The following is a 72,089-nucleotide window of genomic DNA, read 5'->3' as shown; positions in this document are numbered from 1 at the left end:
GTGACTCCTGTATCTCTTTCACCATCTTTTGATCCTTTTTATATTTCAATACTTTGCCCATGAAATCCTTCAATAAAATAACCAGAGGCTTGGGGTTTCCCTTAGTTATTTCAGATTTAGATAAACTAAATGTGTTCTTTTTTGACTCTCTTACTTTAGGTGCGCATTTCATTATAAAACTTCACTATTTCTTCTTGAGCTGCCCTTTGACTTTTCTGTTCAGCTTTTCATCACTTAACCCTTTTGTTTTCACTCTTCTATGCTAAAGAGAAAGTGTCAGAGTCCCTTCTGACATTCACTTTGAACTTTTCTTCCTTGTGTTTTTTTTTTTTATGACTTTGTGCTTTCTTTGTGTATGACGCTCTGGAGGCCCCTCTGTACAGCGCATCAAATCCTCAGTGATAAGGATCCGAGTGAGTCAAGTCTATTCTCGAGGCCTTCTCAAATTTCAGGTGGGACCTACCGAAGACTGTACTTTGACTCTTGTGGAATTATTTTAAATTTCCTCCATTTAACGCTGTATTTAATCTGTGAATAAATGATGATCTCTTTCACACCCAGCTCTTGGCCTAACTTTGTCTGGTAATCTTGGGCTTCTCCGTTATCTCTTACAATTGATTTAAGCAATTTGATTCCTGTATCTTCCATGTGCATGTGGAGGACCCTGTTCACACTTGTCTATTTTGCTGCAAAGGCGGTCTTTTCCATAGAGAAATCCTTAAACGTCCATAATCTGATCATATCATCTCCAGCTTCGTTTCTACCACAAGTGCTGTATTTCCTCCTCCTCTTTGTTTCCAACTTTCAAAATCTCACAATCAATCATGATCAATGGATCTTGATTGCATGTTTGATAAATCTGAGACTGGTCGGTTGGGAGAACCCTTGAGTTTCCTTATCACTTGCTTTAGTGGATAGGAACCCTGGTGACAAAGTGTTTACACATCGGACTGCGGACCATGAGATCAGCCATTCACAAGCACCAGCCACTACCTGGGAGAAAGCCCGTGCGTGCTACTGCTGGAAAGAGTGATAGCAATCGTCTCAGCAACCTACAGGGGGCGATGCTATGCAACCTAATGGCAGTAATTTGGGTTGAGCTGAGCTTTAGTGGTTGGTGTTTCACTTTCAAGATAAATCTCGAAATGTTGTCTTTGATGATGAATGTGGCACAATTTCTCTTGAATCTGTCATTTTTAGCATAGTAAGCTGTACGATTTCCTGATTCAAAATGGCCAACGCCAGTCCAATGCCACTCACTAATGCCTAGGATACCAACCTTTATTTCTTTCATTTTATTTTTGATGACTTCCAAGAGTTATACTTTGTATGTTTAATATTCCCATAAAAGTAGGTTTTACAGATGTTTATTCTCATTTTGAATTATGCACATCAGCAAATCCCATCGTTATGGTGAATTCCAGTGTGAGTAAGCAGCTCTTGCTCAGTCACAGGTTGAGTGCTTTTGACCTGAGGAGCTCATCTCTGGCACTGTATCTGTCAGTAGGTGGTGCTATTCATCAAGTTTTCAGCGGCTAATTCCTCTTCCTTTGTCATGGTCGGCTCTGAGTTGAGAAGCTCCTCTGAAATCTGTTCACCCTGAGCACCCATTCTGGTTTCTGAAATACCAGTCGGCCCTCACACTCCCGCCACCACCGTGTTATGAGAAGCTGATAGTGGTTGTCAGAGGTTATCAGATAGGGAGAGCCACTGTGTAATTGAGGGAAGGAATAGAGATAAGCCAGGCAAATTTTAATCTTAATTACATTTCAGGAAAAGTGGAAAGAGGTCAAAATAAAGTGCTTTAGTTCCCCTTGCTAAGATCTTCTAAAGCTATCCTTTCAGAATAAGTGGTATTGGTAATTATACACCATCCATTTCTGGTCTCAGGGTTGTGGGAAAAAAGAAAGAACTATTTTTTAAATTAATATGGGTATTGAAGAAAGTATGATTTGCTTCATATGAAATATCATAGAGATATACTGACTTTCTTTTTCATGGTAACTACTGTATAAACTTTTTTAATAAGCTGAGCTTTTCAGCACATTTTTTATGCAGTTTTTATGGTAGAATCAGGTGCCTCAGCTGATATTCGGGTTGGCTAATACTCAAGTATATATGGCACCTTTTATTTTATTTTTTTTATATGGCACCTTTAAAAAATGTATATCACAATTCACTGCTGTGAGGGCAACTCTAACTGAAACAGAAATTAAATTTGCATTACAACATTTATACCTCTGGGGATTTCATGGGTACAATTATTAGAATTCAACTAAGCTCCACTTACCTCTATAAGGAACTGACTGACCCAAGTGATAATTTAGTGCTAAAGATCTATGGTCTGTTATAAAAAGTCTAAGTAAACAGATCCATGCATGTATTTATGATTACAAAAGCTCTATTATAAAATAAATTAATGCATCTGCTTTACGATATCTGTAATATGGTCTATAAATAGAGAAAAGAAACAAAAGTTAAGAAGTCTACTGCAGAAAGTAAGACCCGGCCAACCCAATGCCCACACAAAAGAGCACCTGCAGGCTCAGCTGCCCAGCAAGAAAGTCACTGGCCATCCTTACGAGCTGGCAAAGTATGTCCCTGTCACTCCTGTGGCCAGGCAATAAATCCCAGCCCTATCACTAGGCAAGGTAGAACTTAGACTTCCCAACATTGTCCACAAAGGCCTGGACATCCTTTGTCCCTCGGAAGAATGGCCTTGATTGTCCTTGTGACATGACAAGGAAGGCTATGTGCATCCCCACACCCAGGTAAGAGAGGCCCTGGCTTATCACAGCTCTGTCAAAGAAGCCCCCACTGTCCCCATGGCCTGCAAGACAAACCAAATACTCTAACACGACGCAGCGGCAACGCAAAATTACAGCTGCACCATGGTGCTGTCAAAATAGTATCAATCATGGGACACACACACACACACACACACACACACAAAACTGAACAATTAGAAGAAGAAGAAAAACAGGAAGAAACAAATGAAAAGCACACAGAGATAAAGGAATATTTGGAATAAAGAGCCCTGAAACTACAAGCAATAAAATTCTGAAGAATGATCAGGTACTTTCAAAGGATAGGAAAATGCTCAAGAGAACACTGCAATGAATAGCAGAACTAGAAATTCTACACCAGAGATAATTCCAGAAGATAAGTTATAAGATAACAGAATTAGACATAATTGCAAAAGGACAGAGAAATAGAATCAAATACATGGAAACCAAATTAGTATGTTTGCAGATATTCTCCCAAGTACAACTAACAGGAGAAACAATTAACAAAAAGAGCAGAGGACCTATAATTATAAGATAAGATGTCTCAGCAAAAACTATAGAGGCAAGAAGTCTATGGATTTACCACTAGAAAATCCTGAAAGGAGAAAACTGCCATGCAAGATTATTATATCGAGTAAAACTAACCCTCAAATATGAGGGAGAAATAAGGGTATTCTCAGACAAGAAAATATTTAAGGAATATGTTAAAATAAGACCAGCATTACAAAAAAAACATTAAAGGAAACATGATGGAGAGAGAATTAACGACATTCAATGAAACTGAGAGAATATAAAAATAAAACCTCAAGACCAACAAACTAAAATAATTTTTCAAAACACCATAAAAGTATAGGAAGAACAAAGAAATCAGTAAACTACACAGTCACACAATACCACTGAATGTCAATGGATTAAGTAGCAGTTGTTCCATCAATATGCTTCCTATAAGAAACATATCTTAGAAACAAAGATAAAATAGACTAGACAGTATAATGCAGAGAAAATTTTACCTGGTTATGGCAAAAGAATGAGTGGAAATATTAATTTTTGATAAAACAAATCTTCATGTTAAAAAAATAAAATTATTAAAGACAAAAAATGACATTTAGTAATTATAGGAACAGTAGAACAGGAAGACATAACTCTAATAAACATATTATGCACACAGGAAAAGACCCCTAAAATATATTAACCAAAATCTTTCAGAGTTAAAGAAAGTAATAGAAAATAAAACAATAATAATGGGAGATCTCAATGCAGCACAATCAAAGAGAGACAGACCATCAGTAAAGAAATGCAATAGAGAAATAAATAAAACAACTAACCAACTTGGCTTCCTAGACATATACAGTGCACTCCAACAAGGATTATCACAGTATCTATACATTCTTTTCAAGTGCACAAAGAACTTTCACTAGAAGAGACCATATGATAGGCCACAAATCAGGACTTAATACATTTAAAAATATTAAGATTATACATTCCATTTTCTCAGAACTCAACACTATAAAACTAGAAATCAACAATAGAAAGAACATGGGCAAAAAGTCAAATGCATGGAAATTTAACACAGTATTCAAAACAGCCTGTCACTGGTACAGTGATAAATACATAGACCAATGGAACAGAATATAAAACCCCGTAATATATTCACCCACCTACAAATAACCAATCTTTGACAAGATCCAAAGACCTTCAGAGGGGAAAGAGATCGTCTCTTTAACAACAGGTGCTGCCAAAATTGATCTATATTTGTAGAAGAATGAAAAAAGGATCTATATTGCTCCTCATGTACAAAATTGAATATAAGAGGGATGAAACACCCACATAAAATCCAATCATTATAAAAGTCATAGATGAAAATTTAAGCACAAATGTAAGGGCCCTCTTTCAGTGTACAGACTTACTATGAAATATAATAAAGGAAGCACATGGTAAAAACAAAATAAATGAGTGGGACCAACTAAAAGTAAGTTATGTGCATCAAAGGGGTTTATCAAAAGATTAAAAAGAGAAGCAATCAACAGGGATAAAAAGTTTTGGAAACAAGACAATAAACAAGGAACTAAACTCTAATATCTATAGAAAACTGCAGTACTTCAACAAGAAAAAAAATGATCCAATTAAAAGTGGCAAAATAATATGTTCCTAACTGGATACTTTGGAACTGTGTTTTATCTAGCCCCTGGTGACTCAGGCCACAGACAACTGTTCTACATAGAACTGTGCCTTCAGACTCGAGGAAAGAAGGAAGTGGGGGTTAATAAACCCAGGAAAAAGGGAACAACAAGTGATCTAAAATCGATGACAAGGAGGGTGTAGGATGCCTGTAGGGCTTGATCAAGGACAATGTGACTGAGGGGAATTACTGAAACCTGAATGAGGGCCGAACATGATAGTGGGACAAGAGGAAAGTAAAAGGATATAGATGAAAGAACTAGGAGGCAAAGGGCATTAATAGAGGTATAAATACAGGCGTGTACATATGTAAATATATTTATATATAACAATAGGGAAATAGATCTATGCACATATATTTATATGTTAAGTATCAAGGTAGCAGACAGACATTGGGTCTCTACTCAAGTACTCCCTCAACGCAAGAATGTTTTGTTCTAATAACCTGGCATTCCATGATGCTTACTTTCCCGACACAATCTCTGAAGACAAAATGGGTGCGTAGCAAATGAGGCAAAGCAAGCTGATGGTGCCCAGCTATCAAAAGATAAAACTCCTGGGGCCTTAAAAACTTGAAGACAAACAAGCAACCATCTAACTGAGAAGCAACAAAGTCCACAGAGAAGACGCACACCAGCCTGCAGCCTGTGTGATCATGAGGTGTTGATGGGATTATGTATTGGACATCAAAGACTCAGAACAAAAAATCTCATCAATGTGAATGAGGGAGAATGCAAAGTGGACACCCAAAACCCATCTGTAGACAATTGAACATCCCTTACAGAAGGATCACAGGAAGAGACGAGCCAGTCAGGGTGCAGTATAGCACTGCTGAACCATACAACTTTCCTCTAGTTCTTAAATGCTCCCTCCTCCCCCGACTATCATGATCCCAATTCTGCCTTACAAATGATTTTTAAAAAGGAAGAAAACATCAAAAAATAAGTAAATAAAGGTGCACAACATCCTTCATAAATCACTCTATAGAGTCTAGAAGGATCTGATTTAGAAAACACACTAAAGGAACTTGCTGTTACCTTGCACTCATCTGTAGCAGATTTAAGGAACTAAAACACTCCCGTGGACTTAGGCTGGAAAGGCTCAGCGTGAGAAAAAGCAGATGATTGCTACGTGTCCAGGTTTGGGATGTGACGGCCATTGGACTTCGGTTCAGATCTCTTACTTTAAGGGTGCCCGATGGATGATGGCTCAAGACTACATGTGTTTATAATGTTCATGCTCTCTTTGCTCTTTTACGGCATGTGTAAATCTAGCAGGCATGACTCTGCCTTTGTCAATCAGGGTTACAGTTTTCCATGATCTCCAATCCTCGCTGTTTGTGTAAACAATGTCCAGTCATTGACGTTTTTAATCTGTCCAGGGAATAACTCATGTATTTTGGTCTAAAAAGCTAACCTTCACATGCATAATTTCCTTTTTTCAATAGGGGTTTGAATGTTATCCCACTGGATAAATTAATGATAATATCAATAGATTGATCATATGTCTCATGGGGATGATTTATAATGCTCTCCAATAAAATGATACTGATGTTTCTAAAGTGAACCAGAGACATATATAAACCACAGATATATGAATGAGTTCTGAGTTTACACTTAATTATAGCCCTACCCTAAGAATAATTAATTCTTTAAAAATTATGTATTTATTTTTAAATTAAATTAATCATTTTATTGGGGGGCTCTTCCAAATCTTTAACAATCCATTATTCATTAATATTAAGTACACTTGTACATATATTTACATCAATATTTCCAAAACAATTTCTACTTGAGGCCTTGGTATCAGCTCTCTCCTCTCCCCACCCTCCCTCATGAGAACAATTCTTTCTTCTATCATGGTTCTACTTGATTATTGTCCTCAGGGAGAGTTCACTGAAAATATGGGGACAATCCATTACAAAGTTTGGTGAAGAATTCAGATAGTACACAGCTATCTAAAAGAACTGTTTCTGGGGTCTTTTAATCTTAAAATAAGCAGCCATCTGAGAGAGGCTTGTCAATAATCAAATCCAAATCCAGAGGTGGAACAGTATGAGAGCGTACACTTTGAGCATCTACATACTTTGCTGAGGTTACGGATGACAGTGAAAGCCTAAAATGCATTTGCATGTGGATTAAACCTCTGGAGAATCCTCTCTGACCACATACTAGGGAGAGAAATAGTCTTGCTCTTCAAGACAGAGTACATTGTAGCTTATGACGGATATGGCTACCATGTCATCTCTTTGTAGACCCATTTAAAGTTGTTCCAAATTTTAATATTTTCTAATTGAAGTTTTTCTCTGGTTTATTTTGTTGTTATTTTTGTTTACTTTTTTTTGTTGTTTTCTGTAAATTAAATCCAGGGTAAGCAAATCTATACAGACACAAACTGCCTCAGGAGTTTCGTAAGGACACGCTGGGAAACTTGGAGGGGAAACAAGGAGCTAACAACAATGAGCACAAGGAAGAAGGAAAGGTTTCAAAATGGACTGTGGCAATGATGTCACAGCTGTTTTTAATATGACTGAACTTTGAATTGAATAATATATAACTTACACATCAGTGAAACTGCTAACAGTAGGCTAAGGATATGAATAAACAGTTAACCAAAAATGATATCCAAATGGCTACAAAACATGAGACAAATGTTAACAATAATTACCCATCCAAGAGAAGCAAGTCAAAATAAAGATTGACAACACAGTGCAATTAAAAACGAAACAGAAAACAGCAAATGCTGCAGAAGGTGCAGTGAGACTGCAATCTCACACGCTGCCGGCCGGTCTATTCATAACCACCGTGGAAAGCAAACGGCACCACCTCAAAGAACTGGGAATATAAATTCCATCTAATACAGCAAAGTGTCTGCTGGGGAGATAAGAGCCATAATATAAACAAACATATGCACTTTCGTGGTTATCTCAATACTGTTCAAAATAACAAGAAGTTGGAAACTACTCAAATTCCCATGAGAGGAAACAGATAAAGAAACATTTGTGCAGTGGAATACTATTCATCACTAAAAACCATGATGAAAACATGAAACATAAGACAGATGGACCTGGAGAACATTACGCTGAGCAAAGTTCATCAATCAAATAAGGACAAATAACATAGCAGACCACTTCTATAAAGATAAAAGTCAAGGGCAAGATTTGTATATCAAAGGGATCAGACCTTGGAGGTTCCCTAGGGAGAGAGGGTGGGAAGAGAAAGCTTGGAATTTCAATAATGACCGGTAATGGATTCTGTGAAAGGGAGGATGGGCGTCCATAAGAAGGAAAGAGAAATTGGGGGGCTGTGCTAAGGAGTAGTTTGAACTGTTGAATGCAGTTGATGGTATGAATTATAATTCCCTGGTTGAAGGTATGAAATATAATTCCCTGACCTAATTCACAATTGAAAACATTTCACACACACACACATACACACACACATATCTATTAAAAGGTACAGATACAACTGCCAGTGTTTTAATCCTGAGTTCGGAAGTTGTTAATTTTGTTATGTTATTTAAATTATTGTCTTAGTTTTTCATCTATACAATGTGGATGGAAACCGTGTCTAAAGTATTTAGTTGTCATGAGTATTAAATAACTTAATGAATATAGGAAAATTACACAAAATCAACTGGCACACATTGTTTACAGGTTGTTATAATAATGACAAGCGTTGCCATTTCAGGCATCTGTGAACATGGTAACTTTCCCCCAGTCTTACATCCATGCTTTATTTCAAATTTGAAAAAAAATTTCTTGGACATTTTAATTAACACTGAAATTGTTTTAATTGTTTTAATTGCTTCAGGAAGAGCAGGAAGCAACTGAGTCATGAAGTTACTGATATGGCTGATATCTTTCAGGAAGGAAAATGGTGTGGCAACAAAAGGTTTCCACTTCATCAGGATGGAGCTGAAAATCAACTTGGGGACTATATGACAAAGCCCAAACATTCAACTGGAGGATCTTTTTTTTCACGCTAGCTTTAAGTGCTTACCAAGGGCATGTACACCAAAAATTCTCTACCATAAATTGGATCTTTTTATATTGCTAAATTAATTGCTTCTCATTAGAAAAGTATTACAATCAGGCTACTGAGATAAACCAGTCTATTGGTTTGGGGTCTGCTCTGCCCTTTAAGAAAGCCTAACCATGCCTGTAGCATCCTCTAGCCTACACTGTTCCATCTTCTCTCTTCCAGATAGCTATTCGGAGACTTCCAACTTCAAGACAGCCGTTGTCTGCATCCCTTAGACTCCTTGTCTAAACAAAAATGGGAGTACACACCAGGAAAAGTTAACTAGGGCAAATTATGTAAGAGTGGGAGAAAGAAAACCTCTGATCAAAAGCGATTTTAGAAGCCATATATATAGGAGAGCAATTCCCTTGGACAGGCAGGAAATTATACCTAAAGGCCTCTCCAAAACAGAGATCAAACAAATGCTCTGCTAAAAGGTCAATATATATGAGAAGGCAGAATTTGGAGTCAGGTAAACCAGGTTGAAATCTTTGCTCTGCTATTGATGGACAGTATGACCCCAGGCAGACAATGTACTAACCCATGGTTCAGCTCGTTGAAAGCTCAAATAAGTGACGTAAGTACTTACAAAACAGCAAGAAAGACCCTGGAGTAGATGGATTTCCATGGTGGCTTCAATGCTGAGCTCGCCATGACAGTGACTGCAAGTATAGCACAGGACCGAGCGGTGTTTCATTCTGTTGTTAGAACTGACTCAATGTACCAGCAACAATGTAAAAACATATGTAGTGTTTATTTTTTAAAACAAACACAGTACCTTTGTCTTGCTAAAGATGCCATTAAAGAGCAATAAAGATAATTATTTTAAGTGGTTCTCATGTGTAGAATTCATCACTGTAAGAAAAACATAGATTAAGCAAAGTTCTGTTTCTAAGAATGAGATCAGTCTTTAAGGCAAAAACTATAGGTCTTGATGTTAAAAAGCAATAATTCAAATAAAAAAACAAAGAGTAGAAACATAATGTAAATGAAACAAAGCTTTGGGTCAATGGAAGGTCCATACCTTAGACTTTCTCTTTATCCCCCATTGTCTCTCTTTGATATCTCTTCTCTCTTTCCCTTTATGTTTTACTCTGGATTTTCCATACTCCTGTGATTCAGTTCACAAGTCTCTCTTCAGTTTCCTCTAATCTACATTAAACTTATTTACTGTTTCAAAACATAATTCCATTTTCATTTCCCCCTCAGTTGTTCTCCAAAACTGCTTGCATTTTGGTCATATGTTCAAATATCTTATTTCCTCAATTTATTAATATAATATTTATACCTCATACTTGACATATTCATTATCTTAATTGTATACATGACTGTTTTTATGTCTACTTCCTCTATTAGCATATACCCACACATGGAACCATATTTCTTTGTGTAAATGGTGATTTTTTTACTATAAAGTACTCTTTATAATCTGTAGAAATAATTTGTAATGAAGTATACATTTGGGTTGATCTAGAATGTATTTTGTTTACATTAAGCCTGGAATCTTGGAGCATTTTGATTAGTGAACCAAGCATTTTAAAATAAAGACTTAAGGTTTGTAATGCAATTCCAAATTTTAGGGGAAAGGTTCTTTTCTTCTTCACTCACCACCTAGATTTAGAACAGAAAAATTCTTTGTAGTCCCTTTGCGCTAAAGGGGCACTTTTTCATTTTTCTTTCTGTAAACTATCTCATTAAATTTCTCACCATTGGCTTTGCTCCCTTTCTGTCACTACATGAAACCTTGAAAATATATGTGCAAATGCTCTTCGTTGGAAAAAATGTCCTCAAGACAAAAGCTCACTTCAGTATTTCTTTTAACCTCTCTCTCTCTCTTTTTTTAAAAGTTAAGATTATGCTGTATGAAACCAGGGCCAAGTGTTCTAATACTTATATAAAAAAAACTCACTAAAGAAACCAGAAAGACATTCTATTTTTAAGAAACAGAAAAAGCAGCAACTTGCTATCAGTGTTACCAGGCAATATGCAATAGAATGACTGATGAAGTGAAGAGGTAGTCTCCAGATAATGTTCTCAGTAGGTTATCAAATAGCCAACAGCCTTCCTAAAATAAATCCTGGCAAAACCTGTAAAACTGTGGCCATTTTTTTTTCATTATTTCAAAAGAAATAGTGTATTTGCTTTCAAAAATGTAACCTGAGCCAATAATGGCTGCTTGTTTGTTAGCTCGGAACAGAATTGTGTCTTTCTTGTGTGATACCTCAGTATTAGACCTAATTGAAGCAGAAATTCTGACTGAGATTTTAATTTGTTCAATTAACATAGGTGAACTGTTTGATACCTGATAAGTACTGCATAGCTTTGGATCTACATAAAAAGAGATAATTAAAGTGGGCCTGATGATGAAACTTTTGAATTCTATATGTATCTGGTAATCAGATATAGCTTTCAAAATTTTTATAGTATACATTGATATATCAGGCTGATTTTAAATGGACTAATGTTTATGATGACTAAAAAGCCTATAAGATGCTAAAACAACACATTATTATTCTACAGGATAATTTGATTAAGTTAAATGTCTCATATTTTCCACTACTATCAGATTATGTATATTGTGAATATACTTATTTAGCGTTTTCTCCCAAGACTAATTTTTATAAAAGATGTTATATCACTCTTCATTTGCTTTTTCTATACTTCTTGTTTGTAGAAATATGTCAACGTTTAATTCCAGTTGACTTGCTCGTTTGTCTTTTAAGCCTCAATTCATTTCTAACTTTGTTATTTGTCCTTTTTCTAAATATTATAGAATCTCTCCATTCTCGAAACACCCTTTACTAAGTATGTGCTGTGGGAATATGCATTGGTTTATTTCCACTTCTTTTCACTGTTTGTCTTCAATATCCATTTCTTCTCTGTATATCATTTATAAAACAATCTGAGATTCAGACAGATTCAGGATTGGATTGACCTTGAAGCTCCACTGGAAATGCAGTGAAGGTACCTCCTAGCCTAAGTGAATTAGAGTCCCATAGATGATAGTAAGTCCCATAGATAGCAGGATAGTAAGTTGTGGGAATAGCATAATCTTTGTACATCTCCATGTGTACTAATTTACAAGGCAAATTTTATTCTTAATTAAAGCTATTGAATACATAAATAAGTGCAAAAGTCATTAGAATTAGGCTTTTCATTACATATGCAAATACTAAGAATAACAAGAGTAGCCAAAGAAATAGTTGAGAACACTGCAAAGTAGAATTTTACTACAGTCAATTTATATAAGATAAAACTAGGATAGCGGTGTGTGCGTGTGTGTGTCATGTTATCACAATTCCAACTACCAGAAAGGATCATACGAAAGACTAGGTAAATAATTTCAAAACAAGTATTGCACTTATTTAAACATTTTAGTGAAATAAAAATGATTGAACATGATGCAACAAAGGAATTTTAAAATTAATATAGCTAAAACACTAGGTAACAACAAAATAATTTGACCCAAGAGGAGCAGAGAAAGCATTATAATCTCTGCCTGTATTAATCTAGTAATGAGATGAATACAAGTAAGGAGCCTTTTACCTATTTTCACTTAATAAAAGACAGTTTTATCAAATAAATGCTAAATAAGTCCAGAACATCTAGGTAGGAGAACTACAAGCTCAACCAAGTATAAAAAGAAGAAAAAAGAAGCTGTTCTTGGTATTAAATTTTGCCCAAGAAAATAGAAAAAAAAAGCATTCAAACAGTGATGAACTAAATATGGACAAGAGAAAACTTACTTCGTTCAGCAAAAAGCACAAATTAATAATTTACCAGTAAGTGGTAAAGGCATTTATCATAGAAATGCCAATAAAATCATGTCCTTTCACTATGTACATTTTCTTTACAAGAACAGAGAAGCTTTTCCTTTACACTATGTCTTAAAATCACCTCTGGCCTATTCTAACGGTCGTTCAAGGCCAAAAGCTAAGCCAAGACACTCAAGTAATAAAGAATAAGAGTCAAAAGTATATTTCATCTGGAAAATTCTTTTCAAGATTTTTTAGAGATACCAGCAGACAAGCCAGATAGACAGAAATTACTTCAATATTAATTTCTTTTACCTTAGAAGCAAGTAATTAGCTTCTCCTACCATTAAATGTAAATTTATAACCAAAGTAGAGAAGGGATGATGCAAGCAGAAATGTATTCAAGTAAAACTAATTTTAATAAATTAAAGGCTGTGCATTACATGTGTCAACTACCATGTACTATGAAACCAACATTGAGAAATATTTTTCCAATGGTATTCTAATCTATTTTGGTAATTTAATTTTCAAATACATTTAAAAATCAATTCTTATTATCTTTAGTATTTCACATGCAAATACTGAATTGCTTTTTATACCAAAAAGTTCTTTCTTACATCATCTGAAATTTGCTACTGGAATTTCGGGCCACTTATCTTATTCTGACCCTGATGTTGACAGAACTGTGGTGACTGGTTTTCCTATGGTGACCATTCATGCATTGGAGCCAATTACTAACTCTTAGAATTCTAGCCTGCAGAGGGAATATATGTAACTGCTCTCGCTTCCCCCCGCCACCTCGGATCCTCTTCCTGCCCCTCTCGTCTTCACCTAATTTTTTCAGTCTCTTAATATTATTCACATTTTTGAACTGAGATGATTGAAAATAAAAAAATCAAACCATTATCATTGAGTCAGTTCCAATGTACTCTCTGAATATTGATAGTGACCTCCCAGATCACATAACCTCCATTTCTTAAGCCTTCATTTAATGTAAACTATACATTAATACACTGTATTTACTTATTCATACAGAATATTAATAAAAAGCACATATGCTTTACTTACATCTATAGCAAAAGATTACATCTCAAATCATATTTCTATTTAAAGAATGATATACTAGAGAAGTAAAAGAATATATGGATAGATATCTCTGCTGCCTAGAAGCATGAGCACAGCTTTAAATCATTAATTATTTAAATCATTAAGTTATTTGCATCTCTCCTGATTGATAAATTGAATATAATAATATCTATTTTACAGGAGTGGTAAATTCTTTAAAACAAAAGGTGCTAACAAAAATTGCTACTATTATGTATATTAATATTAATACCTTCATAAATCTGACCAAAAGTCTGTTCTCCAACTTTGTTTCTGAGAGTGACCACAGAGACTATGTTAACCAACATCAGGGGCACTCCTCCGCCCAATAAAGGGAAAAAGCTCCTGAGGCAGAGCATTTGTAGTGTGCATTTTCCCCCTACAGAGAGCAACTTGCTGTAAATTAGTGCACCTCTGGTGTTACATAGGGCTCTGTCTGGCCACAGTGAATATCTTCATAAAGGCGGTTTTGCTTAAAGCTCATTTTTTTGTGATGGCCAATTTAAGAGAACAGTGTGAAGGTCAGAAATTTTGTTTCCTGCTTGGGAAAAACGCTGCAGAACCTGGCAGATGTTGAACACAGCTTAGGACAGTGGTATGGAAAAAACAGGTGCATGGGTGTGTTTCTCATTTCTGAAAAGGTACAATGTCAACTGATGACAACCCTTGTTATGGAAAGTCCATCAGCTTCCTGCACAGAAGAAAATGTTGACAAAATTCATGCACTTGTGCTTGAGGACCAGCAAGAGACCACGGATGAGATGGAGGACTAGCTGGATTATATTGCAACTCAGTTCAGTGAATTTTAACTGAAGATTTGGGAATGGGAAAGGTTGCTAGGAAATTGGTGCCTCGGGTAATCATTGGCCAGGAAAAGGAGCAGCCAGTAGAAGCATGTCATGGCTTTAAAAGAACAGGTAGGAAACGACCAGACTTTTCTTTTTTTCTAAGGTAATTACTAGTGAGGAGACATGGTGCGATTCTTAGGAGCCTGAAAGCAAACATCAATCAAGCCAATGAAGATGCCATCTTTAATTGTACCCCCAAAACAAACAAAAAAACACTTATCAAATGAAACTAAAAGATCAAGATGATGCTCATTTGTTTGTTTTTTAGGTGAGGGGCATAGTGCATTTGGAGTTTACCCACCAGGTCAATCAAGCTTTCTACTGAGAGGGTCTGACAAGATCATGTAACAGTGTATGACAAAGAAGACCTGATTTGTGGCAGACGAGGGACTGGGATTTCCACCACAACAACGCACCTGCTCAGGCAGCTATCTCAGTGCACCCGTTTTTGGCAAAAAACAGCATGCCTCTCTTGTCGCTCGCACCTTACTCACCTGACCTACCTCCATGTGACTTCTTTTTGTTTCTACGAATGAAGAAGGACATGAAAGGGCAGCAACTTCAAGGCACAGAAGAGGTGAAGAAAAACATGAGGGAGGTGCAGTCAGCCATCCAAACAGATGAGTTTGGAAAATGTTTCCAATAATGGAATCACAGATTTGACAAATGTATTAAGTTTAATGGAGAGTACTTTAAAGATCATAAGGTTGTTTTGTAACATAATAATAATTAATAAATACATAGCTTTGAAAAAATTCCACTTTGGGGGGCTACCCCCTCATATATACGCCATGTATGGGAACATGAAGAGAACAAAACAGTCATTAACTACATTTGATAGTATAAATGTAGTTGAGACTATGGATAGAGACAGCAAAGGCGAAGAAGGATTGTTTAGATGAGGTTTCAGAATAGCAACAATGAAACACAACTTTCCTCTACTTCCTAAATGCTCCCCTCCCCTCATCAAGATCCCAATTCCACCTTACAAATCTAGCTGAACCAGAGGATGTACACTTGTACAGATAGGAAATGGAAACACAGGGAATCCAGGAAGATGATCCCTTCAGGACCAGTGGTGTGAATGGCGATACTGGGAGGGTGAAGGGAAAGTGGGGTAGAAAGGGGGAACCAATTATAAGGATCTACATATAACTTCCTCTCTGGGGGGTGGACAACAGAAAAGTGGGTGAAGGGAGACATGTAAGATATGACAAAATTATAATAATTTATAAATTATCAGGGGTTCATGAGGGACAGAAAAGTGGTGGGGGGACGAGGGGAATGAGGAGCTGATATCAAGGGCTCAAGTGGAAAGCAAATTTTTGAGAATGATGATGGCAACACATGTGCAAATGTGCTTGACACAATGGATGGATGGATGGATTGTGATGAGTTGTATGAGCCCCCAATAAAGTGATTAAAAAAACAGAATAGGAAGAAGTTGCAGAACTCGGAAGTTGATTGTGCCCGAGGCGGAGAGTTCAAAGAACAGGAGGAGAGCTAAGTGAACGAAAAGAGGTCCCCAGGGGTCAAAGCTGAGGGGTCAGCTTAAATGTGACAGGACCCAGGAGACCCCATTAGAGAACAAAATACTTGGGCAAAACAATCTTCATTTCCCCTCCTGAATTGACATGACATTATGTCCTTAACGTCTTCATCCTAGTTCAAATACCAACTCATTTTTCTAATTCTTATAAAAAGATGCGATATTTCTCTCATAAATATCATGGCATTTTGCTTATATTGCTTTTTCTGATAGCCACTTTAATTAAAGTCAATCAGTATTTATTAAATATATACTGTATACCATTTAATGAATACTGGATACACATGAGTGAATAGTACGGGCTAATATCTCTCTAGAACATTTACAGTGGAGGTGTGGGATGTTAGTAAGCAGGGGTAGAGCAGTAGACATAGTAAATATAATATAGAATAAAAAATATATATGTTATAAAGTGACAAATGCTAAGGGACAAATTGATGTATGAATCAAAATAAGGGAAATGAAGAATGAACGTGTTCGCTGTCATTTTTTACATGGAAGTCGTCTTTGAAAAGGTGGCTTTTACACAGAAGATGCGGTACAGCTAACAGAATCAGGACAATGGTTTAAATAGAACTCTACGTAGAGAAGACAGCCCGTCACAAAGGCCTGACCCTGGGAGCGAACTGGATGTAGTCATCAGAAATCAGGGCGTGGTGAGAAAGGAGACCTGAGAAGGGAGTCATAAGAGGCAAAACCACAGAGGGAAGAGGGAAGTTAAGGTCACTGGCAAGTTGGGGAGATTTGGATGAGTGGAGATCAGAGGTTGGGTCTTATGAGTTCACTGTAAAGATTGGCTTTTATCCCCACTTTGGTAGGGAGTCATTGTAAAAGTTTTGACATTAGATAATGCCTTAACAGTTAAAGATGGCATCTGACTTAAGGGTAAAAAAATATATCAAGCTGACTGGTTAAAATTCAACTGTACAGGAGCAGGATTAGTTCCAGAAAGACTATTTGGGAAAATGCTGAAGAAAGAAAACAAAGACCACTGACATGCTGTCTGTCCTGACTCGCAGTGACTCTTTACAGGTTTCTGAGACTGAAAACCTCTGAGAGCAGGTAGCCTCGTCTTTTTCCCATGGAGCAAGCAATGGGCTCGAACTGCTGCTGACCTCGAGCCCCACCAGAGCTTCTTACGACTAAGGCAAGGGGTTGGTCATTCGAACAAGATAGCAATATTGTTGGTGAGGAAAAGGGTTCAAACTCTGGAATTATTTTGAGGGGAGAGCTGACAGAATGTCCTGGCAAACAGAATGAGAGAAAGGGGGGGCTGAAGAGTATTGTGAAGTATCCAGGAATTACCATAAACTGATATAATTTAAGTAATCACTGGCTTGAGAAACAATTTATTGTTGAAGGTACTGTGGCTCTGAGTCAGACTTGATTTCACAGCACTGTTTGGTTTTGGGTTTTTGTTCACTAGGTTACAACATTCTTGAGAAAGCACTCTCTAATTTCATTTCTGTTCTATAGAACCAATACATTCTGTGCATAGAATTAATCTGTGCACTTTCCCGATTATTAACCAGGGTCTGGATGACGTAATGCTATAGATGGGGAGCCTGGTATCAATAGAACCAGCAGTTCTAAAGGACAGGATGGCTTTTCATGTCCATTTGTGTAGAAGACATATAAGTTAGATATGTTTAATCTAATAGGTACATGAATATTTAAAAACTTTAGTTATACCACCAGAACATTGCAAGTTAAAATGTCTATTTTTTAAAATTTGTTCCTTGTGAATATTGTTCAGCTCTGGTTTTTGTCATTGTAGCTGGTCTCTAAAATGTTGTAATCTTCATATAAGTGATGAAATACGTTCACATTTAAAGGATCGTCTTTAAATTTGCTTGTCATTTAGAAATCTGTTTCTCACTTCTAAGCTTACACTAAACCTTTCCAACTTAGCATCTTATGTAAATTTAATGAGCATTTTCTCACTCTCATCATCCAGGCCATTGGGTCATTGATTCTTATTTCTCTTTGTGCTTTTAGAGCAAAGAGACTGTCTCAATCCATCCTTTCCAGTCTTTCCGGTTTATGGACAGTGCTTTCCTGTTTTCATTGCACTTTTATCATTTATTCTCTTTTTAAAACTATTATGAAAGATTACTGAGCTAACTAACCTGTTTTCACAGAACAGTTCTCATTCTTCCTCTTTCTATCCTAAGATTATGAAAATATTTAAATCAGGGTGACGTTACAATTCCGGAAGATCAATGAAACAGAAGTGGGAATAATTAGATTAATTATTAAGTAAATAACTACAGAGATGATAATCTAGCATAACATCTATGTAATGAGAGGCTTGATCGTTGGCAGAAGTTAAAATTGACTAGCAACTGAGACACAAAGGAAGACGAGTACAGAGGCACAGAAGTAAAATTTAATTGAATGTAACAACATAATACATTACAATAAAATAAAATAAATGCTGGGTACTCTAATGATATCCATACTTGTTTTATTAATTCCAATATCTATAACACCTTTATAAATATTTTTCTTGAAATACAAATGTAATTCTTAGTCCTCCTTTTTAAACTCTCCATTGGTTCCTCATGATTTTTCAAAAACAAAACAAAAATTAAATATTTCTTCAGGCACATAGCATTTGAAAGAATTTATTATTATCAGATTCTCACTACAAGAAATGTTAAAGAAATCCTTTAACAAAAAACCCACTGCCATCAAATCAATTTTAACTCAGAGTGGCCCTAAAGGATAGAATACAGCTACTCCATAAAGTTACAAGGCTGTGAAGCTATACAGAAGAAATAAAAAACAAATTCATGAAGAATATAACAAATAGAAACTATATAGATAGACATATAGGATATTTCCTATTATTAAAATATATTTTAAATAATTGAATAATAACAATATATTATTAGCTTTTAAATATATCTGTATAAAGGAAATATATGAAAAATAACAAAACTGACAAGAAGAAAGAAAGAGAATTAAACTATTGTTAAGCTCCTTTGATGTGTACATAATATTACAAAACAAAAACTCACTGTTATGGAGGTGATGATGACTCACAGCGACCCCTGTGGGTTTCCAAGATGGGAACTGCTTAGGGGGGTCGAGTGCCATCTTGACCTCCTAGAGCTCCTGGTGGTTCCAAACTGCAAACCATGCAGATCCCAGCTCAACATGGAACCGTAAGATGACTTCTATATAGACGTTGACTACCAACCCGCATATTGTTGTTTAAAGTGCTTGCTTGCTGATCAAAATGTTGGAGGTTTAAAACCCCAAGCTGTTCCTCAGACAAAAGATGTGTCAGTCAGCTGCCATAAGCATCACAGCCTGGAAGACCCTATGAGGAAGCTCAATTGAATTGAAAATCAACCCAAAAGCAAGGAGGTTGGATTTTTTTCTATTAAAAAAGTTATGTTTTAAATCTTAATGAGTTTCCTCCTCAAGTTAGAGTTAACCTAATGACACGGATGGAGAACATCTTTCTGCACCTTCATTTACTGGTGGGGCTCAACTCACAATGAGAAGGAACAGCTTCAAAAGAACATGGAATATGTGAATTAAACTCTGAAAAATTAGAAGTTGTAAACAAAAGAAATGAAACACATAAAGTCCAATATCCTAGATATGTAACAGCCAAAACAGGCTAATATTGACCAATATTTTTTTGTCAGATAGTCATAGGGATTATTATTTCTAGTATGACAAATTCAAGAGAATTGATTAGTAGATAATATCAAAAGGAGTATTTCAAGATCTATCTTGAAGTATAACGCTGTCTGTGATAGGATGATATCTACCAAGGACAATGAAGCCAGCAAAATTATTATTCAAATTCATACACCAACCACATAACTCTTCAGCTTGAACTTCAACAAATATAAAATAAAGATGCACTGATAGTGATTCATGATTAAAACTCCAAAGTTGGAAATGAAAAGGAAAAATCAATAATTGGAAAATATGGCCTTAGTGATAAAGAATGCTAGAAATCATATAATAAAATATGTTTAAAAGCAATAACTTCATTATTGCAAATATCCTTGTTCAAAATATAAAAAGCCTCAGTCCATATAGACTTCACCATGAAGAATATGGAAGAATGAAAATGACCTCATCTGCGTGAAATGACAATGAAATAATGCAATAGCATCAGTCAAACCAAGACCAGGGGCTGACTGTGAAACAAACCAAAAACCTCATAGGCAATTTCAGGATGAAGCTGAGAAAACTAAATACAGGTTCATTAGCATCAGAATTCAATTTTTTGGTATATTGTACTTGAATTTAAAGATCATCTCTAGATGTTCTGCCTTGAACACGAAGAACCAAAGAAAAGATGAATATAGGATAACATCAAAGGACTATTAAAAAGACAGGAAAATAGAGAATAGCAAAATCAATGTCATAAAAGACTCAGAAGCTTGCTTTTGAGCATACAGTAGCTAAAGTAACTGGTAGAAATGAAAAAATAAGTGCGAGAAATTTTTATATATTATGTTTCTTCTAAAAGCAAAACAGCACCAGAAAAATTTCTCCATATTGGTGTGAGTGGCTTAAGAAAAGTAAAATTGAAATGGACCTGACATCTTTCATGACAAACAAGTGCATTTCAAAAGAAGAGATAATAAAAGATCTTAACCAAACACGGCAGCTTGAGAAGACAGCGGAAAACAGTTTAACAACATGTGGAAAGTCCTACAGTTGGAAAGCCCCAAGGGCAGAAGAGGGTGAGCAGATGTCAAGCTGAACGAACTGAAGAAAAACAGTAAGCCTCCAGTTAAAATTGAAGGATTCTACAGACAAAATATTAAATTATATATACATCAAAAGAAGATGGAAGGAATACACAAAGCACCCATATCACAAAGATTGGTCTGTATTTAATCACTCAGTAGGTAGCATTGTATCAAGAACAGGTGATACTGAAAGAAGCCTAAGTTTCACTGAAGGTGGAAGTTAAAAACAAGTTTTCAGAAATTGGAAAAATATCAAAGTAAACACTTTAAAACTCTCATGTAGCAGTAGAAGCCCTCACTAGTGTACCTCAAGAAACTGGCATAACCTACCAACCAACTGAAAGATATCCATGTTTGAGCCCATTCTTACTGGCAAGTAAAATTTTGCTGAAGATAATTCAACATCGTCAGGGAGCTGCACGTGGGACATCTTTACTGATGTCTAATTAGTCTTGGCTGAAAGCAAAGAATACCAGAAAGATGTTTACTTGTGTATCACAACTATGAAAAGATGTTGAACAGTGTGGGCCATTACAAACTATGTATTACACTGCAAATAATGGGAATTCAGGAACACTTAACTCATTCAAACAGCACAAGGGAACAGTATGCAGGCAATCAGGAAAGGTAAGCATCAGGGCTGGACCTTCTCACCATACTCGTTCAACATGTATGTGAAACAAATAATCCTCAGCCTGGATGAGATGGAAAATAATGTGGCATCAGAATCTGTAAAAGCCTCATTAACAACTGGCAACATACAAGTTAAGAAATATGCTTGCTGAAAGAAAAGAGGGCTTGAAGCACTTACTGTTGAAGACCTACTACTGCCTTCAATATGAGCCACAACTCAATTTAAAAAAACATGAATCCTCACAACTAAGCCAATCAGGATAAACGGTAGAAAGATTTCATTGATCAGAGATATAATTGGATCTACACTCAATGCTCATAAAGGCAGCAGCCAAGAAATCAAATGACAGTCACATACTGCAGTGGGCACATCTATTGTATAAGTTTCTTTAAAGAGTGAAAGAGCAAATGCGTCACTTTGAGGAATCAGACATGCAGACCCATGCCATGGTGTCTTCAGTTAGTTCATAATAAAGGAAGATCAGAGAGGATTTATGCGTTTACAATTAGAGGGTTGGAAAAGGATACTGAAAGAATGATGCCATCACAAGCAAAAGTCTTTTAGAAGATACAGCCAAAATGCTTCTTCGAAGCTCGCCTGGTGAGACTGAATCAGGAGCGTCCAGTCTTCAGAAGAAGACATCATGGGAGGTAAAAGACACGGTCATTGTAAATGAATAAGACACTTAACAGGATGGACTGACAAAATGGCTGCAACAGTGGACTCAAACATAACGACTTTGGTGCTCTGTTCTGTTGTGCACAGATAGGTCTTCACGCAAAGACTTCTAATGACACAGAACTTAATGTCGCCTATTTTAATAAAACACCAAAACACACTTTTTAATCATTGCACTGATGGGTAATTGTACATGGGGGTTTCTATTAAAACAGTTCATATTTTTATATATTATACGTCAACATAAACTCATTGGCAATGAGACAGTCACTACTAGAATGCAAAAGTAAAAGCATTTTTATTAAAAAGGGATATGTTTTCTAGAAAACCGTATTCGTAATTTTAATAAAACAGAAACAATATTCAATCTATAAAGTACAAACCAATCCTAATGGGTACAATTCATAACATCCTAAAATTGATGACTGGAGACATTAAACCTACTTTAACAATTATTTCAGCTCCAGTAAAACAAAATTCATTGCCATATAAGTAAGAAATAATGAGACACATGCTAGTGTTAAAAACAGAACCGGGGGAGAGAGGTACAAAGAAACATCATTATCCTGGCCCAGCTAACTACAGAAAAAAAGTTCATGCAAGAGATCCTAGCTCTAAGTCTAATTATTGTCCCAAACAAAGAAACCTATCCACTACCATTGAACCAATCCCGACTCCTTGGACAGAGGGGAACTGCCCTTCTCTTCCTCAGGCTGTGTATCTTTAAGGAGCCACGCCCGTCTCCCTCAGAGTGGGCTGGTGAGATCCATCCAGTGGCTTTTTGGTTACTGGCTGAGCACTTAACCATTGAACAACTACCATTCAACCCCCACACTATATCATCTTAAGTCTCATCTCTAGTTTTTGTTTATTACTCTTATTTCCAATAAAAGGCTTAATTCCCAAAATGTTCCCATATTGTTTATAAAATATACATAGCAGGTCATTGCCTATATCCTTCTACATTAGCCAACCAAAATAAACAAATATTTAAGAGCTACCACTGAAAAATAATTGTCACTATACTAGTCTGTTTTCTTATTGTTAATAATATCTGACGTTTATATAACACCGTTTGTACAGCAATCTCATATTGTGTCTCCAAACATTTATTCATTAGTACTTCCAATATTTCTATGCATGGTTTGGCAAATAATCATATCTGGTCTTCTACTTTATAAAACAAAGCCCTAACTCTTAAAGTGGCATGAGCCTACTAACTTCATATTTTCCAGCTCACAGTCCATTTCTATCTGCTAGGAGGAGGCAATACATAGAATCCACGCAGCATGAAGCAATTTGACTTCCCTGCATTGTGAAACAGCCAAGCGGTATTTGGGTCTTATTTATTCCCACCTTTTTGTATGCGATCCAGTCAAACACCCTGTCAATATCAGTTGCCTGTAGCACTTCCTGTGAGACCGGATGGGAACTGGCCAAGCCATCAAGCAGCATCACTTCATGCAGAACATCTGTCAGGAACCTCTGCTTTTCCTGCAATACAGATGAGTCAATATCATAGGTGATTCAGGGTTATGACAGAATGTGTGTGACAACTGCTACAGAATATGTGTCACTTAATTGATGAAGCTCATTAGTCTTAGATGGTGAGACTCAAGTGAAACCCAGTAAATAAAATGCCTCCTAAGTTACTTGAAAATGTAGGCGGCTGCTTTGAGCACGGCATGAAACAAAATCAATGAACTACTCTGGACTCTAAAGAGATTTTTTTTTTTAAATTGACTCTGTTTAACAGTGGGGAAAGCAAAATTTGGACAGTGGACACATAATGAAAGTGGCTAGGATACAGGCTTCGTGGGGTGTGCTACAACATAAAGACGACAATCCAGGTTTCACAGTGCCTTTGTAAGTGCATTCAGTATAAGAATACTAACTAGATTTCAGGCTTACAGTACTGTCTCACTATTTAGTATCACTAATCTCTAATACCATGTGAACAGGTCATCCTCCCTCCCCTTTCCATGCCCCCTGTGAGTGAGCGCGCACACACACACACACACACACACATTCTCTCTCTCTCTCTCTCTCCCCCCTTAAGAATGTGAAGAGAACACAAGTAATGAAAGATATAACATATGTGATGCATATGAGAATTCCAAATAACAAACACAAAGCAGATAACAATGCATAAGAATAATAATTTACCATGAAATTATAAAAAGTCAAAATTACAAGACTTCTCTTCTGTGTATCATTGAGATATCAGTCTCTACTCTATTAAAAGTAAATTTATTATGGTAGAAATAAAACACAGTAAAAAGTACTTTTCTGTTGTTTTGGATTTTAATATATCCTCCTTTAAGGAAGTGGCTTGGGTTTTGTCGCCAGCACACCAAGGATGCTGGCAGCTCTTAGTCCTCCTGGCCTCCTGCCTCCAAGGGGGGAGGAGTGAAATCAAAAAGAAGGTGTAAGGGATAACAAGGGCTAACTAGCCCCCAGACAGTTAGGAGCTAAAGAGTATCATTATGGAGATTAAAGGCTGCAGAGTTAAATTGCTCAAATCATTCTGAGCTCAGTCCTGGAGCGTCCCAGGTTTGAGCCAGCAGATAAACAGTATGTTATTTCTGAGCAAGTTGTAATTTCAAGCTGAGAGAAGACTAGTCCTGGAGTTAAATAAAATAGAAATGGAGAATAAATATACCATGAAAAGAATAGTTAACTAGCACATGTAAGTGTACATTCCTTTTTCTCATGCTTTAAAAAATATTTTGTTCATCATTGTTTACTTTGTACAGTTCAGTGGCTATATATTGGGCTTATTTATTCCTCTTTTACATTAAGAGTTCTACAGAAATCAGCTGTATTCTCTCAAAGAGAGCAATGCTGAAACAATTGAACCAAACCACATTCTCAATTACAGAGGAGTGCTCCAGATCCCGGGAGGCCATATATAAGAAGTTTACACTTGACTGAATTATATGAGAATATGGCATAAATAGGCTATATTTCTTCTCAAATAAACGTCCTACTTCAAGGCAAATTAAATAAAATGCAAATAGATATGATAGTTTAAATGGTTAATAATAAATAAAATAATACATACATATCTCATCTTGAGTCTACTAAAAAAGACATACTCAGGCTTTAGACAAATGACCTGGATTGATATAATAATGGAAAATCATGCACCAATTCAAAACAATTTTACAATTGATTTACTTCTAAGCAAATGTTCATACCTGTCATTCATGTAATTTCAAAATGTGCATTAAAAGTTACTTGATTTAGAATTGATGGAGGAAATTATAAAATATATCATTTTACTTCAACTTGACTAGTGAACATTTTTAAGAAGTACTAGCTGAAGGTGAGCTATCTCCATTCTGAAGATAAAAAGATACATCTTCAAATAGTGGTCACCTCCTGTAATACCTATTCCTCACACAAATAATCTAAAACTATAGTATATAAACCGAGTGTAAAATGATGCTTTATTTGAATTCAAGTTCCTAATATTTAGCAATACATAATATACACATTTATCAATATTAAAAATTATTATCAATATTAAAAGTAGTAAGCCCCTTTTAAAAATTTGTAATATTTAAATGATATTAAAAATGGTAATCTTAAAAATAAAAACAATCAAATTGTAGGAAATTTTGTCATATATCAATTTTGTTATGTTATATATGTACAGTGAATATTTTTATACCAATAAAAAAACAAACATTTTCTTTTCGGTAAGTAGAATGTCCATAAGCCATGTGTAAATATAGTACAGTCAGGTTATTAGCAAAACAATTCATCTACATGGTTGGAAAAAAGGATACTGTGTAATTGAGAAAAAAGGCTTATGTGCATAAAGATGAAAAGCAAGGGAAAAATCCTGGCAGGAAAACCCTCACAGAATCCTGAAGAAGGAGTACCCTCAACTGAGGAGAAAGCGAGAAAGATCCTAGCCAGAGGCAAGTCCAATTTCAGAAAACCTCAGAGTCTCAAGGGGAAAACATACTAATATTCTACAAAGACTTATGCCTATGTCACTACAAAATTTAAAATTATATACAGCATCCTAATTTTCAGTGACCCTCCTCAGCAGCAACAGGAAGAACAACAACAAGAACAAAGGAATCACTAAGTATTGATTCATTGTCTGTTGTTTACCAGGGGTTGGGAACTAAAAACAAAGTCAAACTTAATGAGCTTCTATACTATGACCCGGCATGGCATCCGGAGCCCACACTGACACACTGAAAGTAACTTTTTAGTACAAGAAAAGATGGATGGATGTCTGTGTTTTGTAGGGAAAAAAATCTATCTGTGGTGTTTAGTCAAAAGCTAATTTTATTTCATAGTTTAATGTCAAAGGGGTGGCCAGTCTACCATGGTCACAGAATCAGCAAAACAAGCCAAATTGAAGAACCTGAGTTATGTTTAAAGGGGACTTAATGTTAATAGGTGCAATGATTCCTATTATTACAATACAAGCACTGTATTAAGTTTTTTAATATCTGCATATCTAAATAGTTTCCGTAATCTCTTTGATACATATTCTTTTATAGGAAAATGCATGTTGAAGGATGAGTTGCTCAGATGGATAGGGGAAGCAGCTCAAAATGGTAAACTATAATCAGAGAAAACAATCTAGCACAAGGATTGACATACAACCGCCTCCCACAGGGACAAACAACAGAAAAGTGGATGATGGGAGACAGAGGATGATGTAAGATATGAAAATAATAATCTATAATGTATTAAGGGTTCAGGAGGGATGGAGGGAGGGAGAAATGAGAAGCTGATATCAAACGCTCAAGTAGAAAGAAAATGCTTTGAAAATGATAATGGCAACATATGCAAATGTGCTTGATACAATGGATTATGATAAGAGATGTAAGAGCCCCCAGTAGAAGTATTTAATAAAAAAAACCCACCAAACTCCACACTGTTTGAATCCTCAAATACCAACTTAAAGAGTTTGGTTTTTAGACAGTAGCAGAAATAATGTACAGTAAAAGTTATGTCTTTGTAAAATTAACTTAACTGCAGTATTCATGGAGGTTGGAGGTATGTAGACAGGAGACAGGAAGTGGCCACAGTACCTGAGAGAGCTTTTGGTGGAGTATTAGAACAGGTGTTAATGAAAGATGGGTGGAGCTCAGAGATAATCTTTAATGATAATTAAGTTGACATTGATGTCTTAGTCCACTTGTAAATGATGGGGACGGAATTCTCAGAGATTCACATGGCTTACAAAATGAAAGAATAATAAAAACAAATTAAAAACCATGAAGTCATTAACAGGAATCAGAGAGAAAGTTTGGTTTGGAGGGCAAGCTACAAGGTCAGCTATAATATCCTCTGATGAAAGGGACCATGACTCAAAAGGAGATGCACAACAGGCAACTACAGGGAAAGCCAGAGTCCTGGAGCAAAGGGAAATGGTCAAAATGTTGCCAATAAATTGTAGTTTGTATAGAAAAATCAATGTAATGTCAGAATCTATTTTTTATTTCTTACATTAGCATTTCATTCGTTAGCATTTACCATTATATGTGGAAAGAATTAGAATTATTATCACATTCTTAAATATGCCTGAGTCATTTATTCTATTCTTTGATATCTCAACATGAGCTCCACCCGAACATGTCAAAGCGTGATAAGCTAAACCGCATAGGCCCCGTCTAACAACCGTCACAAAGAGCCCAGGCAGTGCAGATTAGCCACTGGACCATTAACCACAGGCTTTCTGCTCCCATCAAGGTTTACGGCCTTGGAAACCCCATGGGACAGTTCTACTGATTCTGACTCATAGGGTCACTACGAGTCAGCATCTGTCACTAGTGATAGGTTGAAGATAAGGAGAACTGATAGGAAGAGGTCAGTATCATTTAAATCGATTATGAGATGGAATCATTTTAATAAAGGGTAAGACCAGACAGTGGTTTTGACTCTGTCTTGGGGGTAGGGGGAAAGTAAAGGGTATCATGAGAGGGACAAGGGGTAGGGTCAGAGTGGAAGAGCAGAGAAAAATCTGAACGACTATCAAAAAAAGGTAGATACATGAAGCCAAGTTTAGGAGGATCTGAGTGAAACGTGACCCAATTTAAGACACGGTGCGGTATGCACAGGCACGGAGAGATCAGGAAAGAAATGCCTACAGCAGATGTAGGTTACATCAGAGTAGCTTAAAAGATTCAATTATCTAGAAGGAGGGATGTAACCATAAAAGGATCTTTTAGCATTCCTAAAATAAAATACATTAACAGTGCTCAAAGTTTGATAAAATAGCCCTGATTAAAAGAAAAACACCTCTCATTCACTGTATGGTCTTGAGCAAGATGCTGAGCCTTTTCAGACCTCAGTGTCTCTCAACTGTAAGTATATGGGGTTATGAACAGAGAAGAAGAACATGTGTTGTTCTACAACTATTTATTGAACTCCTGCTGCATTTCAGATGGTGTGGGTGGTCATGAGCATCGAGGTGCAAAGCATGGGCCCTACCTTCAAAGACTATAGTTATAGAAGGGAAAAGGGGTGAAAACAAACAGTGAAAAACCATTTCTTCTACATACAAAATAAAAGTGGGTTCCAGATATATTTTGACTACACAGAGAAAGCAGTGGTTTTATATTCTTTGGCCTGGTGAAGGGCCAGGAAGGTGCCTGGGGTGATAGTTTGAGTTGTCTTTTTTAAGAGAATGAAAGAGAAAGGGATATTTTCGGCACACAGGGCTGGGTGGGCAGAGTAATGAAAATCAGAAACAAAATGGGATAAATGGTTGGGGATGAACAGAGAGAGAGAGAGAGAGAGAGAGAGAGAGAGAGAGAGAGAGAGAGAGAGAGAGTTTTCAAGCATTTCTCATGGAAGTCTAGGAATCTAGAGGAGTGACTTTATCATATTCATGGGTAGAGACTTAACTGTGAATTAAGAGTGAGGAATAAAAAGAAAACAAGAGGCAAACAACATTTCTTAACTCCACACAAGGTTTACAATATGGACTGGAGCTTTGTGATCACAAAATATTGTTAGCAATTGTTTCTTTCAAATTTAATTCAATTTGGGGGTAACCAATGGAGATCAAACAAAATAATATACTTCATGTCTGAATTAAATAGAGATGTAAGGATAAGTCAAAAAGTATTACTATAAAATCATATAAGCAAAATTACTAAAATGTGAAGCTACTGCTTTTCAATAAACCTCCTAAGTCTATCCACTGCTGGTGGCAGTCTTTCTATCTCACCTTTACCCAAATAACTCATCCTTCTTCGATTTATACCTTCAAAGCAGAAGTTCTGTTGTTCTGAAGGGGCTCCTTAATAAAAAGAAGCCTGAAGTGGCAAGATCAGGGTGGTAAGGTGGATGTGGGAAAGTTGCCAAACAAAATTCCCAATAAAATAGAGCACACTTTGCTACCCCAGGAGAACTAGTACCCCTGTCCTGGCTGTCCCCACAGCACTCTCTACATTCATTGCTCTCTCTCCCACAGGACTCGGCTTTCCTGCTGACTTTCAAGCTAACTGAAATTGCCACATAAAACTAAATTCACAATTATGAGGTTTATTAGGGGCTTTACGAAGTTAAATTCATGTGAGAAATGCTCAGGATACTGGGTTCATTCAGGACCGTTTCCTCTCTGCAGTGCCCATACTCAGCCCCTCTCTGGCCCTCAGCCTCTTGGTGGACCCCGGCCCTGCTCTGGCAATGATACAAAGCTCTTTTAGGCTGCCAATAAATGCCCGAAGAATCTGTCACCCACTCTAAGCCTCTCCCAGAAGTGACTCAGCTCTAGCGCCACGGGTCAACAAGCCAAGCTCCCTAAATTAGGTGCACAGAAGAACCCCACTTCATAAGCCAGCATCCTGCCCCCAAACATTCAACCTTCCCTGCTCTGCAGTATGGGAAGCCCACTAGTCTGTCTCATCATCCAGCCCCTGGTCTGGCTGCGGATCCTCTGCCACTCCTCTGGTGTCACGGCGGTCTCTTGGATCAAGTGCATGTGCAGGGACCTTAGGGTCCAAAGGACACACCCCTCTCCTGGCTTTTCTTTCTTCCTAGTGGTGATTCTCCCCAATGGTTTCTGAGATGGCTTGTTTTATACCCATTGGTATGGTAATCACGATTAACTTTATTAGCAATTACTTACAGCTGAATCATAATCCAATCAGTATTTCCCCCAACCTTATTATCCAGACTGATCGAGAAAATAAATTTCATTTCGTTGGAGGAAGCAAGAGTTGTCTGGAAGAACCAAAATTAAAGAACCAGAATTCACAGTCTTGCATTGTGAATGCAGTTTTCAGTATTTTAAAAACGTCTTCATAATGCATCCCTGTAATCGCCCTGTTTCCTTTGTGAGAAACCAATCAGGATCATTCCTTTAGAATCTCCCCCAAACAACCACCATGACCTTCTGAGTTGAACTTTGTGACTGAATTTAATGGGCCCAACAGATCGTCTCTGAAGTCGCTGCTTGGTTGGACCTCCCTTTTGACGGTACCCCAACGACAGACTGTGGCTGCCATCGAATCAGTTCCAACGCCTATGGACCTTACATACAAGCGAAGTCAGCATGGCCCGCTCCTGCGCCACCTTCTCACTGCTCTTGCGCTTGAATCCGCTGTCAGTCTGTCTTGTTGATGCCTTTCATCTTTTCTCATGTCCTTTTCCAGAGAATGGTCTCTCCTGACAACACATCCAAAGTATCTGAGATCAAGTCTCACCACCCTTGCCTCTAAGAAGCATTCTCACTATACTTCTTCTAGGAAATATTTGTTTGTCCTTTGGCAATCAATAGTATTTGACAGATAAGTGATGATTAATGAGTAATAAGAGTATATCACTGCAATAATGTTTCTGCAGTCACCCACTCATCACAGAGACATGCTTACAAGTGTTTTATTTGGAATAAACTCATGTAAACTGAAACCCTACTATCGATTCTCTTGACTTGCCCGTAGATAGACATATATATATACATATATATTCATGTATGTATAAAAATAACCAAATAAATGGAATGTATTCCTTCTTAGATATTTGAAATAATACCTTATTCCAAAATATATTTTCTAAATGTAAATTAAATCTAATCACTATGAAACACTGAATGTTTTTAAAGCCCATAATGTTCTCTTACGTAATATAGGTACTTTTCTAATCCATTGTTTCTGATCAATAAAAACATTGGATTAAATTATTCAACAATGTAATCTAAACCTAATTGTTTACTGACTGTTTACTGTACGAGAGGGGCTGTATTAGTACTAAAAGGCTACAGAAACAAATATAACTACAATCTTTTTCTTGCCTCTAAGAAACTCCCTGTAGGTAAAGAACAGTGGACAGGTGTACAATCAGTTAACATCATGTGACACATGCAAGGTTATTAGCATAAAGAAACTATAATGATGTAGCGATTAGAGAGAAATTTAAGGGTAAAATGTTTTTTCTGGACTTATGCTCTTGTTAATTTCACATCAGTTAATTCATCTATTTGGGAGAAAAGATGAGGCTTTCTACTCCTGTACCGACTACTCAGTCTCAGAAACTCACAGGAGCAGCTTCACCCTGTCCTATAGGCCCACTATGACTCGATGGCACTAAGTGAATACACCATAAAGAAATAAGATGTAATATGCCATCTATGTTTCATTTCTATGAAAATCTATCTTATCATAAGAACAAGATTAAAAAGATTTCTCAGTTCAAAAGTTCGCCGCATGTATCATTACTAACATGAACCCCAGAACTATACAAGGTTAAAATAAAACAGACAGGTACACACACACAGCTGAGCTTTCCACTCTTATTCTTCATGATTTATTCATGTCATGACAAAGGTGAAAGTAGAAGAATATGATCAAGAATTCAAACTAGAGGAAAATGTATTGAAGAATAAAATCTACTAGGTTTCATTCATGCTTCACAGTGACATGGTATCTAGTTAACTTTTCAATTACCATAAGTAAACACATAATATAAATGCATATTTCTGAAATTTAGAAATTATTTGGATCCCAAGTGTGCTATGATATTAAAAGAACCTAACTAATTTATATTTTATAGATAACTTAAACATACTTGTAGATAAAGTAAGACTAAAAAATAGCTATTGAAAATAATTTCTGATTCTATATAACAATGTATATAAAAATTAACATTTCAAAATTCAGTTAAAATAAGACACCTGAGAAAATGAAATACATTATTTTCATATATAGGTTATAGAAACACAATATTTATATTGAAGTCAAACTTGTATAAGCAAATACATATACACTGGGCATTAAAAATAAATTTTGAAGCAATCATTTTTAATGTGTTCAATGCAATAAACACAAGGTTTGCTTCTGTATTTGTAGACAAAAGTTTTCAGAGAAAATAGTACATGAACAGAAACTTCAGGAAGCTCTCTTATGACACTACACTATGCCAGGATCTCAGTAATAAGCTCCTTCGGAACTCAAGGAACCATGCTATCACCTATTATCCCCTCTGCCACCCAGGGTCACTTAAGGCCTTGGACATAGGATGGGGCAGTTCATCTACGTCCTATAAGAGCACCAGGAGTCAAATTTGACTTGTGGACAAGAAATGGGTTTGTGTTTTTCTGTTGTATAGTAACTATCTGAAATAAGTATGGGGTTCTTTTAACTGTCGATCACTTTTCATCTACTGCAAAGCCATCAGTTTGCTAATGTGTCTGAATCAACGTATGAACTGAGAAAGCAACTCTATTTCTATAAGAATGTCCTGAGCAACTTTATCAGTGACTTAAGTGACTCCTGGCTCACGACTTTAGGAGCTGCTGGCTTGACAGCAATGAACAGCAGCACGCTCTCAAACAAGAGAACGTGGGTCACATGGTGGGTCCCTTCAGCAACCACATCCTGCAGCTGTTGTGTATCCTTTGTAATTTTCAAGATCCCTGTGCCATACTTCCTAATAGCCAAGACCTGAAGCACCTCAGAGAAAATGCTAAGGTTGAACATTCACTGCATTGGATTATAAGCAATCAAATCCTGGAATTCCCACAGACTTACTCAATCCTCTTAAAGCTACAGTGCAATATTGGCATGGCAGATGTTATCATCAATCCATCACTCAAGTTTTCATTAATTACGATAATCTTAGGTCTTTTACAATAATCATGAAGATGCTCCAAACACTGTCAATCATAGTAATAATTATGAACAGGTTGTCTAATTACATAGCTCATTCTGATTCTAGTGGCCCAAAAAATTACTGTGAACAATCACCATATGCTAAGTGTTTTCCTACAACCCTCTTAATTAACACAAGTAATTTAATTTCCCCTTATTTTTTGAGGATTTTATAACTTCTTCCTCTGTTTTGCTCCAAATACATGTCCAATATTGTTTCATGTATTTTTAATCTCTATATTATTTTTAGTCAAATAAATGCAGTCCTGATATAGACACGGGAACTAATGTTTTTCATAATTTATCTGATTATTTCATTTCATAATTATTGTTATTTTGTCCGATTTTATGATGAAGCCCTTCCTATGTGCTGTAGAGTGAAACGTTGAGACGTGATGGTAAACAAGACTGTCCCTGATATGGTGTAATCTCCCAGGGGAGTCTGTTTTCCTCTCCTGTAATACTTGTTATCATTAACTGCTAATGAGTCAGCTCACAGGTCTTGGAGGCCCCGGTCAAGGCATCAGTCTTTCGATGGATGTTGGACTGTATTGTTGTGATCCCCAGAAGTTGTATTATAGGTCTTTCTTCCTAGTTCATCTTCATCTGCAATTTCTATAGAAGCAGTATAGCAGCATGTAAGCCTCCACAGACAGACTGATGGTGGCAGGACTGCGGTGCGTGGGCTGGGAGCTAACTCTGGGTCTGTTGGTTTGAAGATTCTACCACTGAGACACCAATGCCCCATCTTTTCACACAGACTCAAGCCTGCTGACTCTTCATTTCAGTGTGTCATTTCAGGATCCTGCCCAGATTTTTTAAGCTTCTGAGAGATATTACCTCTGACAAGATTCTCATCTTTCAATAATCCTATCTCTACTTTGACACTGAGAATATTATACTCTATCTCTATACTCAATTTTCTGACAGCCGATAAGACATTAAAATCAAATAAAATTTGGCAATCCTTTTAAGTCCTGGCACATGTATTCCTCACATCATCACAAGAAATCTGTGTCATTTTTCAGATACACATACTAAGCTAATCAAGGTACTCTAATATTGATTAGTAAAATGAAATTCATAGTATTGGTTAATGCCTACTAATTTTCTTAAACATATTTCAACACTGTTTCAATCTTAAAATCATTCAGTCTGAAAATTTACAAGGATAAGCTAAGCAACACTAACTTTTTTTTTCTTTTTTTACATTTTATTAGGGACTCATACAACTCTTATCACAATCCATACATATATATACATCAATTGTATAAAGCACATCCATACATTCCCTGCCCCAATCATTCTCAATGAATTTGCTCTCCACTTAAGCCCCTTGCTTCAGGTCCTCTTTTTTTTTTCCCTCCCTCCCCTTTCCCCCCTCCCTCATGTGCCCTTGGTAATTTATACATCGTTATTTTGTCATATCTTGCCCTATCCGGAGTCTCCCTCCCCCCCCTTCTCTGCTGTCCCTCTCCCAGGGAGGAGGTCACATGTGGATCCTTGTAATCAGTTCCCCCTTTCCAACCCACTCACCCTACACTCTCCCAGCATCGCCCCTCACACCCTTGGTCCTGAAGGTATCATCCACCCTGGATTCCCTGTGCCTCCAGCCCTTATATGTACCCGTGTACAACCTCTGCCCTATCCAGCCCTGCCAGGTAGAATTCGGATCATGGTAGTTGGGGGGAGGAAGCATCCAGGATCTGGGGGAAAGCTGTGTTCTTCATCGGTACTACCTCGCACCCTAATTAACCCATCTCCTCTCCTAAACCCCTCTATGAGGGGATCTCCATTGGCTGACACTTGGGCCTTGGGTCTCCACTCTGCACTTCCCCCTTCATTTAATATGGTATATATATACATATATACATATACATATATACATATACACACATATACACATACATACACACACATATCCTTTTTTTTTTTTGCATGATGCCTTATACCTGGTTCCTTGGCACCTCGTGATCGCACTGGCCGGTGTGCTTCTTCCATGTGGGCTTTTTTGCTTCTGAGCTAGTTGGCCGCTTGTTCACCTTTAAGCCTTTAAGACCCCAGACACTATCTCTTTTGATAACCGGGCACCATCAGCTTTCTTCACCACATTTGCTTATGCACCCATTTGTGTTCAGCGATCCTATCATGGAGGTGTGCAGTCAATGATATGATTTTTTGTTCTTTGATGCCTGGTAACTGATCCCTTCGGGACCACTCGATCACACAGGCTGGTGTGTTCTTCCATGAAGACTTTGTTGTTTCTGAGCTAGATGGCTGCTTGTTTATCTTCAAGCCTTTAAGACCCCAGTCACTATCTCTTTTGATAGCCGGGCACCATCAGCTTTCTTCACCACATTTACTTGTTCACCCACTTTGGCTCCAGCCGTTGTGTCGGGAGAGTGAGCATCATAGAGTTCCAATTTAATAAAAGAAGGTATTCATGCATTGAGGGAGGCAACACTAACTTTTTTAGAATATGAACCAAATTGCTAATTTATTCTGTATTATTTTAATTTATGAAATAAATAACAATTCAAGTAACTTGAATTCTGTAACAAATTCTTATTGACTTGATGAGTAGTTTCATGAAATACTCTCATTTTTACACTTTAATTTCAATATTTAGTGATATAACTGGGCAGTTCATCAAATACCTGCCCTGATCACATGCTATCAGATCACAGAAGACTTTATCATCTCAGTGAAATTAAAAATTATTTCTTTTTCTGATTTGAAGGTTTAGTAATGTACAACAACTACTCCAGCCCCGAGGAGCATACAGAACAGAGAATCTCAGGCCCAGAAAATTACCCAATTCAGAAATAGTTTTCATTTTTATTTCCCCACCAAATAAATATTACCTTATTTATAAAGCAAGCTATCATATCCATAAACTGATTATTGAATTAGTTGAGGAAAATTCCCTATATGGAATATAAACTCTGAATTATCAATCCATTTGTATTGTATAGAAATATTAAATTATCAACATTTCAGAATTATTCAGGAATAGAAGAGACATATTCAAAATATATGTGAAGATCCTCTTTTTTCTGCTCGTCTCATAAATTTTAATAAATGGTTCATAAAATTCTCCATCACAAAACATTCTTGGGCTCTATGTGCAGTAAAACTGTACGTCTGCTTCTCACAGTAACAATGGTATTGGTAATAATGATAGGGAAACACTCTTAATGTTTATCTTTAAAATTACCATATGACTGAAGCAGTACAGGGATTTTAAATATAAAGAACATTTTGGAGATGGATAAATAAGATTACATTGTTAGTATGTGAAAGAGAACCAAAATTTGAATCTATGGGCCAGTGTTGGTGATTGTTGGATGCTATTGAGTCAGTTCCCAAAAAAACCAAAATGGAAAATTCTTTGCCAGAGAGTTGATGCTGATTCATAACATAGGCCAGTCAATGCTAACTCATCCTGTAGGTTCAGAACTTCCCCCTTCACGTTTCTGAGGCTGTAACTGTTTACTGGAGTAGCAAGTCCAACTTCCACGATGTCATCGGGGCTCCTTTATAAATGGTAGGGTAGCCGAAAGATTCATCGAACTTCATTGTAAACATGTGTCAGGTTGTACTCCTTGTATTGATTTTAAGATTATATTAACTCCATTTGCTGATTTATTTAGAAAATAATGAAACTAAATTGATAAAATATAAATCACCTTTTGGGGTTTGTGTTAGTCTGGGTACTTTAGAGAAACAAATGCACAGAAATGCATGTATAAGAGAGTTTTATATAAAGGGGAAGTGAACATCAAGAAAACCTCCCAACCCAGTGCTGCCCAAGCCCACAAATCCAACATTAGCCCATATGTCTGACACCAATCCACAAAGTCCTCCATCTCACAAAACACACACTATGATGCCGACTGCAGGAGGAAAGTCGAATCAGTGAATGTGTAAACATCTCAGCGCTGGCAGGGGTCTCCACACAGCTGCTCCAGCACCCAGGGCTGCATCGGGGTAGGCCCATGTGGCTTCTCCTCAAGAATGTCTTGCAGGAAGTGAGCCTGGCCAGCTGAAGTAGGGAACTGGCTAAGGTAACTGCACCCTGATCTGACCATCAGAAAACAAGAGACCTGAGAATTAGAAAGGCGAGGCTCACTGAGCCATTTATCTTTCTGTCCTTTAATGGAGCCCACATATGTTTGTCAGCCAGGTTGGCACAGTAAACTAACTACCTCAGGGTTCATGGATGCAGACCCCAAACCCACTCTCATCGAGTTGATTCTGACTTATAGTGACTACCTGACCTAGGATGTCGACCTGACCTTTAGTGTTTCCAGGAATTGAAATCTTTATGGGAGCAGAGCGCCTCATCTTTCTTTTGAGGCGCAGTCCAGTGTGTAACCAACTCTGCCACCAGGGATCCTTCATGGATGCAGAGAGATACCTAAAGGGTGTAAAGCATGGTGGTTTGGAATCATATAATACACTTCACACTCTTGAGAAAAGCAACAATAGAGAAGACGTGTACTCTCAAAGGATCGGTTTAGTAAATTATCTTTCTTCGGGATAAGTGAATACATGCCATGTGTTTTGTGTTATATAGTAAATGTTTCCTATTCTTTAATGGTAAAATTCTTTCATTATTAATGGATGACAAATACATCTCTTTTCCCCCCTTTCTCTTCACAAAGATCTTGTGATAGTTTCTTTGTGTGCCAAAAAGGAACCTGTAGGAAGATGTGGGTGGAGGATAGCCTGTCAATCAGGTTTCAGCTTGATGACCTCCTTAGGAGGTGAGACCAAGATCAATGGCTCTCTGGAGGCAGGCCTCTCTCCCTCTCTCCCAGGTGCTTGAACCAGCCAGTGAGCTGCCTGAGCTGCCTGCCCCATCTCAACAGGTGTGCTGTGGTAGCTTAGCTGTGGGATGTGCAAAGCTCTGTTCCACCTGGTGGACCTTGTCACTGTGCTGCTCCACCTTGCTCTGTCTGCAACCTGCGGGCTGACTCCGCTTGTCTTGCCATCACTGCATACACTGCAACAACTGCCAGCTACATCGTCTCACTACACCTCCAGGCTCCACCGAGACCTGCTTTGCTTCCCTGAGCTACCTGCCTCTGCTCCACCTCACTACTTCCTCATCCTACTGTCTGCTTCGTTGGCCTTGGGCTAGTGACCATGTAAATTGGAGTATCTTTTATATTAAATGTCCCATGAAAGTGAGTTGGCCTGAAATCTCTGTGTTGCTGTGCAGACTACTTTGCTGCTAATTTGTTTCACTCTATAAATTACTATCTCTGTATCGACCTATCATCTGTAATCATAAGCGCCCTGGTTTGGTTTCTGTAGAAAGCCCTGCATAACATATTAACGTAGAGCTCTTCTTTATTTTGACTGATGACCTTTCTCTGGTGTCATCTGCGCAGTGGTAAAGTAATTTTATGAAAATTAAAAGCAAAACAAGCCCAGTTTCACTAGTTTAGACATGGCGTTGTGTTGTAAGGGTTTTTAGATCGCATAGCTGCCTGGCTAAATATGAGTGATAATTACAAATTCATTATTTTTTAGGTATCTTTTTAATCCCCAGTGTTCATTGTTGGTTGTGTGTCATTATAGGTTTTGTAAGACAAATTATTTTTAACTAACATGGAAACATGCTAAATGATATCTGATGCTGAACAATTATTATAGGGAGATGTACACTGCTATCAGAGATGGTGACCAGGAGAACAGCATAATCCACTGTAATAAAGATATGCTTAAAGGCACGGATATCTGACAGAACACTTCATAGTTTTGGCATCTCTTTTTGGTGTTATCAAAATTTTAGTTTATCAAATGTGTGTATATATATATTTAGCAAGTTGGCATATTTTGCTTACCTACTGCTCTTATTTGAAAAAGGAATAACTAGAGTAACTTTCCCTACAATATAAAATTATATAAGGGGTATCCTTGCATTACTATTCAGCTTCACGTTCATTAATGGTCTTCTAACTGGGAAATATATGATTTTTCCCCATTTAGTACTTGGTTTTAAAAGTCCTCAGGACACACAGAAAGACCTTGACACCCAAAATGCCTTAAAACGGTTCTCTGTGAAAATTCCTTATTCTGAAAGGAATGCTTATTTATCTTTTATCTCTAGTTTCAAAACTCAAAACAGTATTTTCTAAAATGAATTCATGTTTTTAAAAAATCATTGACTAAGAACATATATAAAATTCTTTTTAAAATTTTAATAAATCATTTTATTAGGGGCTCTTATAGCTCTTATATCCATATATCAAATGTATCAAGCATATTTGTACACATGTTGCCATCATCATTTCCAAAACATTTTCTTTCTACCCGAGCCCTTGGTATCAGCCCTTTTTTATCCTCCCTCCAACCCTTATGGACCCTTGATAATGTATAAATTATTTGTATTTTCATATTTTACACTGTCTGCTGTCTCCCTTCACCTACTTTTCTGGTGTCCATCCCCCTAGGAGGGGTTATATGTCGATCATTGTGTTCAATTATCCCTTTCTCCCCCCACCTTTCCCCTACCCTCATGGTATCACTATTCTCGTTATTGGTCCTGAGGGGTTATCAATGCTGGATTCCCTGTGTTGAGAGTTCTCATCTGAACCCGTGTACATACTCTGGCCTAGCCAGATTTGTAAGGTAGAACTAACTTGAAGGTTTGTTTTAAATTTGAAAAATTCAAATAAAAATTTGAGGAAATGAAACTAAAACAAACCTCCAAAGTACATACCTGGATTTATAGGGAGGAAAACAGGTGTGAATACTAATAACCAATGTTTATTTTCTCTTTCCTGTCTAACATGTCTTGCCTAAAAGAGCTATTCTGCCATTTGAAGCAATAAATAAAGAAGACTTACAGTCCCAAGACTTAAATGACACACCTTGATAACCTCCAAGCTCTTCAAAAGCCACTAAAAACCAAATGGAAGCCCAAAGTCCTAGTTTTTGTAAAGGAAATAAAGGTGTAAATAAACCTTACCGTGTGAATGAATTACTTATTCTTCACCGATGTATTATTACACTCATAAATCAATTTTTCTTTTATTTGCCACTAAGCTTCAAACCCAATTAATACACTTCAACAATTAACACCTGTATATCCTGATACAGTCTTGCTTCTGATTGATGCCCTTTGCATGGCCACTAGTGAGTCAGCATCACATTTGACTTAAACATATAGAATTAACCTTATAATAAGAAAGCAAGCATACATAAAATTTGTTTATATATTAGTTACACTAATAGCTATTTTAATACACAAGTATAACAAGTGAAATATCGAAATATGATTTTTCTACTCATTTCTTTGTAACTCCTGCCAAATGATTGTATGGTACTATGCACATAGGGTGTACACAACACTAAGTGAGAGCATTGGTCAGTTTTCTTTACCACGTCCTCACCCCCGCGCATGAGCATAAGGAGCTGCAGGAACTGCCTTGCTCTTCCACGTCCTCTTCTCTGGGCTCTGTGCCTGACCCAAGGGCTGCTCTACGTTGACCGCCCAAATCTGAGAGGTGACGGGCACTGCCGTGTTTGCAGCTCCCATGGGCTCATGCCCCTCCGCACCCACCTGCCTGTGATCTTTCTGCTGCACCAGCCTGCAGCAGCAGCTTGAAGTTACGTGAGTCTGAAGAGGGACTTATGGACCGGCATCATGGACTGGAGTTCAACTGTGCCGGGATACAATTACTTGAGATACAATTCTTTCTTACACAGAAATGAGTTTCACTGGGTTTGTTCTCTAGAACACCCAGCCTAACTCATTATGGTCCAGTCATGGGACCATAAATCATAAGATGCACAGCGGAGATTCTCTGACCTCTGCCTTATGAGATTGGATTTTTCTTCCTGGGACAGCTGGAGAAAGTCGGATATAGCCACGTGCTTTGCTTGGCTGTTATCTATCAAGGACATGGGAAGTGACATTTTTGATTCTTATAAGCTGGACTTGGTTATTTCTACTGTAATGGTGAAAATAAGTGCAGAGGATGTTAAATTTGAGTTCAGGGGGAAAATATTCTTCTAGGACTTTTCTATAGTGACAGAAGGCCCAAGCCTGGTTTGGTCTTACCTGAGGCCTATGGTCTTATTGTATCTGAATCAGACAGTTAACTAAGAAAGTATTGGATTTGACTGCTTTAAGAATTATGTTTAAGATGTGACTGTACTGGGATTATGTTGTTTTCCCTACTTATTGACATAATATTTGGCAGAAATGAAGGTTGAATTTAATGATCACAGAGACTTTCTAAGCTCACTGGCTTCTTGTACAGTTGGATCTGTGAAATGGGAATTAGGAATGGCTTGCATGGAAGGTTTAGCAAAGCTAAGCCCCACTCAGTGCTTTGAGTGGCAACACGTTTGCATTTTGAAAGAATTACAAAGAGAGACAATTGCTGGGAGACAAGAAAAACAGGTGTCTTTGCCTTTTTGAATTGTGCTCCAGCAGCTTGTGCCTAAGCTGGGAACCAGGAAGAAAAGCTCCCTCTAGGATTGAAGGTCACAAAGCATCTGTGGGCAGCCAAAAATGCTTGCTAGGTGACCACCTGGATCCACTTGGTGAATTGAAGTGGAGGAAATTCAGCAACAGAGAGACATGTTGAGTTTGGACACTGATACTTTAGACTTGGTGTACAAGACTTAGAGGCCAGATGAAACAGATAAAACTGAAGTTTGAAGAGTTTTTGCAGAGTCTATGTTGATGGCATGACAGTGCTATGGAGCTAGAGTTGTAGAGACTTTGTGAAGGGCCATTGTTCTGAAGCAGAGGGAGTTCTGTGGGGGAACTCCGTAGCTTACTGTGTACACACTGACCTAGCTAGGAATGGCTAGTACTGAAGTGACCAGAACTCAACCAGATGAAGAGAAGTGATTTGACCTTGTGAGCTGGTTCACTTTGCCTGCTGACTTGATGGATGACCAATGTCGACTTGACTTCCCTTCTGTTTGAAAATTCATAAGGTTTCCACTGGAAGGAATATTCCTCACATCAAAGATCAAGCTTGTTTACTCTGAGCACTAGAGCACCAGAGAAATAGGCAGTTTAGAAGCAGAGTTCCCAAAATAGGGGAGATAAAGGCATGAAGTGGCTGGCTTACAAAGTGTCAGAGGTGGGGGAACATATGAATAGGATTATGGAATTAAGGTGTGGGTGTCAGAAAGCTGTAATCATTAGGCAGAGGATAGTTTTGCTTAATTCACCTATAGAATATAAGGCTGTGTTAGTCCAGGTAGACTAGAGAAGCAAATTCACAAACATGCATATGCATATGAGGTTTACATACAAGAGCAGTTAAATATTGAGAAAACATTATAGCCCAGTCCAGATCAAGTCCATAAGTCTGGCATTAGCCCATATGTGTGATACCAATATATAAATTGCTCTTCAGATGAAACCAATGCAGGGACAGGAAGATCATAAGCCAGTAGGTGGGAAGTCGTATGAATCCAGTGGCACTGCAAGCATCTCAGCGCTGGCAGGGGTCTTCACAGGGCTTCCCCAGCACCCAGGGCTGCATCAAGTAGGTCCATGTGACTTCTCCTCAGGGATGTCCCCCAGGGAGTCAGCCTTTTCAGTAGAGCATTTCCGAGGGAGTGAGGAGAGGGAGGAAAAATGTCTCCCGTCTCTAAGGAGGAAAATATCAGAATTCCCAGAATTCTCAGAAGGCCATGCCCACACAGAGGCCTCACTGGCTGCGACCTGATTGCCAGACTAGACTGTACGCCTTCACTCTTAGTCCTGGCAGGTCCAAAATTGGCACCAGATTATGTAACTACCACAAGGGCTTAAGTAGGGCTGGTGTATTTTCAGTAGTACCTCTGTTAGTTGTATCATATTAGGTACAAATAAAGTCAATGTTATCTCTGTTTTGAAATTATTTATGGCTAAAAACATCTGTAAAGGTGTCAAATTGACAAGTGATGGCCTGTGGTGATTGGATTACTTTATGCCAACTATACACTCTGAACTAGGGGTGGAGTCTGACCTATCAAATGTCAGTTATGATACCTCGTTGGCGATGTGGCCTTTTGTATGAGTAAGGGGCTCTGAAAACTGCCTCCCTCTCATCACTTGGCCTTCCTCCTCTTTAGGAGTTCCCTGGGCTGCTGCGTCTACCTCCAAAGGTGGCCCCATATGGGCCGCTTTACCCTGAGGACTATTGGCACCCTGATGTTTCCAGCAACCTTGGATCCACACAACTCTGCTTCCAGCAGCCTGTGATTTTCACCATTCTGTGTCACCAGTATGAACCTATGTGAGTATGATGAGGGACTTATAAACTACAATCTCAGTTATGGACTGAAGTTGGACTTGGGTGGCATGCCTTCTTTTGACAACATAAGATTACTTGTTGATATAAGCTCTTTCTTATACATATATGTGTGGGAAACAGAACCGGGAAGAGAGTATTCACGAATAAATTTTCTATGATTATGTATTAAGGAGTCTGGGAGGCTGGGGCTCCCTTCGAGAGACACCTTCACATTCATGGGTTGGAGATACATTCCTGTCAGTTTCATAAGTAAAAGTTATTCCCCAGGACGCTCCCATAATAATGTCAATCTTAAGGAGCTTGCATGCACATGCTTGTTATTATAATATATGCTTGAAAGTCAACTGCTTGAAAGCGATCTGCCTGAAGGTTGTCTGCCATCAAAAGCAATCAGACCCTAATGTCGGCCCCATGCTAAGAATAGGGTCCGCTCCCTTTTGTAAGGATCATAAATTGTTCCCCTGGAGAAGAGTTCAAAGACACCTGTGGTCAAGCCAGCTCAGAGATAACTAAGGTTCGGCTGCCATCTTGACTCTAGCATCTACTCATCTTGTTATGTATGCGCCGTCCTGTCACATGTATGCCTTTAGGATCTCCCCTTTCTAGTGTATGTATACCCCTAGCTCGTCCTCCTCTTGTTACACGTATGTCTCTAAATATAACGACTTCCTATTATGTATGTGCTTACTGTGGCTTCTTTGCCCGAAATTATGTAAGGCTGGAGAAGGTACAGTACTGCCTCATCTGGGTCTGATCTCCAATGGAAAAGGTGAGCCCATGCATGCCTTGCCCCGTGTCTCTCTAATTTACCCCTCAATCACACAACTGCCCCTCAAGACGCATCCAGATGTGGGCCTGGATCTCACATACGAGTCACTGGATTTGCTTCTCTAGACAACTCAGCTTAACACAGTGGGAGAAAGAGGATGGACCATGTTGGGAGGCATGTCTGACTCTGGGCAGTAAGAAAACCAGAGGTCAAATATGACCACCCCCCCCCCCATGCTCTTTATTATAACAGGCACCTGCTTAAACTGTTTCTTTGATAACTGTAAGTTCTTTCATGAAATTCTTAATATCTATTATTACCATTAGTTAGAATCTGACCCTTGGTCCTGCTTCCAAACACTAAGAATCCTTTGAATTGTTCTTATTTGTACACTTTCTGAGTCCTGGTGTAACCCTCGCTGTGTTGGACACATGCACCTTGGGATTCCCTCTGCGTTTACTGTGAATCCGGCTAAAGCACCTCCGCTACATAGCTTCCTTTCATGGCATTAGCTGCTGTTCTCAGCACAGCTAGTACGCCCTGGTTTACTTCCTTTGTTTTTGTTACAGGTCCATTATCCACCAACGCCGAAAACTGTCCACTAACGCTCCGAAAAAGCAAACTTTTCTTACAGAATAGGGACTTATAGATCCCTGATGCCTCTCAAAGGGGGAGAATAATTATTGTCTTATTTTTCCTATTCTTTAAAATGAAATACCTATTTTCAGTGGTTAAATAATTGCTTCCAAATGGGAGAGGGGAGAAAAGTTGTAAGGGGAAAACTCATTCCCACATTTGGGAGACTGACCTCAAGAGATCCAGGCAAGTTCTCTAACTTTCCTCAATTCTTTCTATGCAAATTCCACTCTTAGGCTTCTGAACAGAATCAACATGACTACAGACTCTGGCACTAGCTCTGAGAAGACTTTGAAGCTTTCACATTTATGTATGTGCTATGTACGTATTTGTCATTTGAAAATAAAATATCCCCAAAAGTAGCAAAGGATTGAATCACTTTCGAATTGACTGTTTTTTTTAGGATTAAATTATAATGTGGGTTCTGATCACAATAGATAGGCACAACTATATAGAAAACTGTACTTGGTATTCTATACTTCTAATGTAAACTTCTAAAATAAACATTTCACAAACACCGTGTCTCTCATCCCACAGCTCTGGTGAACAAGTAGATATTGAATGATAAATTACATGCAACAGCAATCATGTGCCAGCTATTGCCAGGATATACACTAAGAAACTGTGCGAAGATTACGGAAGTATTCCCTACATCAATAAGATTTCAGGACCAAACAACAGAACAAATGAAATGTTAACCAAGCTTTCTAATTTTCTATTCCCCACTTGCCAAATATTCAACAGAGTGCGTATTATTGCTCACAAGAATTATATCTCTACATTTAAACTAGAAAAACATGAACTCAATAAGTTTGTTTATGCCTATTTATGTTTGCCAATAATTTTCTTTACTTCTTTTTTAATGAAAATAAAATTACTTAAAAGGTGAGTGTAAATTTATTGTCATGCCTATTAAAGTTTCCTTTGTTGGTGCACATTACAAAGAAACTGACTCTACTGGCACCATTCATTTTTATTCTCTTACTTTTGCCCACATTAGAAATCACTGAGGACAATTAGCAAGGGTTTAATACATATATATATATTTTGTAATGTCCTAAGCAGTAAGCACCATGAAGTGAACTTCATGATTCGACATTATTTGTCACTCTGCCAATTTGTCTCTGTCAAAATCGAGGAAGAATAGCCAGTCTGCAGACCTTAATGAGTGTAAAACTCAAAACCTTATTATTGGATAAGGCTCTGTACCATGCCAATTCATGTAATAAAAGAACATAGGCCCAAGTAAAATGATTGTCATTGTAGAAGCATTCCTTTACAATGCCACCTTCAGGAGACTCAAGGACACACTGACAATAGAAAAACATGGACTATCCTAATTACAATGAAAGACTATCTAATATGCACAGGCCTCTGATGTAACCTGCATCAGCATCGGATCTATGAACAAAGAGTTCGTCACAGCCTTTATTTGTGCATCTTTTCATAGCCTCTTTCAGTTTCAAATGATAAAGACCCCTTGAAGACTAGCAATCACATGTTGTTTTAGTCTTTCTTTTTCATCCTTTGAGGAAACAATAAGATTTAATACAGCTGCTATCAACAGCAAACCATAAATTGATCCATCCAATAAAGTTGTCACTAACAGCCAACTCTGATAAAATAATGTCAAACAAAAAGACCACTTGCCCCTTGAAATGTACCCTTAGCCCTGAGCTAAGGAAGTTGCTTCTAATGATCTTGACAATTCTCTTTGATGAATGAAACATTATCTAAGGCTTATATTCCTATAGAGTACAGTAGTTTCTGTTGCCAGTAGAGAGAAGAATTGATTTGGTGAGATTGAGTCCTGATATAAAGTTGATAGAAATTATTTTGTAATCTAAACATAATTGATATAAATCTATAGAGTGTCAGAGTGGTCTACTAAGGTTGGAAATGTTAGCGAATTCTCTCTATAAAATCGATGCACGGTTCTAATGGAGCATTCATTTTCCAGGTCCAGGTTGCTTGCTCACATTTGTTTAGAAATTCAAACATTTCAAAGGCTCATAAGTCTTTTTATCTTCACAACAAACAAGCAAACAAACAGTGAGCTTAGTACATCAGTAACAGAGTCCAATTTTTCAAATGATAAGCGTGAGCCAGTGAGGTACAAATACTTAGAGAATGTCTCCCATTCATTGGCCCACCTTAAATCATATTTCATGAAATATCCAAAGTTGACTTCTTTGTTTATGAACCAAATAGTCACACATGTTGTGTTACAACTGTAAAAACTAATTATTTCTATGTTATAAATGGGCTCTGAAAACACACACACATCGTCAGATTTCTCTAATAGTTAAGCAGACAAAGCAACTATATACTAGCCTCGATCAATATGGAAGCTTTATTAAGAATACAAAATAATTTGAAGCTACTTTACCGATACTCTACAGAAGGTAGATAGACCAAAGAAACCTCTTTAATAAATTTAAATCGAATTTCAAGGCATGAGCCTTCATGCCTAAAAAGAATTAAAGTATTGTTTTGAAATTAAAAGTAAAAGAGGTCAGCTTCCTAATTTTTTTATTCCTGACATGGGCCTGACTTTTGGTTTTTCTATTTTAGTCTCAGCACTTGTGAAGCCTAAGCCGTGCATTTCTAGCGAAGCTTTTGTGCCTCTCACAACAGTATGAGTTACTGCTGACGCAGCTGTCTCTCCTATTCCTCTGCGTATTTCTTTCTCTCTTTTGCTGACGCCATTATGTAAAATATTGCTGGTACAGCCGTGAACCCACTTAGTACTCTCTCTTTTTTATATGGCTAACTTAAGACTTTCTCTAAAAGGAGATAATAGTATCTAAAAAGTCCATTTATTTAGGGCTCCTTCTTACAGATTGTGTGTGTTTAATACATTGGGAGCTCTCTATAAACCAAATAAGGCAAGCTACTGAAAAAAAGTGTCATCAAAAAGGAACGTATTTTAATTTTTATAATAGGAATGCAGAATTATCATCATAGGACTTGTTATTTCTCATGAATAAATGTCCTTAGTTTTATAAGGAAGTTTTCCATCTCACTGTAATGGTGTCCAGTTCTTAATGATAAAATGTAGATTTCAAAGACATATAGCTGATATCTTGATCACCACAGGTTTCTGCTCTTTCATTGCTTGACCTGTATTCTAAGAAGGGCAAAGTCTCACTTATGTTATTGAGACATGATTTTTTAAATACCCCTTACAAAAGAATGTTATCAGTGACCTATGTTGATAACAATGGGAAATGATGAAGAAATATTTTCTTTCAAAAATTTCTCAAAAACAAATTCAGTTATTTAACCTTAATCTTACTGTTCAATGATTATCAAGGATGTCATGTGTAATTCTGTTCATTATTTTTAATCTAAGAGGTACTCATCTTTTTCATAATTATGAATGGACAAGTTTTATTTCTTAATGAAGCGAAACCAACAAAAAAAAGAAAAACCTTTATCAGTATGATTAACATATCATTTGTAATAAGGACATCTTTTAATATTGAAACATAATGAAATTTTAAATCAGTAATAATCCACAGCACAATAAAAATTAAATGAAAAGTATAAGCAAAGTTGGTTAAAAGTCATCAAAAAACCAAAAGGTACTTCTGTTAATGTTTCAATATCCTTAAACATTTAAGTTATATTATTTCATTTTTGTTAAAGAATACATAAAATAATATTTCTTGTGATTATTGATATTTTTGCATATATATGAAGAATTTTTAATTACCACCAGTATCATAATAAAATAATTCTTATAAGATTTTAACAAAATTCTTTATGTGTACACCCAGCTATACAAATCTAAGTAAACATACATTTATTCAAAGTAAACACCTTGCTTTTAGAAGACATGGGCAAAACTAAAGGAACATAATTAAAAGATATCAAAAGGGAATTACCATTGCAGCATTTCCTCTGAGGAATGTGTAAGGTCACATTATTTAATCAGCATGAGTTAGTTGAATTAATGGTAAAGAAGTTGCAACATGACTTTCATATTCCAGATTTCCCCTTGGTTTACATTACCTGAACATCACACTTGGAATAATGACTTGAAATTAGATAATCACCTATTCATCTTAGTTTATAATATCTAAAAAGGTATAAAAACTATATCACTTATGATGTATCACAGATAAAATTCTATCTTTTTAAGTTGGTTAAATTTCTGTACTTAGAAATTTTTACACATTACTACTTACAATAAATTAAAATGTTAAATGGCAAACCTCCATATATCCAGGGTGCAATTTAAAATCCTTTTACTTGATATAAGCACACTTAATGTTAATATTAATAATATTAATGGAAGCTTATATAAGATGGGAAAACTTACAAAATAAGGAATATACAAACCACATTATCTCCCCATTTTTCTTACAAATGTGCTTGAACATCACTACATAAAAAACAACCAACTCGACTTCAGGTTCAAATGTGTAAGTACCTTGCTGGAGTCTGAGCAAAATTTACACTGTTCTTCATAAGTAAAGTGAACGCATACTTACATGATTTAAGCTTACTGTTATGTTACATAAATCTCTGAGCACAATGCACCAAATACTTCAGCTATGTTTTGTTTGTTTCATCACATGCAAGAAATAGTAAGGTCTCACATAGCCACATACTGAAATACAGTATACATTGAAAATATCACTTATCAATTACTTCTACCTTCTCTGTTGTGAAGGATGTTTTATCTGTATTATCAAATACCACAATGTTAAATATTTCCACTTGGATAAGATGTACTATTTCAACATCAATGTATAATAAACAAATTGCTATTTCATTGCTAATACAAGGTAACTTTTTATATCACTATCATTTCTGTAACTGGTTCCTTTATTACTAGATATGTACATTTTTCATGCATCGCTTGTATTTTCAAGCATGTTGGACCGTACCAATAGCCTGAAGCAACACCAGCTCAGCCTGGCACTGGGCTTCCATCTGACTCTGGAAGAGTGCACTTACCATGTTCCAGCCGGGGTACAGATAGTCTGTGCCAACAAATTCAAAGTAGTGAGCAAAGCCTTCCTTCAGCCACACGTCTTCCCACCAAACAGGCGTCACAAGGTCACCAAACCACTGTCGTGACAAAATGAATTGATACAGATATACTTACAATATGGTCCAGAATTATTTCATCTAAAATTAAATATATCAAACTGTAATCATCATAACTGGAGTCATTCCCCCATTGATTTTATGATCTTAAAATATGTGTGGCAAGACTGTATTGATTTATTCAACTGCTTGGTTATACTTGTCAAATACACATATATTTCAAAGAAGGATGAGAAAAATTATCAAGAAACACAAAAAGAATAGTTAATCTGAAGAAAAAAGTACAAATGAGAAAAAAAAAAGTCAATGACAGTTGTCCTCGAATAGCTGAAGGTCTCTTATGTGGATGAGAAGAAGGATTGTTTCTGGTGGTCCCACAAAGGGTGAACCAGAACCAATGGATGAAAGTTCTGGTTAGTAGATGTCTGCTGAAAGACGCCTGAAGATAGAAACTACTGTCTCCAGAGATAGTGAACAACTCATCACAGAAGGTACCAAAGCATCACCTTCCAGTGGCAAGAAATATTCACAGGAGACACCAGCTGTGTGCCGGAATGAAGGAATATTAAGGTGCTCCACACCCAATGCTACATGATATTATTATAATGAGCAACTGAGGCATAACATTCCTCCATGTCCCTTCAAGAAAAATACTGCAATTTCTCTGGCCTCTGATCAAATCATGATGCATTATTCTGAGTCCCTTTAATAGTTCAACAAAAGGGTAAATAAATATCTTTCATTTTTCAAAAGTATACATATATATGTATGTGCTTTTTATTGCTGGAAAATATATATATGTATATATTCCATGAATTATCCTAAAGATTTTGCAATCCAGCAGTGAAAATTCAGACAGCTGACATTTTATTGGGGATGGTGTGAAATGAGAAAGGCAAAAATAAAGAAGCACATGAACCCTATCGTTTCAGATTGTGATAAAGCACGATAAAATATGATCAGGGGAGAAGGTCCCTTTAGATTGGAAAATAAAACCAAAAAAAAGATCCCTCTAACTAGGTGACATGTGAGCTCAGACTTTAATGACAGAAGGAACCAGCCATGAGAAAGCCATGGGGAAGAAGATTCCAGGCAGATGTAATGGTTGGTGCCATCACTGTGGTAGAAAAGAACTGTTTAGGAAACAAAAAAGCCAACGGGGCAACAATGCCGTAGGCCAGGCGAGCCAGGAGCATTCCACAGGAGCAAGGAAGAGGCGGGTTATAAACAGTCATTAAGAGTCACAATAAAGACTGCGATGACTGAACATTCCACTATCCAAAAGTAAGTATCATTTACCCAAGAAGATCTCTAAGAAAATAAAGTAAGAGAGTACCCTAAAGTTCTTGATCACAAAATATAAAGTTTTTAAAAATAATGTTTACTTTTAAAAATGCACGTTTTACCTTTAAAATACGTCTATTGTAAGAATCACAGGAACATGAGTATTTAGCGGGAATGAAGAATGGCAGAATGGCATAAAATATAAGTAGCAGTAATAGTTGAACATTTTTGGAGGTGTCTCCTATTTTCTGGTTTGTTCTTTCACAGTAAATAGCACAGCACCACTAAATGATCACAAGGAAGTTATGTAGACTATCGAATAAAGGGAATCCAGTTTAATGAGCCACTGAAGCATTAGCAGTGCGGCCTTACCGCTACAGAACTATGCTTCTAACCAGGAGCTCCAGGGGCAAAGTGAGTTACACGCTGGGTGGTTAACTCCAAGGTCAGCAGTTGGCACACTCCAGGTGAGAAAGATGGGGCTCTCGACCCCTGTAAAGATGTACAGACTTGGAAGCAGGGGCAGTTCTGCTCAGCGAGTTAGAGTAGACTTGACGGTAGGGAGTTTGTGCTTTGTTAATGCTTCTAATTTGTCATTCATAGGAACATTCAAGGAAAAAGTGCTTTTTCCTGCAAAGAATTTTATGCTTAGGTGAAAACTAGATTCTCCCCCATGAAAGAGAAGCCCTGGATATCTGAGCAATGGCACCTCAGATAAAGAGGCGCACATCCCCAACGTGACCAGGATGCCGGTACCAGCATCTCTCCATCACAACTTCACTGCAAAAGGCAAATATCTAAGGAAAGGATCCCGAGCTCCAGAATCGTTTGCCAGTTCATTTATTGGTACTTAGCATTTCACTTCTCACTGAAACCTTTTTGCACCCCACTCTTTAAGTTTTGATAGATTATATTTTTGGTGGATTATGATAAATTAGAATCATACTGCAGCATGATAAAATGCCTAATGTTTTCAGCTAAAGCCTGTACACAGTTGTGGTAATCAGGGCAATTATTACTTCTTACTAGAATGAGCGTATGTTTTTCGGTGTGATTTTTTTTCCTTCAATAAATTCAGGATTCCATAAGCCCTGCAAAAGCTCGACGATTCTTTCCACTCATTGTAAGCAAGTGTATAAAATCAAAGTGAAATTAATTTTATCTTAGCTTCACTACAAAGTTGACTATTTTGCATATGAATTTCTAAACATGCCAAGGCAAAAAATATCAATCATTTGAGAACAAAGAGTCTACGGCTGAGTTAGTGAAAGACTTCCTAAGTGTCTGTGTAATGGGGAAAAGGGAATAGCAAATTGATTTCAGCAAAAGCACATTTTGACACGTACACAAAATTCAGCTGCATCTTGCAGCAATGCAATAAATCATTGCTATCACTGCATTTACCATATACACACCCCAATAATCACAGAGGATAAAGCAGAGCTGACAAGGAACAGTGGCCCGAGAAGGACTCTACACAGGATGCCGAGTGGCAGAGCCGCCTCATGACTCAAGTCAACGGAATAAGAGTTGCTTTTTCAATATACTGTGTGTTTGTTTTGTTTGTGCTGCCATCCAGGGGAAAATGACTTATCTTCTAGGAAGAATTAAGCAGTCCTCAGTGGATAATTAAAACTTAATTAGAAGGATGATACTTTAGCTCCTAATCTATGTATCTGAAATCATTCTACATTCTCAATCGTTTGCACATTATACTTACACCTGATCTTTTTTTTTCTCATACCTCATGAACAATGACCATGGTGACATCCAGCAAATAAGAAATAGATGACATACTGGGATCCAGTAGTATTCTTTGTTCCACAAAAATACTTAGTCCCCAGTTCTCCATAGCAGCATACGGATGCTTAGGCACAGCTAAAAGATCTAGAAACAGAATAAAACAGTTCCAAAGACTTTAATAAAAATACCAGTTTCTAAACCTGTATCCTAAAATAAATTCAGAAATCCTAATTAGAAGGGAGTATTGCTCTATTTTGGTCACTCTTTTTTTATTTCCTAAATTAACCTACCTGTCATGTCTGTATGACAGCAGAAATAGAGGCTATCCCTGTAAATGATGGTCAGATCCATTCATCACAGTTGCTTTTTAAACCCAATGATATGGGTGGCTGGAAGTATTGGCACTATTACTGATCTCGTAAGTTGCAGGAACGTAGAGAAACCCAAGGCAATAGACATCCACAAAGTCAAATGCACTGGGTCTTCTAAAGAAAATACCGTATATGCTCGTGTATAAGCACAAAAAATGTGCTGAAAAACTGAGGTTCGGCTTATGCACGGGTCAGTGGTACCCCAGCGAGGTGTAACATCTCATGGGCGATTGTCGTTCCTCCACTGTTCATTTGAAGCCCCGCTGACACTGCAGGGCTTTGAATGTTTGTTTACTCACATCTAACCAATCAGAGGCGTCCTATGACGTGGATGGCTCCAATTCGCAGAAGCACCCGTAGTGATTCACTTATGTAGACAGTTGAACTGGTAAGGATGTGTCTGTGGCTGCGCTCTGTCTCTCCCCTCGGGTCTCTGTGTTAATTCACATCCTGCATTTCCCACCCTAGGCTTACACTCGAGTCAATCAGTTTTTCTGGTTTCCCAGGTAATAATTAGGTACTTCGGCTTATATTCGGGTCGGCTTATATTCTAGTATATACGGTATTTTCAATTCAGTACTGGGCATACTATGCTCTGACTTTCACTTCCATATTTCTCAAGGATAAACAAGTATTATCTATCAGTCTTAAAATGAGACTTGTCATTTTCTGATTGCTTACATTGATATCTCTTTCCAGGTTCTGTTTGAAGGAAACATGGCACTTAAGGATAGCCTGTAGAGGGTCATATGGCAGTGGACAGAGCGGCAAAGGACACCTGAGGCAGCCCAACACTTTAGCTGTTGTCCTGCCCTAAAATGAACCGGTACATGGTAGCAGTAAATCACGTAACTTCTTAAGACTGCAGACCCCTTACCTATTGCAATTGGCTTATTTGCCTTAATCATCCCTCTAACTCTCTCCAGCTTCAAAAGTCTTTGATTAGATGATTCTAAGATCTGCGTTTAATTTTAAATCACAGAAGTGTGATCAACTTTTGGGTGAAGATGGCACAATAACCTATGCTTTGATGTGCTTCCTCTGCTCCAAACATCTAGAGGTATAAATAAAAGATTAAAAGAGAAAACCAAAAACACCTCCGGACTCAAAAATAAATCTCTCCATGGATCAGAAATGGTACAGACACACAAAATGGTGATTGCTGTGAAGCCACAGGCCTGTGGGGTTCTGGCGACAGAAGCAGACAGTAGTAGCTGGGCATTGGCTATGACAGGCTGTACCCGAGCCGAGGGAACCTAAGCCAAGCTGATGGTTGGATGGCATGAGTTGAGGTAGGGTATACATTCATGAAAATGGGCTGAAAGAAGCTGTGCCTACGGCTTTCTGGGAATGCTGAAGAGTGACAGGATAGGGGTTTGAACCCAGGCAGCTTGCCTCCAGCACCTCTACTTTTAATCACAATCCTATCGTTTTCTCGGTCTCTGGCTCCGAAGTTTCATTTCTTGATACATTTCTTGTAACTCTCTAAAATGCCACGGAAAACTTTACAAGAATGCCCACTCTAGTACTCACTGGGAGCAGGAATATGAGAAACTAAATGCCTCTGCCCAGGATAATGGACAAAGAAACTATGAAATCACCATGTACAAGAGCATTATACAACAATTGAAATGAATTATCCTACCACTATATTCTAGCCAGTACTCTCCCTAGCAACAGTGATAATTTAAAAAACACTTAAAATTATTGTTTTTTGTTTTTAATTGCAGTCAACTCAGATTCAATTCAGAGTGATTCCATGTACAAGAGAACAAAACACCTCCTGGCTCTATGCCACCTTCAGAATCGTTGGTATGTCCCAGTTCATTGCTGGGGCCACAATGCATTCTGCTAATGGTACTCATGTTCCATTTTTTTATCACACGGTACTCTTTTATGACCCATAGCTTTTTGACTGACTAAATCTTGGATTCAGACAGTCAGGTCTTCTTCTTATCCTGTCTTAGTCTGTAAGCTCCATTATAACCTGACTACCAAGAATGATGATTTAAGATTTTAATTTAAGAACTGGTTTAAATAAGAACAAAACAGACAATAGAAAAACAGTGTAATGACTCTGTCTGCCACCAATATGTGGCAAAAGGCGTTGTATATCTACAGTCATTTGTTTTCAGGGACTACTGACCTATCTTTTTGGATCCAGCCTGTTACACAGTGGAGGCACCTATGCATGCTATAGTTCTCCAAGAGCACAGAGAAGGTGGGTTTTCAATACTAAGTGAGCAAATCTCACGTTCCAAAATAGAGTTTAGATCGGTTCAAAAGACATCAATTGAAGATTTTAAATACAGAGGCTAAATAGTCAAGGGATCCGGGATAAAGAAGAAGATACACACAGGAGATTAAGCTAAAAAAAAAGACTCATAGCACAGGCAGGTATCGTGAGGGGCAGGGAGGAACAGTTAAAAATGGTGGCAAAGAAATCGGATCATTGTGATCAAAACATGTTGCTGGTGACTCATTGGTATCCACATATATAAAAGCACACAAGTCAGGCCAGGGTAATGAAGTTACATATCAACCAGAGGAGAGAATTTTAGCAAGTGCAACTGGATTCCAGATGAAGTGGTTGATGAACAGAATAAAATACAGAGGGTGTGTTAATCCAGGTAAACTAGAGAAGCAAATCCAGAGACACTCATATGTGTACAAAAGAGAACTTATATCAAAGTGCAATTGTATATTAAGGAAACATCCCAGTCCAGGCCAGATCAAGTCCATAAGTCCGATATTAGACCATGTGGCCGATACCAATCTCAGCACTGGTGTGAGTCTCCACGTGGCTCCTTCAGCTCCAGGACTCTGGCTTCATCAGTGTAGCTCCATGTGGCTTGTCAGCAGGAAGACTAAGCAGAGAGTGTCTCTTGTCTCTAGGGAGGAATACAGGAGTTCCCAGAATCTTCACGAGAAGGCCATGCCCACACGGAGGCCTCATTGGCTAGGGCCTGATAGGCTAGACTACATGCCTTTTCAAGATTATGTAACTGCCACAGACCACCACTGGTCAATTTGGCACTTGTACACAACTCTTTAGCCATATATAATTTTCAAGCAAACAATAATAAAATCATGTCTGTACCTAAACAGGATAAAACTAAAGGCATACAATTTAAAAATGTGACACCCCTTTTCAACATAACATTCTACAATTGAACCAAACAAAAATATTCTATACTTATGTGAACACCATGATCCTATGAACATATTCCCCCACCTATGAAAGTTTATAAGCCAAACACTTCATGTCTTTACCCTCACCATTTTGGGTATCCAATTTTTATATTGCCCACTTATATCAACCTAGTGCTCTGAAGAGATAATCATATCCTTTGATGTGAAGAATCTTCATTCCAATGGGAACCTTGTGAAGTCCATATCCAGAAGCAAGTAAGATCAGGACAGGCCGTCCATGAAGTTAACAGCAATATGCACCAACTTAAAGGTTCGATTTCATGTGGGTCAACTCAATGCGGTTGTGGTCGCAGCTTGATAACCTCGTTTGGAGCCATAACAGAGATAAATAGCTCACTGGAGGTCAGATACACACCGGCTCTCTGCTTCCTCTCTCTCTTGACAAGACACGTGGAGCTATGCTGAGGCAGCCAGAGCCTTGGAGCTGTAGGAGCCAAATGGAGACCCACGCCAGTGCTAAGATACTTTCACTGCCACTGGATCCACAAGACTTTCCACCCAATGGCCTGTGATCTTCCTGCACTCGGCATCATTGCATGTGTTGTGTGAGTCTAAAGAGAAATTTATGGGCTAGTATTGGACATATGGGCAAATATCAGACTTATGGACTTGATCTGGACTGGGATGTTTTCTTAATATACAATTACTCTTTATATAAATCTCTTTCTTATATACATATGAGTGTCTATAAATTTGTTTCTTTTGTCAACCCAGACTAATAGAGAGAGGCTTTACAAAAGGCATGGAAAACAATGTCTACAGATGGTGTGTGTGTGGAGGGTGGGGGCAGGCAATCATTTAACAAAGCATTGAAAACACTGCTTGTTGTAGGGAAAAAGCTACTGTACACAAACTTTCCTGGGGTGAGGACCAGGTAATATGGCAGGAACCAGATCAAATACAGGGATACACATGGTATACAACTAAAAAGGAGGTGGATCAAGGAAAAAAATAACAATAATAATAAAAAGAAATGGGTAGCTGGGGCACAGGGTACTAACCTACCCAAGGGGAGGGTATTGCTTATATCTCCACAGGGAAAGAAGGACCACACTTCAACCCAAGCTGCAAGATGTGAATGCAACATGCCAGCATGGAGTAGGGAACCAGTGGAGAGGACTGGGGGGCCGGCCCCAATCCCAACTACTAAGTGGACACCTGCCCCTCCCCCAGAAGAATTTATTTCAAAAGACAGCATTGAATATGCAGCTCCTTGAGAAGGACATATCTGGTCAGAGCACACAGAAGCAGATGAAAGGGGAGGAAGAGAGAGTGGAGCACATCCTGAGCCACCAGGCCTTGAGGACAATGACCCCAATTAGAGCAGAATGTTCACAGAGAGGACCACATGGCCAGCCCCACTATGAGACATGACGCCCCTCACTGACCCATGGCCCTACAGGGCACAACACCGGAGACACAGTGTGTGAATTGCACCCGAACTGATCCCTCCATACCGAGGCAAAACACTAAGGAGGTGTAACAGAACATCAAGGTAATGGAGTGGCGAGATCCCCAGTGAATGGTGGACTTTGGGGCCAGGGCGCGGTGCCCCAACAGACTGGACTGGAAAACACTCGTAAAGGCCTACAAATAATCCTTGAACTAACTACAAGCTTTTTTTTGTTGTGTTTTGTTTGTCATTGTTTTGTTGTATATTGTTGCTTGGTTTTGCTCTGTCTTGTTTTTGTGCATGTTATTATCTCTGAAGGTCTGTCTAAGATAGGCTGGATGAACAATCTGGAGGAGAAAACAATGGGACCGACAGTTCCAGGGGACATGGGAGAGGGGAAGGGGCAGGGAAGGAAGTGATGTTAACAAACCCAAGGGCAAGGGAACAACAAGTAATCCAAATTGCTGGTGAGGAGGGTGTGGGAGGCCTGGTAAGGCATGATCAAGGGTAATGTAACAAAGAGGAATTGCTGAAACCCTGATGGGGTCTGAGCATGATAGTGGGACAGGAGGAAAGTCAAGGGAAATAGAGGAAAGAGCTGGGGGTCAAAGGACATTTATAGAGGTCTAGTTAAATACATGTGCATATGCAAATATATTTATGTATGAGGATGGGGAAATAGATCTATATGCATATATTCACAGGTTTAGTATTATGGTAGAAGAAGGACATTGGACCTCCACTCAAGTACTCCCTCAATGCAAGAATACTTTCTTCTATTAAATTGGCATTCTATGATGCTCACCTTCCCGACACAACCGCTGAAGACAAAGAGGGTAAACAAGCAAATATGGTGAAGAAAGCTGATGGTGGCCAGCTATCAAAAGATAAAGCGTCTGGAGTCTTAAAGGCTTGAAGGTAAACAAGCAGTCATCTAGCTCAGAAGCAACAAAGCCCACATGGAAGCACAGCAGCCTGTACGATCATGAGGTGTCAAAGGGATCAGGTATAAGGCATCATCAGAACAAAAAATCTTACCATAGTGAATGAGGGGGGGGTGGAGTGCAGAGTGGAGACCCAAAACACATTTGTAGGCCACTGGACATTCCCTTGCAGAGGGGTCTCAGAGAGGAAACAAGTCAGTCAGGGTGCGATGTAGCAAGATGAAACATACAACTTTCCTCAAGTTCCTAAATGTTTCCTCCCCCGCACTATCATGATCCGAATTCTCCCTTGCAAGTCTGGCTTGACCAGAGGATATACACTGGTACAAATAGGAACTGGAAACACAGGGAATCCAGGGTGGATGGTCCCTTCAGGACCAGTGGTGTGAGTGGTGATACTGGGAGTGTAGAGGGAGGGTGAGTTGGAAAGAGGGAACCAATTACTAGGATCTACATGTTACCTCCTCCCTGGGGGATGGACAACAGAAAAGTGTGTGAAGGGAGACATCGGACAGGGCAAGATATGACAAAAATAATAATTTATAAATTATCAAGGTTTCATGAGGGAGGGCGGAGTGGGGATGGACGGGAAAAATGAGGACCTGATGTCAGGGACTTAAGTGGAGAGCAAATGTTTTGAGAATGATGAGGGCAATGAATGTACAAATGTGTTTTACACAATTGATGTATGTATGGATTGTGATAAGATATGTATGAGCCCCTAATAAAAATATTTTTAAAAAGTTTAATCTCCCCCCCCAAATAAAGCACTGCTTGTTCTAACAACTATAGAAAGGCATTTTAACCATCCTCTTCTCTATACCTTAAAAACTCAAGGAATCACCTGTGATAGTTTTAAAATTCACCAGAGGCTATTCAAAGACATTAATAATAGAAGATCTTAATGCCCCAGGGGATGGTCCATAAGACTCTCTACCACAAAATCACATGAAGATTCTGCATGGCACCCAAAAGCTGATTTGTAAAAACAACAAACATAGATCCAGGAATGAGTTTTGGGTTTATATTAAATATTGGATCCAACTTAAGTACAATTAATTCTTACTTCATGACCCTGCCCAATGGAAGAAAACCCAGAAGTTATGGTAGCTATAGAAGAGTATGGTGAAGAAATTATATGGTGCCTGGGTGTCATATGAAAATGCTTCTTAAAGGCTTGTTTCCACAGAGGCATCCATCTAAGTGAGATGTCACTAAGAGAACATGGAAGAAGCACACCACCATCAGTGGCTGATGGATTTAAAAATCATATAATCCAAAGTCAAAGGAAGGAATAGTATCAGAGCCTAATTTGTGAGAATCAGGTTTGCAGAAGGCTGTGGATGTCAGAAGGAGTCCAAGATACATTTGTGGGATCTACATAGAAAATAAGCCTCAGGTGATTTCCTTTTATCCACATTAGAGGGACAGGTCAAAGATAAAAGAGAGGGTTTTCTGTTTGTTCATATTTTGGTTTAAGATGTGTTTTGTCATTGGAGGTGTCCCTCTTGAATATTTGTCATTATGGTCATTGTTTTTCAGTACACGGAACTTACAGGGACAGAAAGTATAATAAGGGTTTATGGGGGTAGAGTGGTAATGGGGGTGGGAGGATACAAGGAGTTCAAGAAAAAAAGGATGCTTTGAAACTGTGGTAGCATTTGTACAATATTGCTTGATGTAACTGAACTATGGAATGATATGATATCTGTATTAATGACCAATATAATTGCCTATATAAAAGAATATAAGTATATAAAAACTTTTAAAACAATGCTCATAAGAACTTTATTTATATTGCTTTGTACTGGAAACAACCCAAGTACTCACTAACAGATGAATAAATAATAACAGGGTGATATTTCCATCCAACTAAATACTACATAACAATAAATGGAATTAACAGGATGATACTTCCATACAACTAAATACTATACAACAATAAATGGAATTAACAATCAATATGTACAAAAGTATATGTAAATCTAGACAGTTGTACTTAAAATAAAAGAATGTATGCTGCATGATTTCATTTATATACAAGTGTAGATAATGAAAACTAATATATAGCGATGAATAGAATTAAAAATAATAGGGTGGGAGGAAATTACAATGAAGCAATAGAAATTTTTTGAAGATAATCGATTCATTTTCTTAGTTATGATATGCACATGACTTTATACAATGTTAAAACATCAAATTCTACATTTTAAATATTTCAGTAACAAATATTCCTTTGCTCCATTCTCAAGAAGAAAATATTAATTCACGATATCTGAAATTAATTTAATTTAAAAATTGAATTTTAATGAGGCTGCATCAATTAAAATATGCAAGCACAATTTTTCAATGCCTTGAAAACAGAAAAATATTCAAATACTTTGGAAGCTAATTTACTTGGGAATTCTAAGAAAATCCTGGATTGTCTGCATAGTAATCTAATACCAAAAACTTAATTATCAGAAGCTGATAGGGAACGTTTATTTTAGACTAATGTGATGGTTATTTTTGTTTGTCAGTTTAACTAGTCTATAGCGCCTGAGTCAACCAATAATCTTATTTTGTACAAAAGTATTTTGTAGCTGTGGTTAATACAATAATCCATTGACTTTATATCATTTTAGATTCCCAACCTTATCTGGCCTGTCACCTTGTTTCAGAAAATAAAATACTCAGCACTCCCTTGACTATTAAAAACTTTTGTACTGTAGCCCATAATCCACGATAAAGTGTAGGTATCTGTTTTTGCAGCTTCCTTGGATCATTCCAGTGTCCCCCATGGAGTGATGTTGCCTGATTTTGGAAACACTGCTTTAAAAAAAGGAGATTAGCCTTGAAAATGTAGAGAGCCTTGTTCAGTAAAGTAAAACACCTTGAGTAAAGCTGAGGATCCCAAAAGAAAAAATTCAGTCCCCAAACTGCAGCACCAATTTCTGCTTCAGATTATAGCCTGCTTACTTATCCTACAAACTTGAGGTTTTCCAGTGCCTACGCATGTGCAAGGCAAATCATTTAAATACATACCATAAACCAGGATACATTTTTAAAAACACTGTTTTAGCATCAGATAACGAGAAGAAAAAATATGAAACTGTTGTTTCTCCACATATTTTCCATCTAGGTCTATACATTTCTGACGATGATGTTTCTCTTTCTAAACCTTCCCATAGGCTTGGGTGCTCTTTGTTTGTTTTCAATTTCGATACCATTTTAATATTTTTCAAATTTACATTCCATAAAATTGTATTAAAATTAAATTTGTAATTTACCAACTGCAAAGCTATTTATTTGTTTTACAAAGCCAGTTTATCCGGGGAAAATAGAAATATATTATTCCATAGGTCAATGCCATCAAACAGGATTGCACACGTTGACTTACACAATTTGTATAAAATTGTAGTTTTAGCATCCTCAGGGGACTCAAACCATGTTCCTTTTAAATGTTCTTGGAGTTTTAGGACATTCTACAGAGGGAACGGGAGTCTAAAGGAGCATAGACCGTAGAGTGGATGGATATGTTCAACAGGGTGCTCTGGAGACGCAAAATCATTGGCACTTGTAGGTGTACATATATAAAGTCAAAAGTCATTCTACTGAGTCAATTCCAACTCACAGAAACACCACAGAACAAGGTGTTTCAAACAAACACACGGTGTTTCATAGAACTGCCTTTTGGTGTTTTTGAAACTATAACTCCTTATGGGGGAAAGAAAGCCTCATCTTTCTCCCTCTGGCTGGTGGTTTTAAACTGCTGACCTTGGCATTAGCAGTTCAGTGTGTATTGATACAGATTTATAACAAGAAATGGCTCACATAATCGTAAAAGTGAGCAAGTCAATTCTGGCTCAAGTATGTGTATCAGATGCAAGCAGAAGACTTCTCTTGACTCTTTAACTAGATAGGTTGATTAACAGGAAGCTAGGAAATGAAGTAGGAAGAGCAAAGATTGATGCATGCCATGCTGATGAATCTGAGATAGGCTGAATGGATTCAAAGTCGTCAGTCTGCTGATGACTCCTGGAATGGACAGACAAAAAAATAGGAGGCTGACATACCAGTTGCAGGATCCAAATTCAGCAATAGACGTGAGCTAGTTCCCACACACTGTCAATTTATAAGACAGGCCAAACTCTGAATGAAAACTCCCTTAATTGTATCAAGATTATGATCAAATTAAGGAGTCTTTTCTCCACAAACTGGTTTGATGCTTCACAGAAGATCCTCTCACAGAGTTGATTACACTATGTTAGATAGTATCATAAGAGAGTCCTGGCAAACTTAACACAAACCTATCACAGTTCACCCCTTTGTCAGCTTAGTATCTCCTTAAATAATACATCAGCATTTTTCAACCTGTGGGTTGCAACCGCTTTTGGGGGGTCTAATGACCTGTTCACAGGGGCCCCCCAATTCATAACAGTAGCAAAATTATAGTTATGAAGTAGCAACGAAAATAATTTTGTGGTTGGAGGGTCACCACAACATGAGGAACTGTATCAAATGGTCGCAGCATTAGGAAAGCTGAGAACCACTGCTATATAGTCTACAAACAAAGACAGTAATAAAGTCATACTTGCAGCTAATATTATATAACTAATATGCACAGAACCAAAAAATGCACTCACCCCATTTAAATTTTATATTTTATAACTAAACAAAATAAAACTATTTAATACACATATACAAAGAAAATATTTCCAACAAATCGCTATTTCTGTAACTGATCACATGGCTGTCGGTGGTATTAAGAACTACCATCTTCCACTACTCATTCTTTATTTCCTTTACTCTTGGCTAGTAAATTCCCTTTACTCTCAGCTGATCATGTTGTTCGTTCGCCTGATGGGGTGACCCAATCCTAATGTCAGAATCAGGTTACTACAGTCTACTCTTGACTTAAATCACAGGACAGAGTAATATTAAGGAGACAGTCTAAGGGATATCCTGGTTCTACACATACTCTGCTATACCTCCATTATGCAATGCCAACCCAATTCTCCCTTGGCAATCAGGATCAATCATCCCACTCAGAACATTAACACTCTCCTTTGGCTGTTGATCCATGAGGTATCCAAAATGGCCAGGAGGCATTCATAACTCACGGTTCAATGGAATCAATGCTTTATCTCCAGTGGAGTATTCCTCCCTAAGATTTCCAGACCATAAGAGCATATGGCTACAGGAAAAGGAAGCACAAGTATTATGAATAGGTCATTGGAAATAATAGTGAGTAATGTCACTCACATTTAAACTTTTGGTTCCTGGACTCCATGGACCCTGGCTATTGGAGAAAAAGAACCACATACTGGGTGCTAATTTAGGACATATACAGCCTCCTGGAGTACATTCCCCAGCCCAGCAACAACTCACCACTTAGCTGGCACCGTAATTGTGTCTTTAGAAATCTAGTCCATCCTCCCATCAACTCAACAGCTTCAGGACAGTGGAACATGGGGAGACCAGTGGAATCTATCGTCATGGGCCCATTGCCACAGTTCTTTGCTGTGAAATGGTCTGTGTAAGCTTCTCATGGATAAGACATTCTGTAAGTTTATGAGTGGTAGTATTGACAGAAGGATTGTGTGCAGGGAAAGCAAAGCTAAATCCAGAGTAAGTATCTATTTCAGTTGGAATAAAATACTGTCATTTCTATGAAGGAAGATCTGTAATCAACCTGTCACCAGGTTTCAAGTTGATCTCTCCAAGGAATGGTCCCATATCTTGGGCTCAGTGTTGTTCTCTGCTGTCAGCACATCAGACACTCGGCAGTGGCAGTAGCCAAATCAGCCTTGATGAGTGGGAGTCTGTGTTGCTGAGCACACACTTAACCTTCATCCTTGCCACCATGGATATTTTGTCACTTTGGGCAATGACAGGAATTGTTGAGGAAAGAGAATGACTGATTTCTACAGAACATGACATCCTATCCACTTGATTCTTAACATCCTCCTCTGCATGGGAAGGTAACCCTCTTTTGAGCATTCAAATGAGACATTCAGATAGGCCTTTTCACATACTTCTTCCCCACAACATCTTTGTCATCAATTTTCCAATCATACTCCTTTCAAGTCCCTGACTCTCCAGCTAAACCATTAGCAATAGTCATGAATCAATATAAAGTTGTGCATTTGCCCATGTTTCCTTCTAAGCAAGCTCCAAGATGCACTGCTCAAAATTCTGCCCACTAGGAGGAACTCCCTTCACCAGTTCCTTCAGCAAGGTCCCAGAGAGGGGCTACACAGTGTTGCTGCTGTGCACTTTTGAAGGATGCATGCACGCCATGCAGAACCATCAGTAAATCAAGCCTGCATTTCCTGTTTCTCAGTCAGCTGATCATAAGGCACTCCACATGAAATCATAAGTTAAGATTGGGGAAAAAGATAGTATGCTGGCAGGAGTGGAGACCATAGGACTTTAGCCTACTTCTTCATGCCGTTTGTTTGTACCGTCAGATCCTGCTCTAGCCTGGTCTTGTATATACCACTTCCATTTAATGACAGAGTGCTGCCGTGCATGTCCAACTTCGTTATTCTGGACCAGGCAGCGCTCAGGGCATGCTGAAAAACTCTCAGGCTACATGGTGATTGTTGGTGTATGTTGAGGTGTTCACTCTCCACTCTCCACTGAGGCCCAGTAGCCCAGTAGGTTAAAGGCTGTTTTTCTGCAGAGCATAGCAGAGCTTACCTTGAATATTCCAGGGTAGGGGTTTTCTCTGTTACTCACCAATAAGGGTCTGCGTCTGTCAAAGACCCCAACTGCATCTGTATCTACCACTGATACCTCAAGCATTAAACGTTTGAATTATAGTGTTGGAGAAGAATATTGAAAGTACCAAGGACTTCTAAAAGCACAAACCAATCTGTCATGGAAGAGGTACAGCTAGACTGCTACTTAGAAATATGACTTCATCTCACATTCTTTGGGCGTGTTATCAGGTGAGATCTGTCCTTAGAAAAGAATAGTATGCTTAGTCTCATCCATGGGCGCAGTTGTCAGGATGGGGCAGGACTGGGCTGGGTTTTATGATGTTGTACATAGGTCACTGTGAGTCCTAACCAACTGATAGCACCTAACAACAACAGGTTATAAAATGCTAAGGGTTTTTGTTTTGTTTTGTTTTGTTTTGTTTTACAATTCTTCTTCTTAGCCAAGCTCCCAGCCCTTCCTCTCACTGGTTCTCATTATCTCAACATGTGATCCATTGACCTCTGCGGTGCTCTGGGAACCAGTGTACCCAGTGGCCTGCCTCACAGGCTCAGTGCTGCTCCTCTGCACTACATAGTGGTCTCAATGCTGCTCCTGTTCTCTGTCTCATGGTCTGGGTGGCAGGACCTCTGTTGCCTCCATCGCCTCAGAGGTAGGGATCTTGCGCAAGTTCCCTACGTGGCTTGTCTTTCTAAATTGGGTCTTGATTATCTCTCTTTCTGCTCATTTACATATCCAAAGGAATTTTAAAGCCAATCAATCCCTTCTATTAGTGTTTTAGACACCCTTTTTGCATGGCTCCAACCAATCATTGGGTAAGAGTTACAAGGGCATGGATAGAAGAACCATATCAAGTAACTTCACTTCACCACAAAGTTAATTAACATACTTTGTTTGAAATAAATGCACATTTGTATGAACAAGAAGCCCAGTTGCCAAACCTTTCTGACTTACCCTTACATTGCAAAGGAGTTACATTGTTGGAATTATAGTCAATGCCACAACAGAGGTGAATGGAAAACTAGTTTTCTCTGTAAATTTGTATCCAAATTACAAGAAAAATAAATAAATTGAAAGAGATGTATGTTAGAAATAGAAAAGAATGCAAAGAGTGCGTGATATCTTTAGGAACGATTGCTCATTCAACATGGTTGTAGCATGAAGCTGCAGCCCTGTTTCTTACATGCTGAGTTTGAGCTGCATCTGCAACATCACCTTAGAGCTGTCTAGTCTAGTAAGCAAGAAGCTTGGTGGTGCTGCGGGCTAAGAGCTGAGGTGCTAGCTACCAGGCTAGCCATTCAGACCCAGTAGCTGATCCAAAAGAGAACGATGAAGCTACCTTCTCTTATAGTGATTTCCCAGCTTGGAAAACCAAAGGGACAGCTCTCCTCTGTCCCATAAGGTCACGCTGAGTCAGTATCAACTCATTAGCTATAGGCTTTAGTCTACTAAGAGACTGACTGCGGAAGTCCAATAGACTGAGGAAATTTGGGATGGGGAAGTAATTGAAGATATGGTTAACAGATTAAGTTGTAGGAGACTGTGAAAAGCACTTACTAGAAGACTCAACCTCATTGCCATTGAGGGAATGCTGATTCAGAGCAACCCTGCAGGACAAGGCAGAACTGGTTCTGTATGTTTCTGAGACTGTTGTTCCTCTTTATAGGAGGACATTTATATATCTGAGGAGAATAAAGATTTAGGAGACATAGAAGTGGAAAAATAGGTACAAAGTACAAAAAGGATATTGAGATTGTGCTGTCATAAAGACAGGAAGAAAACTAAGAGCACGTGACATCACGTTAGTCAAGAATAGTGAGCTATCCAGAAAGAAGGAGAGGTGAGGTGACAGTGTCAGTGAATAGCTTCAGTAAATTTATAAAATACATATAATATAAACTTAAGCAGCTAAATTTTATTAATACTTTTTAGAGAATACTAATTTTCCATGATCATCCTTCCAACTTCATTACTAACAGAATTTCAAATGAGTTATAAAATATTTTAATACATAACACAAAGTCTAATCATATACACTGGTATCATCATGTCAAAGGAAAAACAACACTGTGTTACGGGCAGTCAATAATTACGGATGACGGTTGATAGAGTTGCCAGTTGTAAGAACAGAAGGGAATATTGCATCGTTCAAGACCCAGAAATGGTGACATAGTCGCATTATATTTATTTAAACTTTAGGCTGAATAAACAATCAAAGAAGATGGACTTTATGAAGAAGGATGGAGGATCAGGATTGGAGGAAGGCTGACTGACAATCTTCTGGAGGCAGAGGACACAATCTTGCTTTCTGAAAGTGAGGAGGGCTTGAAGCAAAAATCTTGCGAAGATTAAGGATTAAACCTAATTCAAAGAAAGCAAACATCCTCACAAAAATAAAGCATCATGGTACACAGAGAAGCAGTGAAAGCTGTCAGGGCTTCACCTCGCTTGGAACCACAACCAATGCTCATGGAAGCAGCAGTGAAGAGCTCCAATGGCATGTTACATTGGGTAAATCTCAATGTAAAGTATTGAAAAGCAAGTATGTTATTTGGATGATTAAGATGTGCATGACTCAAGGTTGGGGTACAGAGGAAGCAACTGGGGTCCTTAGGAGTGACTTTGCTTTTGGGGGCTCTTACAGCTCCTATAACATTCTATACATTGATTGTATCAAGCATATTTACACATATATTGCCATCATTTCCAAAACATTTTCTACTGGAGCCCTTTGTATAAATCCCTATTTTCCCCTCCCACCTTCATGAATCCTTGATATATTTTATATTGTTATTATTATTTTGTATCTTAAGCTGTCTATTGTTTCCCTTGACCTACATCTCTGTAATTCATTGCCTTTGGAAGGGCCTATATATCCAACCTTGTGATGTGTTCCCCCTTTCTCCCCATGCCCCTTCCCCAACCATCCCCCTACCATGATATCGCTATTCCTACTACTGTTCCTGAGGCGTTTATCTGTCATGAAAACCATGAGCTCTTATATGTACCTATGTATGTTCTCCGGTCTAGACAGATCTGTAAGGTTGAACTGGGTCATGGTAGTGTTGGGGAGGAAGCAGTCAGGAACTAGAGGAATGATGTGTGTTTCGTCACTGCTGTACTGAACCTTGGCTTAATCATCCCTTCCTTATAACCCTTCTGTGGGGGGGATATCCAATGGTCTACAGATGGGCTTTGTTTCTCCACTCCAACCCCCTTGTTCACATCGATATAGCTGTTTGTTTTGGATCTTTTGATACCTGATACCTGGTCCAGTCGACACCTCGTGATCACACAGGCTGGTGTGCTTGTCCATGTGGGCTTATTTGCTTCCCTGCTAGATGGCTGCTTGTTTAACTTCAAGCCTTTAGGACCGCAGATGCTGTATCTTTTGATAGCCAGGCACCACCCACTGTCTTCACCACATTTGCTTATGCAGCCATTTTTTCTTCGGCAACCATGTTGGAAAGGTGTTGGAAAGGTGAGTATCAAAGAATGTCAGGTTATTAGACAAGTGTCCTTGTGTTAAGGGGGCCTTGAGAAGAGGTACAAAGCCCATCTACTATCTTAAAACATAAAATATAAATATATTTACATTGGCCTCTATCTCTTTCCTCTATAAATAGCTTTGCCTCCCTTTTCTTTCCTCTATTTACTTTCCCCTTCCTCCCAACCCACTATCTTGTTCACTCTCCATTCAGCTCTCCATAATTCCTTTAGGATACATTAAACCCCACCAGGCTTTATACCCCTCCCTCACCATCAATTTTAGATCTCTGTTGTTATCTTATCCCTGAGTGTATAGGCTTTCCATCCCCCCTCCTCTCCCAGTCTCCCCTGGAACAGCCAGTCCTTTTCTTCTCTCCTCAGGATTGTCTGACCTGCCAATCTTATCTAGATAGACATAGGGTGAAAGAAAAAGAAACAAAAATAATAAAAATAAGTAGGTAGTTGCAGGTCTGTCTGCTGACCCCTATGTAGGTTTTCTGACCAAGTCTGATGAGGTTTCTAACACTGTCCCCCACATCAGAAGTCCGGAAACCTCAGGGACTGGGTTATTTTTGTTCCCCTTGCTGCCCTGCTGCTCTCCCTATGTGTTTCACCCCACTGTGCCAGGGGCAGACGGGCACACTTTCTGCACGGTGGAGATTGTTCATCTAAGTAGAATTGGATTTCCCAGCCCCTGGTTGTGAGGGTAGAAATAAGGCCACATCCACTCTTCTAAGCCCTCAGTTTTCTCCAACCCAAACCATGGTATTTTCATTCGCCTCAGATTCATGGGAAAGTTAGACATCGAATAAGGAAGGCCGAAGAAGAATGAATACACTTGAGCTATTGGGCTGTGAAAATGATTGAAAGTATCATGGACTGTCAAGATAACACACATTTGTCTTAGAAGAAGTGAGGAGGCCAGAATGCATCTCACAGGCCAGGATGGTGAGACTTCATCTCACGTACTTTGGACACATTCTTAAGAAGGAACAGTCCCTGGAAATGGACATTTACTTGGTAAAGTGGCGGTGGCAGTGAAAAAGAGGAAGACCTTTGACTAGATGGATTGCCGCCGTGGCTGCAATAATGGGTTCAAAAATAAAAACCATGGTGAGGAAGGTGCAGGACCGGGTATTTGTCATTCTTCTGTACATCAGAACTGACTCATTTCACCCGACAATAACCGCAGATTAGGGCTGCCCCACAATCTAGAATTCAAGAGTTGGTTATTTTAAAATTCTGATACAGCCGCAGTCATTTTTGAGATTTGGGGTAGCTTCATACACTATTAAATTGACAGATACACATCTGCATGCCGTATAAAAGTATGAAAAATGAGCACCCTTAAGTTTTGAAATTAGAGTTCTCAGCAAAATGGATTCCCAAATTCATATGCACTTTAAACAGAAGTTATCTCAAAAAGGAATTATTTATGTAAATGCAGCACGTGGAAATAAAGGAACCAATGTTAGGTTCTTATCTTAAAACTATGTAGCATTAATTTCAAATAAAATAAAATATTTGTTGATGTCAAAATAACAAAATTACTAACAGCCAGTGGCTTTTTCATCACTTCACATTGCAGTATAAAGTATTACCTAATTCTAACTGGCATCTAGGCAATCAGAGTGCTAGTAGTATAAACAGGGATACTGGAATTCACTGTGAATTTAGAGGTTTCTAGGGAAACCTCTGAGGGTATTTGGGGTAATGAAAGCAGAGAGACAAGAAATATAAAGGAAATCAAAATTTTAAAGTACAATTATAAGAAAATAAAATGTGGTAACTTTATGTTACTTTAAGATATTCTAACATTATCATACAGCCAATTTTCCTTTAAAGGAAAAGAATAACTCTTCTCAATTAGTCCGTGACATGCAAAACGTTTTTCTTTCTATAATCCAAGCCGATAAATTTACCATTTCGATGTAGTATCAAGTCACTCAATGTAGTGAAGAAAAATGAATGTCATGTCCCATTCAGTCTGAACTATGTATCAGTTGGGAGGTATTGATCAAAATATGAACGATGTTTTTCATTACTGAAGGTACCCGATGCTTTGTTATAAATATCTTCTTGAGAATATAAAGAATCCACCTTTTCCACTTTTCTTCACAGAACAGTTTCTAAAGGCTTTTATTCAATGATTTTCTCCCCTCAAAACCCATTACTAGTGTTCCAAATATTTCCCAGTTCAATTTACATTAGATCAAGAAATGAAAACAGAAAGAACTAATAATGAGCCAGAGACTGAACTGAACCTTTTACCTCTCCAATCTCCAGTATCTAATGTGCATCACTAAGTTATAGTTCTAAAGTATATTATATAAAAAGGACAACATTTTATATGCCTAATGGGAAAATGCAAAGAAGAGAAAATTTTTGTAACTATCATAAAAATGTAGCTTCCTAATGGAATTGACAAGATGGAAATTTGCCAGCAGCCATTTTCCTAGCACCGCGGTTAATTGAGCATGAGCACACCATAGGTCAAAGCCACAGGTAACTGATCCTATGGCAGGGAGACTACGAAGAACAAAATAGTATTGGCCAGCTCACTTGAGATAAAGTTTATTGTGTCAACCTGGTCGATAAACACAGGTGGGGTTAATTGAAGGGCAGAGAGATAAATAGCTCAGTGAGCCTTGCCTTTCTAGTTCTGGAGTCTCTTGCTTTGTGATGGTCAGACCAGGGTGCAGCTGCCTTAGCCAATTTCCTGCTTCAGCTTGCAAGGCTCACTTCCTGCAAGACGTCCCATGAGGAAAAGCCACATGGACTTACCCTGGTG

The 72,089-nt window shown here is 38.0% G+C and overlaps 1 protein-coding gene across 1 annotated transcript; it reads right to left on the bottom strand.

Moving 5' to 3' along the window:
• Window positions 1-23,114: 23,114 nt before the first annotated feature.
• LOC142436499 (thyrotropin-releasing hormone-degrading ectoenzyme-like) lies at window positions 23,115-53,325 on the bottom strand. The gene is made up of 3 exons (XM_075540112.1): window positions 53,185-53,325; window positions 50,064-50,177; window positions 23,115-23,775 (listed from the first exon to the last, which is right to left on the bottom strand). Exons 1-3 carry the CDS (start codon window positions 53,290-53,292, stop codon window positions 23,518-23,520), a joined length of 480 nt encoding a protein of 159 aa, XP_075396227.1. The 5' UTR covers window positions 53,293-53,325; the 3' UTR covers window positions 23,115-23,517.
• Between the last annotated feature and the right edge of the window lie 18,764 nt (window positions 53,326-72,089).

This window comes from Tenrec ecaudatus, unplaced genomic scaffold (assembly GCF_050624435.1).
Source record: "Tenrec ecaudatus isolate mTenEca1 unplaced genomic scaffold, mTenEca1.hap1 Scaffold_3688, whole genome shotgun sequence".
Lineage (NCBI taxonomy): Eukaryota > Metazoa > Chordata > Mammalia > Afrosoricida > Tenrecidae > Tenrec > Tenrec ecaudatus.
The sequence above is the reverse complement of the archived record's forward strand: the minus strand, read 5'-3'. Positions and strand labels throughout refer to the sequence as shown.

Coding starts and splice junctions, on each gene's coding strand:
- LOC142436499 (XM_075540112.1), bottom strand. CDS start 53,292: ATGGAGAACTGGGGACTAAGTATTTTTGTGGAACAAAGAATACTACTG. Junction 50,178..53,184: donor CCATGGTCATTGTTCATGAG/GTATGAGAAAAA, acceptor TTGTCACGACAG/TGGTTTGGTGACCTTGTGAC. Junction 23,776..50,063: donor TGTACCCCGGCTGGAACATG/GTAAGTGCACTC, acceptor TCTGTATTGCAG/GAAAAGCAGAGGTTCCTGAC.